This window comes from Stegostoma tigrinum, chromosome 7 (genome assembly GCF_030684315.1).
Source record: "Stegostoma tigrinum isolate sSteTig4 chromosome 7, sSteTig4.hap1, whole genome shotgun sequence".
Classification (NCBI taxonomy): domain Eukaryota; kingdom Metazoa; phylum Chordata; class Chondrichthyes; order Orectolobiformes; family Stegostomatidae; genus Stegostoma; species Stegostoma tigrinum.
Window position 1 is genome coordinate 40,783,402 of NC_081360.1, and position 72,089 is coordinate 40,855,490.

General features: G+C 41.4%; 2 protein-coding genes across 4 annotated transcripts; both read right to left on the reverse strand.

The window, feature by feature from the left end:
* Window positions 1-7,491: 7,491 nt before the first annotated feature.
* On the reverse strand, window positions 7,492-48,084 carry nup35 (nucleoporin 35). Of its 3 annotated transcripts, none has more exons than XM_048533868.2 (9): window positions 47,973-48,084; window positions 25,587-25,754; window positions 24,897-25,024; window positions 23,499-23,556; window positions 22,357-22,498; window positions 16,882-16,951; window positions 13,256-13,384; window positions 11,398-11,559; window positions 7,492-11,304 (listed from the first exon to the last, which is right to left on the reverse strand). In XM_048533868.2, the coding sequence occupies exons 2-9, from the start codon at window positions 25,741-25,743 to the stop codon at window positions 11,227-11,229; spliced, it is 924 nt and encodes a 307-aa protein (XP_048389825.1). In that variant the 5' UTR covers window positions 25,744-25,754; window positions 47,973-48,084; the 3' UTR covers window positions 7,492-11,226. The 3 variants fall into 3 exon arrangements, with proteins under 3 accessions (XP_048389825.1, XP_048389823.1, XP_048389824.1); XM_048533866.2 differs by lacking the exon at window positions 47,973-48,084 and adding an exon at window positions 30,182-30,519; XM_048533867.2 differs by lacking the exon at window positions 47,973-48,084 and adding an exon at window positions 29,977-30,116.
* dusp19a (dual specificity phosphatase 19a) lies at window positions 40,350-54,437 on the reverse strand. Its single transcript, XM_048533869.1, has 4 exons — window positions 53,968-54,437; window positions 52,182-52,228; window positions 47,973-48,125; window positions 40,350-41,439 (listed from the first exon to the last, which is right to left on the reverse strand). The coding sequence occupies exons 1-4, from the start codon at window positions 54,188-54,190 to the stop codon at window positions 41,248-41,250; spliced, it is 615 nt and encodes a 204-aa protein (XP_048389826.1). The 5' UTR covers window positions 54,191-54,437; the 3' UTR covers window positions 40,350-41,247.
* Window positions 54,438-72,089: the final 17,652 nt, after the last annotated feature.

The window sequence follows — 72,089 nt, forward strand, 5'->3', positions numbered from 1 at the left end:
ACCCCTTAACTGCTGTGCCTGAAGTTAGATTCCTGACCCATGCATAACCTCTGTCCTATTACTTCTTCCAGAAACATTAATATCCTCTGCTGGGCCCTCTCCCCGCCTTTTTTTTTTCCATAACTTTCCATGCACAGGAAGTGATTGCCACACCACCACCACCCACTTCCCCCCCATCCCCTATGCCCTCCTTTCACTATTTAGTGACCTTAGACCTCTAACTGGCTCCAGTTCCAGTTTCAGTTTTACTTGGCTGATCCACTGCAACAGCAATTGCTGGTTCGTTGTTCAGGCCAATTTAACTGGAGGTCAATTCATATATTTATGCAAAGAGATGGCTAGCTTCAGAGGACTTTGTATTCTTCCCACCCAATAAGTTGAGCAGGTAAAATTTGAAGAACAAAGGATTTCTTCTTGGTTAACTCCCACAGGGAAATTTAAATACTATCGGTTTCTTTCTGCCATATGATGTTCACGTTGCTCATGGTGATGCCTAAATTTCATTCATAAATATGCTGAAAATGTGAAAAGGGTAACACTAAAATAGGTGCAAAAACAAATTCTAGTAGGGCAGGTCTCAATGTTAACGTGTGAATTTTACCTTGAAAACCAGCAATATTACCTGGAAATGTATCTGGATGGTACAAGTCTGCCACCTCATGGACAAAATGTACATTTTGTCCATTGTTCTGATGAAGAGTAAAAACAGAAAGAACACCAGCTGCTGTAAATCAGAAACAAAAACAGAATTGCTGGAAAAGCTCAGCAGGCCTGGCAGTATTTGTGGAGAGAAATCAGAGTTAACATTTTGAGTCAAGTGACCCTTCCTCAGCACCGTTCAAAGAGTCACTCAACCTGAAACATCAACTCTGATTTTTCTCCACAGATGCTGCCAGACCTGCTAAGCTTCTCCAGCAATTCTGTTTCTGTTTGGACAATACGTATGTGTGGGAAAGTGAGTTCCTAGATTAAAAAGTGATACTCAGGATAGAATGTCAACTGACTTTTAACTTTGCTGATGCATATGGGGAAAGTCCACAATCATACTTACACATGAACCCCAGAGATAAAAGAAAATTTAATCAAATAATTGTACTTTGGAATTAGTGGCTGTTTCAATATATCTAATCACAACAAGTAAGCATCCCACCCAGACGCCGCCCCCTATAACCCACCTAATGTACACATCCCTGAACACAATGAGTAATTTAGCATGGCAAATCCACCTAGCCTGCACATCTTTGGACTGTGGGAGGAAACCAGAGTACCCGGAGAAAACCCCCGCAGACACGGGGAGAATGTGCAAACTCCATAGACAGTCACCTGAGGGTGGATGCTCATAGATTTGAAATGGATGCCTGTGGGCAGCTTGAAAGCTTGCAAGTACACAGAGCACCCAAACTGAAACATATGTATCGAAAGGCCATATAGTTCGCAGGGCAAGCTGCAGCCGTTCTTTTTAACCATGACAAGTTTTGAATTTACCCAAATTCAAACGCAGCACTCAGACACCAAAAACCAAGTAAATTTAAATCTGATGGTTTTGACAACATAGGATCAATCTTGTTGAAAGAAATATTGATGTTATCAAGGTATAAAAGGGACTAAATCTATTTTTATTTTATATAGGTACTTACTGGACAGTATACCATTCGAATCTTGTTTTATTTGGGAATACTTAGTAGTTAGAAGTGATTTATTTGGTTTGTTATTAGTTTAGTTAATTTGTTCACAATTAGAGTTAGATAAATAAGCTGTTACTTGTTGATTATAAAGTAAGTGTCAGGGATTTATTTTATTTAACTACTTGAAGTTGCTGAACGTGATAATGGGAACTGCAGATGCTGGAGAATCCAAGTTAACAAAGTGTAGAGCTAGATGAACACAGCAGGCCAAGGAGTATCCCAGGAGCACAAAAGCTGACGTTTCGGGTCTAGACCCTTCACCTCTGCTTTATAAAGGTAGTTAGCTATATCACAAAAATGTAGATAGGTAGTTAGCTATATCTCACAAAGAACCACAGGCATTTCTCAACATTAGTGTTATAACTGGTTGCATAGCGTGAGAGCCACCAGTCCACATTAAGCACACACAGAGCAAAGCACAAAAAAGGCGTCAATAAACAATCACAGCTCTTGCAGGGATTGAACCCATGCTGTTAACATTATCATGTTCCACACTCAACTCTTTAGCGAACTGAGTCCCACTATAGAGAATTATCCAAGAAATTGTTTACATAGCTGGACATGAACAACTTCGTTAGAGGCATCTGACCTCTTCAGCTGATGCTAAGTGGGTTTGAAGAAAGTATTGTCTCCAGTGTACTCTTTCTTAATATGAACTGGCTTCTGTGATTCTGGGACTTCAAAATTGTATTTACAGGATGAGGGCGCCAGAAATTATTGCCTATCCTAAATCCCCAGAGGGCAGTTGAGGCACATTGCTGAGCGTCTGTAAGGATATGTAGGCCAGACCAAATAAGGATGACAATTTCATTCCCTAAAGGACACTAGTGAACCAGATGGGTTTTTTCCAACAATCAACAATGGATTCATGGTCACAATTAGATTCTTATTTAAACCCAGGTCTCCAAACATTAGCTGGGTTTGTAGATTAACAGTCCAGTGATACTTGTAAATTGGAAGGCAGAAAGCTAGGATTTGTTTGTAAAGGTAGTAGGGCGGTGGGGGGTGGTGTGGAAGAGGAGAAGAGTTTGTAGTCCCTTTAAGAGGTAGGTGTCTTTTCTGTGCTTACAGATTTTTAAAACAGGAGCTGGACGTTACTGGTATTAAAAAGTACCCCAAACTAAAACAACTATACTGAAAGGCCAAGATAACAAAGTGTGAAGCTGGATGAACACAGCAGGCCCAGCACCATTTCAGGAGCACAAAAGCTGACGTTTCGGATCTAGACCTTTCATCAGAGATGGGGGTGGGGAGAGGGAACTGGAATAAATAGGGAGAGAGGGGGAGGCGGACCGAAGATGGAGAGAAAAGAAGATAGGTGGAGAGGAGAGTACAGGTGGGGAGGTAGGGAGGGCACTGGTCAAGGACACGGGATGAGGTTAGTAGGTAGGAAATGGAGGTGCAGCTTGAGGTGGGAGGAGGGGGTGGGTGAGAGGAAGAACAGGTTAGGGAGGCGGGGACAAGCCGGGCTGGTTTTGGGATGCAGTGGAGGAAGGAGAGATTTTGAAGCTTGTGAAGTCCACATTGATACCATTGGGCTGCAGGGTTCCCAAGCGGAATATGAGGTGCTGTTCCTGCAACCTGCAGGTGGCATCATTGTGACACTGCAGGAGGCCCATGATGGACATGTCATCTGAGGAATGGGAGGGGGAGTTAAAATGGTTCATGACTGGGAGGTGCAGTTGTTTATTGTGAACCGAGCAGAGGTGTTCTGCAAAGCGGTCCCCAAGCCTCCGCCTGGTTTCCCCAGTGGTGGGGTCGGATTGTAGATGGCGGTGGTATGTGAGGACGAGGGGGATCCTCTTAGGCCGGAGGCGAAGGACTTGGGAATAGGGGATGGAATAAATACACCTCCTCCTACCCACCCTCCTGCAAAAATTCCATCTCCTATTCCCGATTCCTTTGCCTCCAACGCATCTGCTCCCAGGATGAGGCATTCCACTCCCGCACATCCCAGATGCCCACGTTCTTCAAGGACCGCAACTTTCCCCCCCGCCGAGAACGCCCTTGACCACGTCTCCCGCATTTCCCACAACACATCCCTCACACCCCGCCCCCGCAACAACCGCCCTAACAGGATCCCCCTCGTCCTCACATACCACCCCACCAACCTCCAGATACAACGCATCATCCTCCAACACCTCCGCCATCTGCAATCCGACCGCACCACCCAAGACATCCCACCCTTGTCTGCCTTCCGGAGAGACCACTGTCTCCGCGACTCCCTTGTCTGCTCCACACACCCCTCCAACCCCAACACCTTCCCCTGCAACCGCAGGAAGTGCTACACTTGCCCCCACACCTCCTCCCTCACCTCCATCCCAGGCCCCAAGATGACTTCCATATTAAGCAGAGGTTCACCTGCACATCTGCCAATGTGGTATACTGTATCCACTGTACCCGGTGTGGCTACCTCTACATTGGGGAAACCAAGCGGAGGCTTGAAGACTGCTTTGCAGCACACCTCCGCTCGGTTTGCAATAAACAACTGCACCTCCCAGTCACAAACCATTTTAACTCCCCTTCCCATTCCTTAGACGACATGTCTATCATAGGCCTCCAGCAGTGCCATAACGATGCCACCCGCATGTTGCGGTAACAGCAACTCATATTCCGCTTGGGAACCCTGCAGCCCAATGGTATCAATGTGGACTTCACAAGCTTCAAAATCTCCACTTACCCCACTGCATCCCAAAACCAGCCCAGCTTGTCCCCACCTCCCTAAACTGTTCTTCCTCTCACCTATCCCCTCTTCCCACCTCAAGCCGCACCTCCATTTCCTACCTACTAACCTCATCCCGTCTCCTTGAACTGTCCCTCCTCCCTGGACTGACCTATCCCCTCCCTACCTCCCCACCTATACTCTCCTCTCCACCTATCTTCTTTTCTCTCCATCTCCCCTTCTCTCCATATTTGTTTCAGAACCCACTCACCATCCCCCTCTCTGATGAAGGGTCTAGACTCGAAACGTCAACTTTGTGTTCCTGAGATGCTGCTTGGCCTGCTGTGTTCATCCAGCGTCATACTTTGTTATCTTGGATTCTCCAGCGCCTGCAGTTCCCATTATCTCTGACACTGAAAGGCCAGACAGCATTATTTAAAAAATATAGATAAAGTCTTTTCAAATTTGGCCAATCAAGTCCTTTAATATCAAAATCCTATCAAATTTAAAGCAGGTGGTTTTGGCAACCTGAAACCAATCATCTTACATGAAATTGATGTGTTATTGGGAATATAGAAGATGAGTGTTTTTGAAGATCAGGAGAGAGCTAACCGCCAAGAAACAACCGTTTATTTTCCCCTGTCCGAGAAAGCACCATCTAATTAAAACAGCACCACGGCATTTCTAGCCAGGCATTGTCACAAAAGGAATTAGAGGGTATCCCTAACAACAGGAAGACATTTTGTGAAGTGAGATTGACAGAATGGAGACTGACAGAAGGCTGGACAAAGCAAAGTATTCCAGAAGACAGTCTGTGTGAAATTGGAGATATTGAGCTTTAATTTATTGTTGTCTTATCAATTGTGTTTATATAAGTGGGACTGGTTTGCAGACTACACTAAGGTCAGTGGAGTTGTGGATAGTGACGAAGGATGCTGTAGGTTGCAGAGAGACATAGATAAGCTGCAGAGCTGGGCTGAGAGGTGGCAAGTGGAGTTTAATGCAGACAAGTGTGAGGTGATGCGCTTTGGTAGGAGTAACCGGAAGGCAAAGTACTGGGCTAACGGTAAGATTCTTGTTAGTGTAGATGAGCAAAGATCTCAGTGTCCCTGTACACAGATCCTTGAAAGTTGCCACCCAGGTTGACAGGGCTGTTAAGAACACATATAGTGTTTTAGCTTTTATTAATAGAGGGATCGAGTTCCAGAGCTAAGAGGTTATGCTGCAGCTGTGCAAAACTCTGGTGCGGCCGCACTTGGGAGTATTGTGTACAGTTCTGGTCACTGCATTATAAGGACGTGGAAGCTTTGGAAAGGGTGCAGATGTTGCCTGGTATGGAGGGAAGGTCTTACGAGGAAAGGCTGAGGGACTTGAGGCTGTTTTTGTTCGAGAGAACGTTGGAGAGGTGACTTAATTGAGACACATAAAATAATCAGAGGGTTAGATAGGAAGAGCCTTTTTCCTAGTATGGTGATGGCAAGCACGAGGGGGCATAGCTTTAAACTGATGGGTGAAAGATATAGGACAGATGTCAGAGACAGTTTCTTTACTCAGAGTAGTAAGGGAATGGAACGCTTTGCCTGCAACGGTGGTAGATTCGCCAACTTTAAGTACATTTAAGTCTTCATTGGACAAGCATATGGACATACATGGAATAATGTAGGTTAGATGGGCTTCAGATTGGTATGACAGGTCGACACAACATTGAAGGCCAAAGGGCCTGTACTGTGCTGTAATGTTCTATGGTGTTTATCTGAACAGCTTTTGTTCGGGTTAAATATAACTAATAATAAAAAAAATTTATCGTGCATAGGATCTTATTTTTCCTTGCTTTTAACCACGCATAACAGATTATGAGAAGAAAGGCAAGCTTCTCTGGATGTTTTGGGCGTAGTTATTAGAAAGGAATCTCTACTCCCGTCATAACAGATTTTGGTTTAATTATCAGAGAGGTTCAGCCATTTCCCCTCTGAAACAATCTGCTACCCTCGTCCTCCTACATGGAAGTGGTTGTAGGTTCGGAAGTGCTGTAAGGATCTGTGAATTTCTGCAGTGCATTTTGTAGATGGTACACACTGTTGCTACTACTGTCAATGGCGGAGGGAGTGGATGCTTACGAATGCAGTGCCAATCAAGCTACTTTGTCCTGGACGGTATCAAGCTTCTTGAGCATTGTTGCGACTGCACTCATCCAGGCAAGTGGGGAATATTCCATCACATTCCTGACTTGTGCCTTGAAGATGGTGGACAGGCTTTGGAGAGTCAGATGGTGAGTTGCACGCTGCAGTATTCCTAACATGTGACTTGCTTTTGCAACCACTGCATTTATGTGGTGAGTCCAGTTGAGTTGCTGATCAAAGAAAACTGCCAGGATGTTAAAAGTGGGGGATTCAGTGATGGTAACACCATTGAATGTCAAGGGACAGTGGTTCGATGGTCGCGTGGTGGTGGTCATATGCGCCACACAGATGTCAGGCTATGTTACTTGCCACTTGTCAGCCCAAGCCTTTTGGACATGGGCTGCTTCAACATCTGAGGATTCACAAAATGTTGCTAAACACTTGGCAACTATCAGCAAACATCCCCACTTCTGACTTTATGATAGAAGAAAGGTCATTGATGAAGCAGCTGAAGATGGTTGGGCCCAGGACACTGCCCTGCAAACTCGAGCATGTGAACTTTGGTGGTCTGTCGGACCTGACATATGAGTTTCCACAATACCCAAATGTCCTTTCCTGAAGGACATTAGTGAACGAGATGCGTTTTTCCAGTACTAATTTCATAGTAAGTGGCTTCTTAATTCAGTATTTTTTTTTAAAATCAAGTTCAAATTCTACCACTTGCCACAGTGGGATTCAAACCCGATTCCCCAGAACATTATCTGGGTCTCTTAAAAGTGTCTAGCGAAATTACACTACGTCTTCACCTTTCCCAAGACAAGTTAAAATGTAATATAAGCACAACACATCAGTCTCATTCACAAAAAAAATCCAAGAACACATCAAAAAAGACACAGAAGCAAAAGAAATCGCAACAAAAACAATAAAAGAGAGCACCACAAGATGATGTAGACACAGAAACGAAAAGACAACGAAGGACATGCAAATTATCCTGCAACCTACTACTATTAACAAAATGGCAAGATTTATTTATAAACTTAGGAAAATTACAAGGTCTTATCAATAGAAATGAAAAATGAAGTTTGTTTCATTGACTTCAGAGATACATCATCCAAAAATAAGGCAAATGGCATTTTCAGATCAGGATGCTACAAATAAATTAACAAAATACCTCCCAAAAAGCATGCATATAACTGAGACAAGATTATACATTTTCATTTACTCTTAACATTGTTGGTTATTTTGCAGTGGTGATGACTGATAGTTACATTAAATAGATTATAGTGTTTTAAACATTAATAATTAAACCATTTTTCATCATTTAGTTGTTATTGCAACAATGTTTGTGCTAACTACTGAAATATATTCCTGCTGTGGAGACTTGCTAAGCAATTACATTAGACATGGTGATTGAGAAAGTGTGTTAAAAATGGATAAGTGTGTTACAGGATAAAGAGGAGTACCAAATAAAAGACTGGGGAGGGATTGAACTCAAATCTAAAGAGCACTTGAAAAAGGCTGATGCCAACTGAGGCATACGGTACCTCTAGATACTTCCGACAAAGCTCACTTTACACATGAATCAGGGAATGTTAGTCTTCCAAGTATTCTCTGTATGAACAAGAAGCCTCAGACCAGGTGTGCCACAACATCCCTGCCCTACCAAATGATTTGGTGCAACATTTGCAAACCTGGTCTAATCAAAATGTTTGTTACTCAAAGACTATACATTTTAGGTGGAAAAGAGTCTCAACAGTAGTGTCAATTAACAGTGAACAATTTGCATGCGGTGGTTTTGACAGTCTTTGGCTGGCTTAGACTGTGTTTGTGGATTACGATGTTTCTCTAAACAGGTTTCTTGACAGCGAAGAATGGTATGGGGACAATGGATAGAATGCCTGCTTATTCACATCATGACCATGAGATGGAGCAAAGGCAACAAGAGAAGAAACTTGCCAAAGTGGGGCTAAGAGGACTCTACACAGAAGACCATGCCCATAAAGAATTTATCCAGAGCATTCCCTTACCTAAGTCTGACCCAAAAATAGTGCCAGAGGTTATTTTCAAACAAACAATCACCATGTCTGGGACTGAGGCCAATGACGTCAGTCCGTCATGCACACCTGATTTTTCCATATTTTCTCCCACCACCCCCTCCCAACCAATTAAGACAAGTAACCAAATCATTAGCTCATGCAGCAAATTGGCCATTAGCCTCATTTGGTGTTCATGTTTGATCACAGAAATATCATTATCTTTGAGCAAAAAATTGGATTTTCTATTTGCAGTAACATTAATATCTACTCGTACCCATATATGTAACTCCATTTTAATAAAAGCAAGTTATCATGAATGCAGATATTTGCTCTTGTAAGCTAACACTGCTCATTATTTCAGCATCATTTTCAAAAGCAAAATAACCTTGGCTCCTTTTCTCTTGCAAACTGCCCAGTTAAACCTCTACTCTCCACCTTCACTTTCGATACAAAGTGAAAGGACCCCAAAACTTCTTGTCACAGAGATAAAGATCATCCAAACTCTGCTGTCTCTGTATTAACTTTCACTTAGGTCCATTCAACTATTTTCCTTGCATTCACAGAACTACACTGGCATCTAGTCAAGCAACATGTTGATTTTAAAATTTTATTTCTTGCTTTTCAAATTTCTCTATCACTTACCTTAATATCCATAATTTCTTATCACTTCAGAATTCACTGGAATACTGAAACTTCATCTCAACCACAGCCCTTTAAAATACTGTAATCCTCATCTCACAACCAGAGATATCTGCTCTTCTTTGGTCATGACCACCCCTGATTTTAATATCTCCATCACTGGAGATCACAGTCAGTTGCCCAAGTTCAGAATACCTTTGCTGTCCCTTTATATTCGTTTCTTCCTTTAAGCCACCCTTAACCTCTCTGATTAAGAATTTGTTCATCTGACTTAATACCTTTTAACATGGCTTTGTGTAATTGTTTTATGTTTATGATGCACCTTGGGATGATATATATTTGCAAAGACTTTTAACATAACTTGTTGCTTCTACCATTCTCCCGAATGTACAATTTCCACCAGAATTCACCTGTGAGTGGTTACATGTGTAAAGCTGTCCCTAACACCTAACCACTTTGGAGGGTCACCAAGGTCAAATGCTTTACAAACGCTGCCCACAGATCTGCTAAACTGCAAACCAAGACCAAACTAAATACCTAATGGGTGAAGAAGCAAACCATACCTTGGAGTAACTCAAGATTTGTTTTAGAAGTTAGACATGTAGGAAAATGGAAAATTACTATATAGTCATAAGTAAGCACAAAATTGTTTTTTAAAATGTTAATTACATCATACTTTGCCTTTATATCCATGTATTTTCATTGCTTAAAAGTATGTCCTGGGAAACAGTGTAAGTGGCAAATCACTTGCAGAAAATATTTACACAGGCAATAGTATCTCTAACATTCATCTTAATTATAATCAATTATTGAAATGTATACCATTATACATCTACCAGTCATCTTTTTTCACATAATATAAAAAGATATTCCCAATGCTTTACTCAAGCAATCAAATATAAATAATTTAGAGATCAACTTCGCAAGGTTTTAAAAATGTTTCCACTACATGCATGGTCTAAATTGTGCAATCAAAATTCTACTATAAATTTGAACTCCTATTTCATCCCATACTTAAGAAGCACTTATTCTTTGGGCTTCCACATGATCTATCATTCTTCTTCTACAATAGATATTTAACACCAAGCAAATTTCTCAGACTGAATCCCTCTTGAAATCTGGAAATACTACTGCAGGTCAAACTGCGAGCGGTGGAACATGACCACTTTATGCAGCCAACTTTATTTTAAAATGTGGTTTTCATCACACCATTTGATATTTCCAACCGTGTTATCTTAATTTGAGATTGCTTTTGGACAAGGTTCTCAAACAGATTTTTGGAATATAAAGAATGAACTGTTCTTAAAATACAAACAATTCTGCAAAAATATTGTTACATTAGAAAAGTTCCATCCAAAAGCTTCTATTGCAAATCCCAAACAACACAGTATAATATATTGTCCTAGAAAAATACCTCCTTTAAAAACTTGTTTTACTAAACGATGAACAGCAAAATTTATTATCAATACTTAGTGCTCAAGATTTAAAATTTGGAACTGCTTTGGCATTTAAAAATGATTCACTACCAAATTTTAGCAGTTCAAAACAACACTGCCAGTTGAGTACAAGAAGAATTCTAGCACATCATTTATATCACACAGAGCTTCCTAAATGTACAAAAAGTTATTTATTATTTTCTTGATAACCTAGATTAAAATTACAGCTTTAAACCAGAGATGTATTTCAATTTGTTGAAATAAAGTACATGATCAGGAAAATATCCCTCCCACACTAAAACTTTTTCATACTAGAGAAAATGCATGCACCAAAAAATTAAAAAGGCAACAATTTGGCATTTTAACACTTGTTACAAACTTTTTGTTGTAACCCACCCCTGTGTTCACACTTCCTGTAAACATATGCATGACATCAAACTTTAAAGTGCAAACTATTTACAGGTTACGTGGTCTTGATAAATGCATACCCATGACCCAATAACATTGGTTATACAATAACCAAACTATTGGTGGTTGAGCTTTTGCTGTTAATTGAGACAGCAGAGTGCCCAATTGCACATCAAGTGTTTTTACGCAACAGGAAGTCTTCAAGAAAATCTGCACTCTTCAAGCTCCTCAACAGGAACACTACCAACCAAACATGTATTCCATGGCTTTGGAAACAAGACTCTCGTCTTTCCTAGGAGTCTGCCTGTCTGAAACCACCTAAAACAAAGAAAAAGGGAGTATTATTACATTTAGCTCAAAGAGCAGATTAGACTAAACAGCAGCACCAGCTTCCCATTTTGCCACATGTACCTGATAATCACTGCTACAAGCTTTATATGCTGCAGCCAGAGGCCTCATTGTAGTTGTTCTTGGTGTGCTAGGCGACTGAACAGTTGTACCCGGAATACTGACAGTTGGACTGAAGACCGAGAACAGTGTTCCATTAGATCTATCTGCTGTTTCCATAACACTCTGCATAACAAAAGAAAAGTATTTCTATTGACATTTCGGTCTGCAGTATTTTCATAATTCCCTTAAACTTTAAATAAACTAGATGCTAGACTTTTTTCTGCAAAGTCCTACCATCCGGATACCTCAAGATTGTAATGAAGTTTGCCTCCAGGGATTAGGAATAGATACATTAGATATTTTTCTGTCTAAACATTCAGGAATGTCTTGAGGTTGTTCTTGATTTTCCCTTTCTTTCCTGAACTTAAATGGTGTACAAGGGTGACATAATATAAGGAAATGCAGCTCTCAAACCCAAACAAGTTGATATGGAGCACTCGGAACTACCACTACCTGTTACTACTGATCATTTATAAGACAATTGTTCAAAGTATTCAGAAAGCTATTACAACGGGTTCACTTAGTTGTTTCACTCAAATATCAATAAAATAAAGACAATAAACTGAAATTTTCAATGTTAAATATAAATGTTGTTTCTTATCGTGGTCCTGTAGAGTCTGCCTACTCAAAAATTTCCCAATACTTCCATTCCCACACTTAGCTCCCATGCTTATACTCCCAATCCCTAATCACACACAAAACCTCCCAGCTCCCACCCTTTGAAGAATTAAACTCTGAAGTTTATACCCATAAACCTCCAGCATCAACTTTCTCTATAAACCTGCTGTTCTGAATTTGGACAAGTTGGTTCATGCAAGTAGTTCTGCCTGCACTGGCCAGGTTCTGCCACGAGATGGAGCCAGGTTTAAGGTAACAAATCAAATTCAGCTGTACCTGCTGACAGCTAGAAACATGTGCAGTAGCAGCAAAATTCTTGAAATAAAGGGTTATAAAAACCGATCAACACCCAAAAGTGAAAAATTAGAGAAAACCAGTTAAGAGAAAGTAGCTAAACAAGTAGGGTTTCTTCCAAACATTTTACAAAACTACATTATGGCCCACATGGAGTTTTAAAAAAAAAGACACTGAAGGCCAGCACGTAGTCTTCATTCATTACACAATTGCTGGTATCAGTGGACGTTATCTTGCTTTTTAATATTATATGTAATATTTTCAATCATATTGCTTCATTAAGAATTGTTTCAGGTTATATTCTTTATGAAGTGTAGGAATGTAGGTCATTTGAACTTATAAACTTTTAATGTGTTTTCTGCCGAGAAATTGTAGTGTTTTTATATATTTAGTCACGTTTTATTTTGCAAGTTATTTCAGCTTGGGATACTCAGGGCTGCACGTGCACTGTACAGTATTTCAATCTTCACATGTTCTGCTCTGTTAAAAAGATGTCTGCAAGAATATGACTCTTGTTTTAATATTAACAAATTCACTTAAAAGTTGCTTTACTTAAAGTTTCAATTTTCATGAACACAACCATAACTTCCCACACAGAAAATGCACAGCGAAGATAACTAAATTAAGTATTTTTAATTGGAGCAAGGGTATATCATTATCCATGCTCTGAATAAACCTCATGCATTTATACGGCCTCTAACAATGCAAATCTTCCTAAGACATGTCACAATGGAGCTGTCAGATAAAATTAAACATCAAGTCAGTGATATTAAGGCAGGTGACCATGAATTCAAACATACATTCATTATGCCGGCAATGTTTTACCCAAAGTTTCTTTGCCTTGGGTTTCTGAAAGCAGTTTTATGGCAGCTTCGTATCATCAGGACTTCAAATTTTAGCAACCCACCTTATCAATGCATGGCTTCACTCCAACCATGATAGCTTCTCCAAAAATCTTTCCATCTTTACTCAAGGCTTTCCTGGCCTGCAGTTTAGATTGATACTGAATATGCATCCAGTTTCCACTGTTTGACATCTGTGTAATATGCCGTCAATAGAAAACAGAAGAGAGACTTAGGTAAAACATTAATTTAAAATTAGAAGATAGCTGTAAGAAAGTATTTTCTCATTCCTTAACTGCAGATTACATTAGACATTAAAAATCTCATACAGATTAGCAGCATACTGAAAGTGAAAAAGGTTTGTTTATAAACTGTGCTAAAGTAGGGAAATTGGGCATGATTTTGTCTACTGAATTCAGGAACATAAATGCTGAGACTATTCTGTTTCTTTTATGAACTCAAAACTGTAATCTTTAATTTCTCAATAACGCTAATTGTTCAGCTGAAAAGCTGCAGGTTGTTTGGGAATTTTTTTTTGATGGGGCATACCTCGGAGAACAGAAATAATCACACAAGTCTATACAGCGCACCTTAGGTTATGAAACTAATCATTTCATAACAATTTAACGAAATTGACTAGGGGCAGAAGATTTGGTTGAATGCTTTAAATTTGGAAGAAATGGAAGACAATAAGAAAACAGAAGAAGGTGGGAAGCACATTGTGATGACCTGTGAAAGATGACTAAACAGCAGTGTAGAGAAAGCAAGAGTGAAATGAATGAATGGTTTGTTTTTAACAACCATCTACAAAAATACACCATTCTGACAGCCTCAAATAGTTACAAAGAAGGTTTTCCCCACAAGTATAGAATCTGAAGTTACTAGACAACAGAAAATACCTCTGAAAATCATACATGAATATCCATTGTCTTACATAACTAATTTCAAATGCTTGCAATACTTATACATTTTTAGCATCATTAATTGAAAGAATCAGCATTTCTGTACCATGAAACAGCTTCAGCTGTTAAGAATTCACAAATTTCTTTTTGCTGACACCAACAGTTCTGGTCTCAGCAGCACTGTTGTGTTGTCAGAAAAAAAAGGGAAGACATTGATGGCCAATGTGGGGCACTGTGCACACATTCAGCTTTCACAGCAAAGCTCTTTAAAGTGACTCTGGAAAATGCACAAACATTTGCTGAATTTTTCAATTATTGAAATGCCAATAGCTTCAGCCTGGTCAGGCGAATTAAAACAATCTAGCAGTCCATTGTAATTAAGCTCAGAATGTTCAGTTCATTGAATAAGGGCACCAAATTATTAACAAACCAAAAAGAAATGTTTTCTATATATTATCCCAGTTTCTAAGTAGAAGTTCTCAATGGTGCCAAAAATAAGCATCTATTCTTTGAGTTATCAATTATTCCGTACTTTAAATTACTAACTTGCTCAAAGAACTAAAGAACATTTCATTAACCAGAAAGTTACTGGAAATTAAATGGAGTGATAAGGCACAAAAATAACAAAGTTTATGCATTATGTACAATGGCCTTGTATTTACGCCAATTTAAATCTGGACTGAAATCATCCCACCCAGTTTTAAAAAGACACTTAAACAAGTTGAGGGTAAATTGAGTTTCTACAATTTTTAATGTCGGTTTACAAAACATCTTACTGGAAGTGGGTTACCCGTCTCTGCATCCTCCAGGCTGGCAAAAGAACCTCACTCCTAATCAAATCTACAAGTATCACAAATCTCCACTAACTGCATCCTTTCATGAAAGTTCATAAATTTTAAGCTTGCTTTTTGAGTGAGAGAAACCAGTACATAATGTTGTAATAGATTTTGAATAGTTAATTAACTGAAAAAAAAAGACAGAGATAGTAGGAACTACAGATGCTGGAGAATCTGAGATAACACGATGTGAAGCTGGATGAATACAGCAGGCCAAGCAGCATCAGAGGAGCAGGAAAACTGACGTTTCGGGTCGAGGCCCTTCTTCTTTTCTGAAGAAGGATCTCAACCTGAAATGTCAGCTTTTCTGCTCCTCTGATGCTGCTTGGCCTGCTGTGTTCATCCAGCTTCACATCGTGTTATCACAAACCAACATAGAACTTGCTGGAAAAGTTCAGCAGGTCTGGCAGCATCTGTGAACGAAGAATCAGAGTTGATGTTTCAGGCCCAGTGACCCATTCTGGAGGGTTAACTCTGATTCTTCCTTCACAGATTCTGCCGGATCTAATAAGCTTGTCAGTTCTGTTTTTGTTCCTGATTTACAGCATCTGCAGTTCTTTCGGTTTTTAACTGAAAAAACAAACCTGGTCAGGTCAGGGATTCTGAAACTGCAGGTCTTGTCCTATCTGGGGTCACAAGCTGCCTTCCCTACTTCAAATAGCAACAGTGACTCTTGGTTTGGACCTGTTGTGTCAATGGCCTCTCATCCAAAATAAAAGCACATAGTAGACAGTGCACCCCAAATGTTCAAAAGTTGCAAGAAAACACATTGTTCTGTGGGACCAGGAGGTTTACTCATTTACATGATGCTATTTGATGCTCTTAAGTGCAACACAGTCACTGTCAGAACGTGCCCCAAACTTTCAGTTTATCCTATGAGCAGGAAATGGGAATGGCAGTTTCAATCTTTGCTGTATTCCTGCTCCTGTCTGTTGTATAGACTCCCTGCGCCAAGTTAAGGACTCTGCATCACTGGTACCAACAACCAGACTAAAAGTGGCAGAGAGAAAAGGGGAGAGGAGCAACTGAGTGATTCAGAGAGTGCAGAGGGAAAAGCGGTTGCAGTATTTGGGGTAGTAGTGAGTACAGAAAGGGATTTAGGAAGGGAGACTGCTGAGTGATTACGTATGCTTGAAAAGAGGGGCTGCTCAGTCAGCAGGTTGGGTGACAGATACAAGACAGAGCCTGCTGAGAATGGAGGGTCGCATGTTGAGAAGAGGTGTGTGCACCTAGTTGGGGGAGGAATGCATGGTGGGTAAGATGGGCTGATCGCAATGGGTCTGAAGGGGTTGGGAGTGACAGACTTCACAGAGGTCTTCTGTTATTAGAGAATATGGAGAGCTCACTGAAACGTACACCAGTTCACAAAACAGTTTTACAACGTAGAGTCAGAAGTCATAGAATCCGTACAGCATGAAGCAGGCAATTCGGTCCAGAGTCCACACCAACTCTCCAGAAAGGATCCCACCCAGAACACCATGCCATGCCACCACCCCATAACCCTGATTCTTCCCATGGCTGACCCACCTAGCCTGCAAATCCCAGACACAACGGGCAATTTAGCACGGCCAATCCACTTAACCTGCACATCTTTGGACTGTAGGAGGAAAGAGCACACAGATGGAACCCCATGCAGACACTGGGGAAAACATGCAAACTCCACACTGATAGTAGTAGTGACTTTAGTATCTTATATAGCTCAGTTAGATGCCTCCTTCTTCTTCTCAGCTCCAAAGTACAGGCCTAAACTGCTAAAATGCTCTTTGTATGGTAAACCCCTCACCGTTGGAATCAATCTAGTGACCTTCCTCTGAACTGCCTCCAAAAAAATTTATGCATTGTACACGAAACAAAAACCTGCATTACTGTTAGCAATGAGTAGGAAAAATACTCCATTCCAATTAGCAATTCACTTAAAGCTATTAGAAAGCTTAAATCAACTTAAAAACCTACCACATGTTTTAAAATGTTTCCATATTGCGCAAACTGTAGGAGGATGTATGAAGCAGACGCTGGTGGAAACCTGCAATAGAATTTTCTTCAGTATAAGTAATTTCATTCCCAATGTTGAGAATAACAGATTATATTGCAAGTTAAACATACAAGTTCAAGCACCAAAGAATGATTTTCTATTAGGAGGAAACAGCTTAGAACATAGAACGTAGAAAAGTACAGCACAGTACAGGCCCTTTGGCCCACGATGTTGTGCCATGGAATAATCCTAATCCAAAATTAAAATAACCTAACCTACATTCCCCTCAATTCACTGCTGTCCATGTGCATGTCCAGCAGTCGCTTAAATGTCACTAATGACTCCGCTTCCACAACTATCACTGGTAAACTATTCCATGCGCTCACAACTCTCTGGGTGAAGAACCTCCCTCTGACGTCTCCTCTATACCTTCCTCCTAACACCTTAAAACTATGACCCCTCGTGGCAGTCAATCCTGTCCTGGGGAAAAGTCTCAGGCTATCGACTCTATCCATGCGTCTCATTACCTTGTACAGCTCGAGCAGGTCACCTCTCTTCCTCCTTCTCTCCAAAGAGAAAAGTCCAAGCTCAGTCAACCTCCCTTCATAAGACAAGCCCTCCAGTCCAGGCAGCATCCTGGGAAACCTCCTTTGCACCCTCTCCAAAGCCTCCACATCTTTCCTATAATAGGGCAACCAGAACAGGACACAATATTCTAAGTGTGGTCTCACCAGGGTTTTGTAGAGCTGCAGCATAATCTCGCAGCTCTTAAACTCGATTCCCTCATTAATGAGAGCCAAAACACCATATGCTTTCTTAACAACCTTATCCACCTGGGTGGCAACTTTGAGGGAGCTGTGCACTTGAACACCAGGATCCCGCTGTTACTCCACACTGCCGAGAATCCTGCCTTTAATCCTATATTCAGCATTTAAGTTTGACCTTCCAAAATGCATCACTTCGCATTTATCCAGGTTGAACTCCATCTGCCATTTCTCAGCGCAGCTCTGCATTCTGTCAATGTCTCACTGAAGCCTGCAACAGCCCTCGATACTATCAATGGTACCTCCAACCTTTGTGTCATCAGCAAACATACTAACCCGCCCCTCAACCTCCTCACCCAAGTCATTTATAAAAACTACAAAGAGCAGAGGCCCAAGAACAGAGCCCTGCTGGACACCACTCAGCACTGGCCTCCAGGCAGAATACTTACCATCTACAACCACTCTCTGCCTCCTGTCAGCCAACCAATTCTGAATCCAGACAGCCAAATCACCCTGTATCCCATACATCCTGACTTTATGAATGAGCCTGCCGTGGAGAACCTTATCAAATGCCTTGCTGAAGTCCACGTACACCACATCCACTGCTCGACCCTCGCCAACCTGTCTCGTGACTTCCTCGAAGAACTCTAAGATTTGTAAGCCATGACCTGCCCCTCACAAAGCCATGCTGACTCCCTTTAATCACGTTATGCTTTTCCAAGTAGTCATAAATCCTATCCCTCAGAATTCTTTCAAAAACCTTGCTGACCACAGACATAAGACTGACTGGTCTGTAATTTCCAGGGATTTCCCTATTCCCTTTCTTGAAAAGAGGAACAACATTTGCCTCCCTCCAATCTTCCGGTACAACTCCCGTGGAGAGTGAGGAAGCAAAGATCTTCGCCAGCGGCTTAGCAACCTCCTTTCTCGCTTCCCGGAGCAACCTAGGATAAATCTGGTCTGGCCCTGGGGACTTATCAATCTTAATGTTTGTCAAAATTTCCAGCATATCAACTTCCTCAATCTTGATCTGTTCAAGCCTGTTTTCCGGCTCCTCAAAGTTCTCATTCACAACAAGGTCCTTTCCTTCGTGAAAACAGAAACAAAAAACTCATTTAGTGCTTCCCCTATCCACTAGAATGTTTTTGTATACATACAAGCACACTGTACCCAGGCAGATACAAGATCTGTTTTCAAGTTTACCCCAATACCACACTAAGCGAACAGCTAAGTACCCAACTGATTCCTGTCAATAGCAACACAGCAGAGATCATAAGCTATTTAGTGAACCAATGTAGACTACTACATTAACCCGCCATTAATATTATACCAATCTTTGAATGGTTTCTCGTTAGCACATTATGAAATATCTCAATTACCAACTTGCTATTTAAAGACCTGATCATTCACTGCTAAGAGTTTCCACCAGCCCAAAATACCAAATTTTCTAATTCAACATATCAAAGTTGCTTAAATGACTTCTCAAATTTAAATAAACAAATCCTTGAAGTTGGGGTGAGAATGATCTTAACATAAAATAATTAGGATACAGATTAACAATTCACAGAAATCTTCACCAAAAACGTAGACAATAAGCAGCAACTCAAGGTACAGTTATGGATGCAACTTGTTTCAGTAACTTAGAGAAGGACTACCAAAAAAAAAGTCTTACATTTTTCCACTCATCCTCCAAAGTTATCTTCAGCCAAGATGGTAAAGTTAGTACATGACTTGGAATTATTATCTAATCATGTCATCCATTCTCATGTGTAGAAAGAAAGGCTAGTTCATTTCTAGTAATCCAGCGGTAAATCAGATGAGTAAAAATGCCTAATGGAATCAAGGCAAACGGGACTGATCAGTAGCCATGGGATTCTACCTTAATCTCCTAGTTTGAAATACTCCTACCATCAAAACCAGGGGAGTATTTGTTGAAGTTAATGCAATCCAACATATGCTGGCTGACAAATAAAACCATGCTACCACAAACAGCTCATCAGAAAAACTGAAACCCATTTGATAAACGGGCAATAAGACAGATACAAAAGTGAGTTGAAGGATAGTTACGATGAATGTTTATTTTTAAAGATGGAAGGTAGTGTACAGTACATTCCCTAACAATTGATACTTGGATTACTGCTGTTTATAATGTACATTAATGAAATGTAGATACATAGCGCAATTTTAAAAGTTGCAACGACATGATACTTGGAAGAATGAAACTTCAAGAGACCATTGATGGGTCAAAGGAATGCGCAAACATGCATATTAAATTCAAAGCAGAAAATGTTAAGTGATACAGTGGTGGGAGAAGGAGGAAAGACAATACAAACAAACTAATAAAAATGTTAAGTATGCAGGAGGTGACAGTGTGTTGTTTACGCACAAACATTTGAAGGGAATAGGACAGGTTAACAAAGCAGTTAATAAATTTATCATCCCTACACATAACCACAGGTAACAAAACGCAGGAATATTATTTTAAAACTCGCATAAGACACATTTTCGACCCTAGTACCCAATATTGAACATCAAACTTTAGGAAGAACACGAAACCAAGGAGCGGGTACACAAGAGATTTACTGAAATAAATGAAGTGATAAAAGATTCCAATTACATGTATTTACTAGCCAAACTGGGTTCCTCTTGTTAGAGGACAGAAGGTTAAACAGTCAAAAGTGTTTAAAATGTGGAAAGGCTTAGCCAAAGTAAATAGAGAAACTGTTACCAGTGACCTATGGATCAATAGATGGACGACAGGAAGACATGCTTTGTTCTTGTGAAGATGACGACTCATCAGGGATTTAACATACAGGTAGTTCTGCTATAACATGTATTTCATTAAAACTAACTGGCTATAATGCAACTGATAAATAGTGGACACTGTTTGGATAACGTGAACTTTCTGCTGTAGAGAAATAGCGATTTTCTGCAGCGCTAGGTCACGCAATAATGCAACTATCATTGTTAAGGAGAACAACCTGCACACTGTCAGATAAGGGAAATGGAAATTATTTCAATATTAGCACAATGCAAGTGAATAAATACTTGAAAGAAAAATATTATAGGGATATGGAGAAGACTGGTGGAGTGAGACTAAAGTCAATGCATTTTTAAAAGTAACTACATGTTTCAAGGTAATTCACAGGATTACGAAATACAGTGCAGAGCTTGCCCCAAAATACAGCCAGACAAGTTTTAAATTACCTCAAATTTCTAGACACAGGAATGTGGGAGACAAGCCAATAGTCCACAAAGCACCTTTTAAAAGCAGCTAAAAAGAATTCTGAAAGAAAACTTACAACGAACATACAAGGCAATAAAAAGAGATGTTATAGTTACAGAATGGGAATGTGGTTGTTAAGAGTACAGCTAGCCAACTAAAGGCTGAATGGGGGGGATATCGACAATGAACACTGGAAAGGGCACATATACTGAATGATTACTTGTTTCAATATTCACAGCAGCAGAGAGTAGCTTGCAGGAATTTTCAAAGAAATTAACACAGGGATAGGATCGAAACAAAAATTAGCTCAAGTAATTCATTGATAATAGGTAAGTTAAACGGAACCTGAGAGTGTCAAATCTTCGGGATCTGACCGTTCTAATCAACGGGTGTTAAAGGAGGTAGGAGAGCACGATGTGGACGCCATAACCATAATCTTTCAGAGTTTCGTGGACTGAGGAATTGTACTCATGGCACTCTGCTTTTTAAGAAAGATGACAGAGGGAAGCCAGGGAATTACAGACCAGTTAGATTAACGTGTGTGTGGTTGGAGCCTATAAAATCAAGGATAAGAGGGACTGATCACTTTGAAAAATTTTAGTTGATCAGGGAGACTCAGCATAGACTCATGTCAGGTAGGTCATGTTTGACCAAATTCAGTTTTTTGAAGAGGTGACAAAAGGTGTTGGACAAAAGTAAGTCAATAGATTGTTATATGGGCTTCCAGAATCTTCAGCTTTTGCTGAAATCCCACATACAAGACTGTTAGTTAAAAGATGGAAGCCCACAGAATTGTGGGCAAATTACTGAAGTGGATGGAAAACTGGTTGAATAGCAGGAAACAGATTTGGAACAATGGGTAAGCACTCAGGTTAGCAGCGGGATCACTAGTAGTATCCTGCAGGGATTAGTGTTGGGAGCTCAATAATTCACAATATTCATTAAGGACCTGGATAAATGGCATAAAATGTCCAATATTCAAGTGTGCTGACAACAAAACTGGGCAGCATTGTAGACAACATTGATGGGAGTATAAAATTAAAACGGAATATTGATAAATTAGCTGAATAGGCAAAGCTATACACAGTGACTTTTTTTTAATATAAGCAGGTATGAGGTTACCCATTTCATACTGAAAAAGGACAGATTTGGGTTTTATTTTTCCAAAGAAGGCACAAAGTTAAATACAGTGGACTTCTAACAAGATTTGGGGGGAGGGAGAGAATGGGAGTGGGGGTAAGAGTGAGAAGAATTTCAACTTAATTCTCTTCAAAATTTTTCTGAAATGTTAATGCTGCCTCCTTCCTACAGGTGCAGCCAGAGCTGCTAAGTTTCATCAAGAATTTGCTTTTGTTTTAGATTTCCAGCAACTACAATTGTTTTGTTTTATCTATCAACTTAATTCTCATCTACCCTCGAAAAGTAGAGTCTCTACAATTCCAGAAGAATGCACAAATCATACAAACCCAAAAACTGTGATCCACGTATCATCTAAATGATCATCTGAAGTGAGAGATTCTCCTTGTGTGTAGAAAGGATCTGCCTGTGCAGGAGAAAGAGTCGCCTTTCTGTGTTGGCCAATAGTAGCTGGACTAAATATACCAGTACCTAAGGAAGAGAGGTAGTCTTGTTTTTATTTCAAATGTACAGTCATCACTTCATTGTACTCCTTTTTGTGATTATGAATTACTTAAAAATACAAATTAAAATAAATATATTCTATATTCAGTGAACAAAATTGAGCTTTAAAGAACCAACCAACAGATTTGTCACCTGCAAACTGAAGGACTACACAATCTTGAAAAGGATCTTAGGGCTTCAAATGAAGGCAGGGAAACCCCACCAACAATTCAGAAATGGTTTTAGGATATTTTGCTTATAGACATGATGGGAGATGTTGCAAACTAATAACAGGCTCAAAAGAAGTGTACCTTTGTAAACTTAGTTGTTAGATTTATCATTTTACAATCTGCAATCAGGAATATAATGCAGGATCTAGGGAACAATTTTTTTGAGCAAGAAATGCCATGTCACCAGTACTGATGATTAGAAATATTGAGCATAAGCCAGCTAGTGGATTTACAACCTCAAACACCTTATGACTGTAATGACATTCACCACCGGATTGTTCACCATATCCCATTCACACAACAACTTTTTAAAAGGAGTCTCCTGCCCCACAGTGTGGCTCTCATCCAAGACAGTAACTTGGATTAACTGCTCCTAAAGAAAGGGAGAGGCTTGTGATTTCGTAAATGCAACCAACTAACAATTCTGTGGGAAAATAAGTCATCACAGATTTAAGGAGTCAATTGGCAGAGAAGTAGTCACAGACACCCAAAAACGTAAGACTATCTATCCATTAAGGAATGAGCCAGAGCTTTGAAAGATTAAATGACGGTAAGGGTTTACGCCTTAGGCTACCAAAAGGTAGAAACAGACAGTTATATCTTTATCATGAATATATTGAGAATGACAAATTCTACCTGTTTTCACGGTAAACAGTTATAAACTATATCTGTAATTTCTTTACTAGCAATGTGATGAAGACTGTAAACCAGTAAGAATTTGCAAATACTTCAATGAAAGCTAAGCAGAATGGGCATACCTGATCCAGGAGTTACATTATTTCCAGAAAGGGGAGTTTGAACTTTTGAAACATTAGCCTGCAATTTGAAAAAACATCCAATGAAAAATCCTTAAGTAACATTAAATTTGAGTCACAAGAAACGATGACTTAAATTTCTGGCAAAGAAACAGTGTAATGGGAAAAAACAATTCAAGAAAGAAAGTAGAGCAATTCCTTGTAACATCTCAATACCTCAAAGCATAGGAAAACAGCAATGCCAGAGACTTGGAGGCAGAATATACATCCATCCAACCACATTTAGCATTTAACTGAGACAGTTCTGCAAAATAAGGAAGAAACTACTTTCCTTAAAAGACTCGTGGCCTTAACATTCATTCCAGATGTGCAGCAGAAAGCATTCAAAGGTTAATAAATGATAGAACACTAAATGGAAAGTACACACCTTTCAGGACTTACCACATCTGACAACTGTCATATAATCTACTACAAACTGGGGGTGTGCCACGCTTACCCATCTAAGCGCAGGCAGAGAATTAGCTGTAATGGCTTTCATTCCTAGCTTCTTGCCTTTATCTGACCAACATCACTCACTGGTCATTGTATCTATCTTCCTTCCAGCTGTCTGAAAATTAAACTACATGCTGTATGTATTGATTGACGCAGGATGAGCTCCTGCCCACACATGCTCACGACAACAGGATGACTCATTTTGAATTCCATGCCATCATTTGACATTGCCCATTTCAGTTTACCTACTGTTCAAATGTTCATGCATGCATTTGATACCTCAAACCTGCTTACTTTAATTCACTCAGATTCACTACCACAGTAAATTTGAAGTCATCAAAAATTCTGATATCGTAACTGGCAGCAAATCTCAAACCATCACTGTGCTCATTGGACTACACTGGTTCATAATTAACCAACATCTTGATTTTGAAATTTCCATCCTTGTTTTCAAATCTCCACATATATCTTGAATCTCCTCAGTCCTGAGCCAGCCACTCATCTAATTGTGGTTTCTTGCACATCACCAGTCGAAGAGTCAAAATCGGAGATCACATTTTCAATTGTTCGGGCCCCAAACCTCTCCATCCAATACCTTGCTCAAAGAGGCAGTTTTTAAGCAATGCTTTTCTGTAATAATGCCTGTACAAATAAAAGTGTACCACGCGATATCAGCATTGACAGACACGCACACGTCTCGTCCAGCCCGACAGACAGCATCACTTGCTCGGTTTCATGGGGGCATTAATCACCTGTCCTTGTGTTTGGCTGTTAAGATTTGTTTTACAAAGTTTCTGAGAAACATTCCGCTCCAAAATTTCCAGGAAAATATGGTCACATTCAATACAACTGAGGTACAGAAATATATTTCCTATTAAAATAATCCTTACGATGCATCTAGGTTCTCACCAGTTGTCGTGAACTTATGGGTGAAAGTCCAGTTCTTGTGCTTCCCAAATCATCATATAAACTACGAACTGGTGGTGCGCCACACTTGTCTTTTGGAGTGGGTACAACTGGTTGAGGTGGAGTGCCTCCTGTATTTGAACAGGAAAGAAACAAGAGATGGTATTTCACCATTCAAGGCACCTTTACTGCTCTAGCTTTACAAATTTAACACTTATTAACAATGAAATCTAAGCAACTTATAGATTTGATTCTGATTTATGGATCAACAACAAATGAAACTGTAAAGTAAAACCCAGATTAGACTTAAAATCAAAGTAACATATACAATGATTTCTCCAAAATATGTAAGATTCAGACTAAATCAAAGCCCTGAAGTTTTCATGGAATATCTATAGTATTTCAAAACCTAGATTCATTCATTACTACTTAGCCATTGTCTATTAAAGGACAATGTGAAAAGTTTGCAAATCGCAGCTTATTACCAAAGCAACATAGTATGCAACTAGGATTACCGATTTGTTTAGCAGGATAAGTTGTTTCATTTAAACACTTACTAAGAACGTGATAAATGTCCAAACATCCCATCCTTCACTTGGTACATATTAAAACTAAAATTTGACCTTTCCAAATACAGATAAACATCAACTCAAATCTCATTATTGCCCAAAAATGTTGCTTCACCCCACTTGCCTCCAAAAGGTGATCGTATGTCCGTTATTCCTGCCAAAGTGCCACAAAGATTCCGTGGCTGAGGAGCTACTGGGGCTGGTAAATCTCCCATTAAGAAACCAGGCAAAAACTGAGCACCTGCACCCGGCTTAGGAGATGTTGGTGATCCCAATGCCATTGGTTCAGATCCTATAAATAGAGAGAAAGAGACCCATCTAAGAATACAAAAAGTAGTACAGCATATGCAATACATACTTATATAGATATTACAATAGTGACATTACAGTAGTGATGTGATTTATTTTGAACATTGAGTGAAAAACACTCAGTAATGATTAAAATTATGAAAAGATTTGATAGAATACACGTGATGAGACGAGGTGGTCAAAACCAATGGGCATAATGTGAAGGTGCTGGTATGGACAAACCCTGAAGTCACACGACACCAAGTTTATTGGCATCACATGCTTTCAGAGCACAGCCCCTTTGTTAGGTGCAGTGAGAACAAAGAACAGACCCAGGAGTTCATACACAGCAATCAAAAGATTTTACAACTGGTGTGAGTAGAGTGTCAGATGATAAGTCTCGGCAGGTGACCAAGAGTGTCAGACAGTGAGTAAAGTGTCAACAGCTAAATAACCAGCGAAGGAATGACCTACAATCCGATGAAGTGAGGCTGCAGGATAATTTGAAAAAAAAGTTAAAAATAAAGGTGGTGTTGGAGGCAAACTACGTGACTGGAATTGCATGCTGAATTCAAAAACTATACAAACTAAAAGGTAGAAAGAGCATAACAATTTATCAAAGTGATGCCAATTTTACAGATACTGACAGTATGATGGGGTTACCTGTAACACAACTTCAACCCAAGATCACGGTTGAGGCCATATTCACAGGTACAGAACTCTACCTTACTTAGTCTGTACAGTTTTGAATTTGTTATGTGATTCCAGACACTTAGTTTGTCTCCAGCTCCATCCTTACTTTTAACTTTTTTAAAAAATTATCTCTCTGCCTCACTTAATCGGATTATACGTCATTCCTTCACTGGTTATTTAGCTGTGACACTTTACTCACTGATCGACACACTTGTTTACCTGTACAGATTTATCTGACACTCTAATGACACCAGTTGTATGATCTTTTGATCTTTCTGCCCCTAATCTCTGTCTAGAAATTCCGGATCTGCGTTCTCTGCTCTCTCAGTGCACCTGATGAAGTAGCAAAACAGCTGACATAAATGGCTGCAAATACCATCTCTAAAGGGATGCAAAATGCATGTGCACAAAAACGAACCCAACATAATTTAGAAGGGTCAGAATGCTTTTACACATTGAATTTGTGCTTTTCTGATTGGAAATTTAACAGACCAATCAGATTTACAAGTTACCATAATGAAGAAGGTACAGCCAAGGAGACCTACTCTGCCAGTACTGCCAAGGAGGGCAAGTTTTGCTTCATCAGCCCCAGCCCCAAATTCCTAAATCCCACACTCCCGCCCCACCACTGCCTACTGACATCACCAGCACATCTGCATAAGACAATTGCTGCGGGCCGTCGTAGCCAATGACCATCACAAGCCTCTTCCGATCATGCCCAGAGGGCTATTTTCTTGTCATGGATGATCCCTCCAAACGTAAGAAGTATAAATACAACTGAGTTATCCGAAAACAGTTTCTGTAACAGACCCTTCAAGCTATTTAATACGGACATGCATCCAGCCAGGGAATTGAGTTAGGATTTATTTCATTCTGTTTCCACTGGCAAAGTTAGCCTCATTGTTAACCAACTATGAAGCTCAAATCTGTGCTACCACTTACGCAAAAAAATGCTCGAGTACTTCTCAGCAATTTTAGTTTTAATCTGCTAGATATGCTATTAACGTTAACAAATTACCATGTTTCCAGATCATTGCAAGATAAATACCAGTTCACAAGTCACATAAGTCACAACTGACTTGGAAAAGTTTACTGCTTTTGTTTTGAGTTATAAGGAACAGCAACTTGGTTGCTCACGCAAAAGAAATTCTACTTAGAAGGAAAATTGTACTTGCTTATTTTGAGTTAACAAATGAAATTGGAGAGATTTAATAATGGATAACTTCTCGGATCAAATTATGATAGTGTTCAACCACCAACGAACATAAAAAAAAGGAGGCAGTTAGTAATTTGACAATAAAGCCATATTCATATTCATACCATATTCATCATAGAAAACAAGTCTCAAAAAGAAGTGCTGTTCAGTTTGTTCCAATCAACATTTTTCACCCTCAGAATTTATCACTTACAGCCACAGAAGTTATAAACTTGAAAACAAGAACGTTTGATATAAAAACAGAAACTGCTGGATAACTTAGGCCTGGTAGCATCTGTAGACAGAAAGCAGAGTTCATATTTTGGGTCCAATGACCCTGCTTCAGAAAACCAAAGAATTGTGGATGCTGTAAATCAGAAACAAAAGCAGAAGTTGTTTTTTCATTTTCTGAAGAAGAAACCTGACCTGAAACGTCAGCTTTCCAGCTCAGACTGCTGTGCTCTCCAGCTTCACGCTGTGTTATACTGGTAAACCTCTTATGCAGCATCTCTAAAATTCTCCGCCACTTCCACATGTATCAGCCCATTAACTTCCGGATTCCGCATCATTCTCTGCAACTTCTGCCACCTGTCATCTGATCCCACTACGAAGGATATATTTCCCTCCCACCCCTATCTGCCTTCCGGAGGGAGCACTTTCTCCGCAACTCCCTCGTCCACCGCACACTCCCTACCACCACTGGCACCTTTCCCTGCTACTGCAAGTGGTGCTACACCTGCCCATACACCTCCACCCTCACTATCCATCCCAAACGCCCCCCAAAAAAACTTCCACATTAAACAGATGTTCACCTACACATTCGCTGATGTGGTCTATTGTATCCGCTGTCCCCAATGTGGCCTCCTCTACCTCGGGGAGACCAAGCAGAGGCTTGGAGACACTTTGTGGAGCACCTACACTCAGTTAATGACAAACGACAACACCTCACAATCACGAACCACTTCAACTCCGACACTCTGGGCGACATGTCCACCCTGGGCCTACTCCAGTGTCACAACGATGCCGCCTGAAAATTGGAGGAACAGCACCTCTGATTCCACCTTGGAAGCTGACAACCCAACGGTCTCAACGTAGACCTTACTAGCTTCAAAATCTCCCCACCCCTGATGTCATCCCAAGACCAAAACCCCCACTTCATCCCCGCCTCCCTGACATGTCTGTCTTCTCTCCCACCTATCTGCCTCACTATCCACCTGTTATCATCACCCCCACACTATTTATTTCAGAGCCCCGTTCCCCTCCCCCATTTCTGTAGAAGGGCCCTGATCCGAAACATCAGCTTTCCTGCTCCTCTGATGCTGCCTGGCCTGCTCTGTTCATCCAGATCTACACCTTGTTATCTCAGACTGCAGCATTGGCAGTTCTTACTATCTCTGGGAGCAGTATCGGATCCTCATGTTAATTGCAATTTACACAAAACAATGTATCACAGAATGATTTAAATTGTTCCGTGCACATGAAACAACTGGTTTTATAGATTAATATCTCAGCACAACTTTGAATCCTAACAAAGTGAAATTTGTATCTTCAGTTACATTTTATTCACATAACTATTCCTCACCACCTCTACACTCTTCATGCATACCCCACAGATTAGTGTTGAGAGCCTGAAAACATGAACGATTTGATTCAAATGACCTAAGCTAATTAAACGTAAAGCCACAATGCAGAGAGCTGGGCCCTAATTCAATGTCTGCTTTCTAAACCACAATAGTTCACTGTAAGGAGATAACAGGAAGAGTATCGATCCAGAATTAAGAAGTGTTTCCTGGCAGATGATTATTACTTAAAAGGTCAAATGTAACACCTGATTTCCCTGACCTTGCTACTTCAAATTAATTATCTTTATTTTAAGATATTTACGTTGAACGTAAGGGCGTTGGTTGGCCATCCGTGGCTGACTATTTAGCATTCTCTTGTAGCCTATGCGGCTGGGCTTTGCTCGTAAGAACCACTCTGTTAAAAACGGAATATTTTATTGTATAGTCGCCGAGTGCAACATTGCAGCGGAGAGGTCATTAAGTGGTTACCAGCTTAAATAATCTCAAAGAATTGCAATGGCCAGATAGCGTCACGATTTACAAAGCGCTAAATAAGCCTGACTCAACGTTGCTTCTGCGCAAATTAAACCTTCCGAAGAGGAAACGGCACAGGGTCGATTCAGTGCCGCAATTCCACCCGTAAAAGATTAGAGTTAACTAGGCCCCAACCGAATAAATTACGATCCTCATACAGCATGTAGTGCACAAAAATACTCCACGTATGCGACCCATAAACTGACGAAGTTACCGAATATTAATCTGTGTCCTTCACCTACCTAACATGTCTGGATGACAAAAGGTTGAATGAAACAGTTAAACAGTAGGGGGAAGCGGTTGGAACATTTTCCCCACGTCCATGTGCGAGTGGCACCGCTTCACTTCCGCCTGACGAGCCCACCAACCGTCCTCTGCCCCCACCTCGCGCTCTCGGAATCCCCTCGCTCAGGGGGCTCGCGCTCAGCCGTTGGAACCGCTTCTTACCTTGGAACTCCATGACGGTGGCGATGGCTGCTTCCAGAGTGTGGGCGACACCTAGACCTAAACTGAAGCAGCTCCTCCTTTACCCGCTGCCGCCTCTTCCTCCAGTAAGTTTCTTGGTCGCCGCCTCCTCCACCTCCAGTCGCAGCAGCTCCTACTGCACCAACTCGATCCACTTTCAAAAAATGGCGGAAAATCTCCCAACTGTAAGAGCGGAGCTGCACGATGGGAAAAGCGTCACTCACTTTACTCGATTGTGTTCTTCTCAAGGACTGAGCGTGGAAAGTCCTGCAGCCTCGGTATAGATGCCACGCTTCTCTAGTCAATATGTGATTGGATGGAAGTCGACCATTCTGCTACCCCAATAATTGAGAAGGCACCAAAAGAGTGATCAGTGTTGTGAGAGCAAATGGTGTAGAGAAAAGTGCATTTATCTGCATACTGTTAATAAGAACGTGTAGAGGAAGGGTTTCCAGAACAGTGCCGGCTCTGTCTTAGTTCCACGTGTGGATATCAGCAGGGTTCACAGATCTCAGATAATATTCATCATCCTGAGAGGGCTTAATCTGATTTTACACCTACCACACACTCCCCCAAGACTTTTGTTCAATCCCTTTACGTAATTATAATTTAAACATTGACATTTTTCTTAATGGTATAAAAAAACCATAAGAAATAGGAAGAAGAGTAGGCCCCTTGAATGCGCTTAGCCGTCTAATAGGGTGATGGCTAATGCTACACTCCTCGTCCATTTTCCTATGCATTCCCTCGAGCCAATGATTTACCTACTGAACAATAATCCATCTATCTCTGCCTTAAATAAACAAAAGTGTAAACTACTGGAGAAACAGATAACATTTTAGATCGGTTCTGAAGAAGGGTCACTGGACTGGAAACTTTATTTCTCCACGGATGCTGATAGAGCTGTTGAGCTTCTCCAGCAATTTCCGTTTTTGTTTGTTAGGAGCGACCTCATTATCTATAGCAACTGATATGTGTGCCCAAAAAGTCCATGGGCTGGCCCAACATAGACACTCACCCTTTTCTAGCCATTGTCCTTCCTTGTTCCCTAAGGTGTCATTCAGTTCTTCACCCATGGTAGTTCATATGAGAAACAGTGTGAGAGATGCAGATGCATTTCCCAAAGCAGTTATTGAAGTTACTCCCCAGGTTACAGAGAGAAATAGGAAGAACTCCTGTCACTCTCTTCCCCTTTTTGTCTTTTCAACTTCCTGATGCAGATATTTGCCTCCTTTCGTTGACACCTCTTTGATGCCCTTCACTTTCAGGATGTTGTGACAAATACAGCCTAGGTCCCTGCAGTCGCATCTGCTTACACACTCAGCCTGCTGAAGATTCAGCCTTGCTACAAGCAGAAAGTGAATTACTGACATCCCACCCAAGGGCTGAGAATAGGCAAATAGTGAAGAGACTTGGGGGAGGGAGTGGGAGTAAGAAGAATTTTAATAGCTAAACATGAGAAAAGACTGAACTACAGTTCTGCAAATTTATCAGTAGAATATGATCTGAGTCAGACACTTCTGTAGTTCTCCATGTTGTAGATTGATGGATCAAAGAATGCAGCATCATCCCAGAACAAAGAGACTCTAAAGCATATTGACTGATCTGTTGACATGCCTAAAGATGTAGAACTATCACAGCAGATGTACAGGTTGACTTGAGAACTGTAGAATTCAACAGCATCTTCTTGGGAAACTGTTGTGGTATATTGGAGACTAAGACCTTACTACTGACTCAGGCACCTCAGAAGTATTGGGAAGATCACTGTGATCTTCTATACATTATCAGGAAAGATTGTTTACACATAAGCAAACCTGGCTACACAAAGGATATTGAGACACAATGTCTCTTGAGTTCAAAGAAGCATGAGGACAATAGGGAAGATGAATGGACTTAATTACTCTTGGATGACAACTTGCTCCAAATGCTCTGTAACAAGTCCCAAACTTTCTCCGAGTGATGGGGTGGTGTCTGTGGTAAGGAATCTTTACTGAGATGATCATTTTTAGTCATAATCCTGTGGTTTATCAGATCACAATACTCAATCTGATTATCACCTTGACTGAAAGTTATGCCATAGTTGGTGGGAGTAGTGTTGTCATGCAGCTTGACAAAGTGGTACAATGCATGAGATATCAGCACTATAATAAGAACATCCTCACTGAAACCTGCCATCTTTTCCAGCTTAAATCATAAAAATGATTACATTGCCAGCAACTACCAAGGTGAATGTGGTGATGAATATTTTGTACTGGTTCCTTCCAGGCTGAAGTTGTAGATACTTCAAACATCTTGCAATTTTCTGTCCTCTGTTGCATTAGTGATAACATTGGGATTTTCAATTCAACAAGTGTTAAGTAAATTTCAATCCCAAATACAAATGCAAAATGCTACTGATTCAGGCAATATGAGAAGCAGAAAATGCTAGAAATAAGCAAGCCAGGGAGCATCCTTGGACACTGAAACTCAGGGAGGATGCTGCAGGTGGCATTTAATGAGACAGGAGGGTGCTAGGTCTCGACCACTACCTTTTTGCTACTGGTCTGGTTAAGTCCAGGGCAGCAGGCTCATAAATGGGCTCCCTGCCATATTGCTAATTGAAGCAATTAATGGTGTTCTTAAGGGTATCAACTCATTGCCATTGAGTGAATACATATGGAAAGCCTGAAACGTAAATTCTGACATGTTTGCTTGCAGAATTCAGGGTCGGGGGGGGAAGTCCTTCAGTGCTGAAAGGCTACCCTTTCGACCAAGTGTTGATCCCATTCCCTAGCACCCTGCAACCCGTCTCCCATCATCACTTATCTGTGCCCAAATCCATGGCATTCTTAAGCCTCAGCTTGGTATGATATCAGCAACTTCACTGGCTGTACAGTGATACTGCTAAGTAATGAAGATCTACTGAGCTATCAAGAGATGCTTGCCTCAGACTGACAGGCAGTTCTCGGCAGGGAGGACTAGGGCCTTCAGCTGCCTGAATCTGGTGGAAGACCTGCCATTAGCAATTAGCTGGTACTTAATTTCATGGGCTTTCATCAAAAGAGGTGACACAATAGATCATCACCTCTCCAATCAGTGGGTAAGATCCTTGTTGCTCCCATCAAATACTATCTATGTGATTAATCTTTTAGGTCAAACAGTCTTCAAAAGAATTGAAAAATGTAAGTTTTAAGACAGTGAAAGGAAGGGGGTGAAAAGGAACAAAAGTGATGCAATGAAAAATAGGAGAGATTAAATGACCAATGTGTTGGGAATGCAGAATCAAAGGGAGAAACAACAGATGTGTATAGAATCAAAGGATGTGCCTCAAGCTTGTAAATTAGAAAAGGACCAGGCTCCAGCTGTGGGACAGGAAGGGATAATTTAAAAAGTAAATAACCAGAAAGGAGAAGCCAGTTGGCCTAATAGAGACCACAGATAGGCCAAACAATTGATCATGAGGAACCTTGGGATCGGAGGTCGGGAAAAGGAATTTATTGGATTCGGGTCGTATGAAAGATAGGCAGCATCCACAAGGAGTGAATAGCAAAAACAAAAATTAAAAACACAGCTGGGAAAGGTTGAAACAAAAAATTTCATTTAATGAACCTGGAAACAATAAAGTCAAGTGGGATAGATCTGGTGATTACTAAAATTAAAAGTACTTTGGGGAGGACTCAAAGTTGAGTACAAAGATAAGTAGACATAACTTACAGTTCAAGTTAATACTTAGAAGTTAGACCCAGGCTTGTTAAAGTTCTGGAGTGAGAAGTAGGATTTCCCTAGAGAAATTGTATGTGATAATTATGCCCTCCCACCACCAATCTAACCCCCAATCCAGCTTGTCATGGTTTTAACAGTATTGGGCAAATTTTTAACTGCTGATGAAACTTTTACAATCTGTGTCCACATAAAATTAAACTTCCAAGTGCAGCATTGGTGGGAAGCAAAGCTGTTTGGCACCAACACTGTAGGTCTAGCGCAAGTACAATCTAACTCAAAGTTAGGGCTCAACGTCACACTACAGCCTGGAGCAGGCCAACTCTTTCTGCTCCACTTTAGAATTACTATGAGGCTTGGAAGTTCACTTCTAGGTGCAAAGCCTAAACATATGGTGGGTATACAGCTTAGCGATACTTGACCAATGTTCAGAATTTTTTTTAACAAATATAATCTTGACAAACTTATCACTAATATTGCTATGTAGAAGTGATGATGGCATGTTTCAAGTTTGCCTGTAAATTGTGTAATGTTAAAAATCTAATCACATCTTGATACAATCAAACCTTATCATAGACCACATTGGAATAACTTGTGCTATGTGATTTATATCATCTAAAGTTTTATTTTTCATTTTTACGAATGACTACTACCATTCACTCATCAGTTTTGTTGAAGGACATATAACAGAAACTTGGTGAATTGCCTTTACTTTCAAAAAAATGCTGACTGACCTCATATGTATTTCCAGCATTTTCTACGTTAATCTGAACATTAGCTGAATGTTAGCCTTCAGACACATACTTTTCTGCTTTGATGTTATTGTTCACAATGTGGCATTTTGGATTTGAAAGCTAATATCAAAACACGATTGCAGTGAATCCCAGGGGTTAAGGATTGTTATGACCACCTGATTTAATTGCAATGACAATGGGACATCTTTATGATGTAATCACTGTGTGCAATTGAGAAATACGGTTGACACTAACTGCATTAATTTGTTTGCAACAGTAATTATTTACCTCCTAATACAAAGTAAAACCCTGCAGATGCTAGAAATCTGAAGATGTAAATAACAAATGCCAGAAATACACAGTGAGCAGTTAAACATCCAAGGATTCACAACTTATTGAAAAGACAGGAAGATGGGCAGAGGGGCGGGGTTGCCTTGTTAGTTAAGAATGAAATTAAATCTACAGCACTGAATGACATAGGGTCAGAGGATGTGGAGTGGAGTCTGTGTGGGTGGAGTTGAGGAACCACAAAGGCAGAAAAAAACCATAATGGGAGTTATGTACAGACCTCCTAACAGTGATCAGGACCAGAGGCGCAAGATGCACCGGGAAATAGGTAGGGCATGTCTGGAAGGCAAGGTCACGATGATCATGGGGGACTTCAATATGCAGGTGGACTGGGTGAATAATGTTGCCGGTGGATGCAAAGAAAGGGAATTCATGGAATGTTTACAGGATGGCTTTTTGGAACAGCTTGTGATGGAGCCCACAAGGGAGCAGGCTATTCTGGATTTAGTGCTATGTAATGAGCCTGACTTTATAAAACATCTTAAAGTAAGGGAACACTTATTAGGCAGCGATCGTAATACGGTAGAGTTCAGTCTGCAGTTTGAAAGAGAGAAGGCAAAATCAGATGTAATGGTGTTACAGTTAAATAAAGATAATTACAGGGGCTTGAGAGAGGAATTGATGAAAATTGACTGGAAGCAGAGCCTAGCGGGGAAGACAGTAGAGCAACAATGGCATGAGTTTCTGGGTGTAATTGATGACACAGTACAGAGGTTCATCCCAAAGAAAAGAAAGATTATCCGGGGTGGGATTAGACAGCCATGGCTAACAAAGGAAGTCGGGAAATGTATCAAAAAAAAAGAGACAGCCTATAAAGTGGCCAAGAGCACTGGGAAATCAGAAGATTGGGAAGGCTACAAAAAAAAGCCAGAGGACAACAAAGAGAGAAATAAGGAAGGAGAGGAACAAATATGAAGGTAGGCTAGCTAGTAATGTTAGAAATGATAGTAAAAGTTTCTTTCAATACATAAGAAACAAACGAGAGGTAAAGTAGACATCGGGCCGCTCTAAATTGATGCTGGAAGGCTAGTGATGGGAGATAAGGAAATAGCTGAAGAACTTAATAAGTACTTTGTGTCAGTCTTCACAGTGGAAGACATGAGTAGTATCCCAATAATTAAGGAGAGTCAGGGGGCAGAGTTCAGTATGGTAGGCATTACAAAAGAGAAAGTGCTAGAAAAGCTAAAAGGTCTAAAAATTGATAAATCTCCTGGCCCCGATGGGCTACATCCTAGAGTTCTGAGGGAGGTGGCTGAGGAAACAGCGGAGGCTTTGGTTGTGATCTTTCAAAAGTCACTGGAGTCTGGGAAAGTCCCAGATGATTGGAAAATTGCTGTTATAACCCCCTTGTTTAAGAAAGGATCAAGACAAAAGATGGAAAATGATAGGCCTATTAGCCTAACCTCGGTTGTTGGTAAAATTCTAGAATCCGTTGTTAAGGATGAGTTTTCGACATTTTTGGAAGTGCAGGGTCGGGTTAGAACGAGTCAGCATGGATTTGGTAAGGGGAGGTTGTGCCTGACAAACCTGTTAGAATTCTTTGAAGAGGTAACAAGTAGGTTTCACCAGGGAAATCTAGTGGATGTTATCTATCTAGATTTCGAAAAGGCCTTTGATAAGGTGCCTCACGGGAGGCTGCTGAGTAAGGTGAGGGCCCACGGTGTTCAAGGTGAGCTGCTGGCTTGGATTGAGGATTGGCTGTCTGACAGAAGGCAGAGAGTTAGAATAAAAGGCTCTTTTTCGGAATGGCAACCAGTGACAAGTGGTGTCCCGCAGGGTTCAGTGTTGGGGCCGCAGCTGTTCACTTTATATATTAATGAGATCTGGATGAAGGGACTGGGGGCATTCTGGCAAAGATGATACGAAGGTAGGTGGACAAGCAGGTAGTACTGAGGAGGTGGGGAGGCTGCAGAAAGATATAGACTGTTTAGGAGAATGGTCCAGGAAATGGCTGATGCAATTCAACGTGAGCAAATGTGAGGCTTTGCACTTTGGAAAAAAGAATACAGGCATGGACTATTTTTTAAACGGTGAGAAAATTCGTAAAGCAGAAGTATAAAGGGATCTGGGAGTGTTGGTCCAGGATTCTCTAAAGATTAACTTGCAGGTTGAGTCCGTGATTAAGAAAGCACATGTAATTTTGTCGTTTATCTCAAGAGGGTTGGAATATAAAAGCAGTGATGTGCTTCTGAAACTTTATAAAGCTCTAGTTAGGCCCCATTTAGAATACTGTGCAGGAAGGACATACTGGCACTGGAGCGTGTCCAGCGGAGATTCACATGGATGATCCCTGGAATGGTGGGTTTAACGTACAATGAACGGCTGAGGATCCTGGGATTGTATATATTAGAGTTTAGAAGGTTGGGGGGAGATCTAATAGAAACTTACAAGATAATGTATGGCTTAGAAAGGGTGGACGCTGGGTTTCCGTTAGGTGGGGAGACTAGGACCTGTGGGCACAGCCTTAGAATTAGAGGGGGTAAATTTAAAATGGAAATGAGGAGACATTTCTTCAGCCAGAGAGTGGTGGGCCTGTGGAATTCATTGCCACGGAGCACAGTGGAGGCCGGGACGTTAAATGTCTTCAAGGCAGAGATCGATAAATTCTTGATCTCACAAGGAATCAAGGGCTATGAGGAGAGCGCAGGGAAGTGGAGTTGAAATGTCCATCAGCCACGATTAAACGGTGGAGTGGACCTAATGGGCCGAATGGCCTTACTTCCACTCCTATGTCTTATGGTCTTATGGAGTCAGGCAGCATGTGTGGGAACAGAATTAAGCTGAATCTAATGTTTTTCTCCTTTGTGAATTTCATTGAGTTTCATGGAGGGGTTTTCAACATGAGGTGATAGGAGTTTTCTTGTGTTATTGTGCTAATCCTACCTCATTAATTATTGTCCAGCTCTTCACATCTGCTGCGAGCCCAACTCTATAACTTGCTACACCTGGAAGTACCTGCCATTGATGGTATATCCAAGAATGAATGAACTGGCATCTGCGGCACTGGCAACATGTTTAAAAGGCCCTAGTGAATCTGGAAAAGCACGATCAGTCCAGCGTTTCCTTACATGGTTCATGACATTTGCTCTGGACATGGAAGATAAGGAGAAATGAGTGCCCTGCTTTGTAGACAGACATCCGGAGATACTATGGACAGGAGGTGCAGAAGAGGGACGCTCTCTTCCCCCAAAAGCACCAGACTCCCCCAGCCTGGTTCAAGGTTGCCAGCTTAGTCAGTACTGTTTCCATGGGTCTTAGGAATGTTCAAAAATACCACGGAAAGGACTGTGATCTTCTGCATTCCACAGGAGTTAGTATCACAATCTTCCCTCTGCTGCATCACATTGACTCTGCCATTGCATCTATCTCACACAAAGGCTTATTTTGGACCATGCATCACATTGACTCTGCCATTGCATCTACCTCACACCAAGGCTTATTTTGGACCATGCTCACAATTGCAAGCAACATCTTCCTTTGCTAGTTTTCATACCCAATACTCTCTACGACTTGCCTCCACAGTCTTCTTTGACAATGAGGTCCACAGATTCACCATCCTCTGGCTGAAGAAATTCCTCATCATCTCAGCTCTAAAGGGTGGCACATTCACTCTGAGGATATGCTCTCAGGTCCTAGTCTTTCCTACCAGAGAAAACATCTTCTCCATGTCTACTCTATCAAGACTTCTCAATATTGTGTAAATTTCATTGAAATCTGTTCCCCCAAACTTCTAAATGTCACTATGTACAGACTTGGAATCCTCAATCACTCCTGATATGACAAACCCTTCAACCCTAGGATCATTCTCATAAGCCTCCTCCAAGCCATCACATCCTTCCTTCAATACAAGGCTCAAAACCACTCATAATATTCCAAACGTGGTCTGACCAGAGCCTTTTGCTATCTCAGCAGTACAGCCCTGCTTTTTTATTCTGATCCTCTCTTAAAATGGTGCTAACATTGCACTTTGCTTTGGAATACTGTTTTCAATTCTGGTTTCCCTCCTCTAGGAAAGATGTTGAACTTCAAAGTGTTCAGAAAAGATTTACAAGGATATTGCCAGGATGGAGGGTTTGAGCTATTGGGAGAGGCTGAATAGAATGGGGCTATTTAGAGCATCAGAGACTGAGGGGTGACCTTATAGAAGTTTATAAAATCATGACAGAGTGGATAGAGTGAATATCCAAGGTCTTTTCCCCAGGTAGGAGAGTCAAAAACTAAACGGCATAGATTTAAGGTGGGAGGGAAAATATTTAAAAGAGACCTAAGGGGCAACATATGCGCACAGAGGGTGCTGTGTGTATGGAACGAACCTCCAGAGGAAGTGGTGGAGGCTGGTACAATTACAACATTTAGAAGGCATCTGGATGGGTGTAGGAATAGGAAGGGTTTATTCGGATATTGGCCAAATTCTGGCAAATGGATTAATTCAGAATATCTGGTCAGCCTGAATGCGGTGGACCGAAGTGTCTATTTCCATGCTGTATATCTGTGACTATAAAGATACTCTAGTGTGATTTGGACAAGTTGAGTAAGTAAGAAATGGCAGATGCAGAAAAATGTGGCTGTATGTGAGGTTATCTGCTTTGCTAGCAAAATCAAGAAGGCATTATTATCTGAATGAAGGTAGATTGGGAAGGGGAGGTGTTACAAGAATTCAAGTACAGGAGTGGGGGTATCTCACTGCAGTGGTACAGGGCCTTGCTAAGACCACACTTGCTGTATTGTGCACAGTTTTGATTTCATTATCCGAAGAAGAATGTTCTGGCTAAGGAGGGAGCTAACAAAGATTTACCAGACTGATTCCCGAGATGTCAGGACTGATATATAAAGAGCAACAGGATCAGTCTGGATTATATTCACTGGAGTTTAGAAGAATTATGGGGTAATCTCATGGAAACCTATAAAATTCTAATATGAGTAGACAGGGTAAATGCAGGGAGGTGGTTCCCAATGACAGATGAGTTCAGAACCACAAGTCAAAGTCTCAGGTTTTAGAGTCTGCCACAGAAAGCGGTTGAGGGCAAAACGTTGAATGTTTTTAAGGAGGAGCTAGATAACAGTTCTCAGAGCTAAAGGGATCAAAGACAATGGGAAGAAAGGAGGAACAGGGTACTGAGTTTGATGATCAGCTACGATCATGTTGAATGGCAAAGCAGGATGGAAGAGCTGACTTCTACTCCTGCTTTCTACATTTCTATGAATATAAAGATGCTTGCTTCAATAGTTTGTATTTGTTTAAAATCCCAATTTAAACTAATACAAAATGAAGATTTGTTGACATATGCAAGATCCACGTAAAAATGCTCAAAAAAGTTAATAAATTCAGCATATTCCACAAAAATAACAAATAGTTACTGCAGAAAAGGTAACAAAAAACCAAATTGCTGTTTTATTGGTTTTACAGACATAATTTTATTACGTTGTAATACAATTTCATCACAATGCTCCAAGCTGCACTAATTAAAGAAATGAAATTGAAGTACTTCTTGAGCAGATCGAACTTTGCATTTCCTTTTTGAGTGATATAGGCACTTGTATATTTGAAGATCCCCAGAAGCAGATCAAAAAAACAGACAGTAGATGTATTGTGAACACTTCTTTGTTTGCACAGCATTTAGGTTTTTAACCATTTCTACAATAGAACATATTTTATACAACTTCAAGATGATTTTCTTTCTTTGACATCAAGTGCTTTGCAATGGTTTCCTCTTAGAATATGTATTTTTATGAAGAATTACAGACCATATAAACACTGACTTAGCACTATAGGATATAGCAAGAACTGCAGATTCTGAAAGTCAAAGTCAATACAGTATGGAGCTGGAGGAACAGAGTCGACCCAAAACATCAACTTTCCTGTTCCTCTGATACTGCCTGACCTGCTGTGTTCCTCCAGCTTCACACATACAACTATAGAATATTTAAGTTATAGTGATCCACAATTTTAAAAGGCAAACAACTGTATGCTTGAAAAAATGTTTGGAATATGTTTAGATGTAGACCAATAAACATATCTGATGTCTCATAGTTAGGACACTGAGTTTACAATATCGCATGTCATTTTAGTCCATTTAATTTTAATAAGTTGTAAATGAGCAGCATCCAAACTACCATTAATGCAAGTTTTGTTGCTGACAACATACATGTTAGCATTGAAAATATTACCAATCATGAAGAAAATAACAGTTTTTAAATGTGTAATATCACCATAAGTTTTCCTAACTTCCATAAAGTTAGCAGTTCTTTTCATTCAGCCATTTTGCTTTATTCATTTCTTGGCTGGTAATTTCTTAGTTGCTCCATAAAACCATGGTTAGGATTAATAGCTTGCCTTGCGTTCTTCACAATTGAAAAAGCATCCTTAAAGCTCAGTCCATTTGCCCACATGAGATAACCTATTACTACAGATGCAGAACGTGACACTCCAGCATTGCAGTGAACTAGCACAACCCCATTCTTGAAAAGGAAATGTGAAAAACAAAACATATTATGTGTTTAAAATGATTAACGTTCCACAAAAGACTTTAAAACATTTTGCATCAAAATTTTAAAAAGTAACTTCAGGTTTTCCAAAAATACCCCGATTTTCAAAATCTTCAGCATATATTCTCAACTATATTAAGGATTTTGAATACCGAGTGAATTTTTCATTCTGCATGCAAATTCAATTGAAGGAGTCATAAAAGGTCTTTATTTTGGAGTGTCCTAATATATCCAGAAGCTATGATACTTCATTGCAAGTATTATTTGATTAAATATTGTTGCTGTCCAACAACTTGTATGATTTACTCCTAGAATAATGCCATTCAATAACCTCATGTGACCCCACTAAAAGAAGTGTCTAATTGCTTTGAACTCAGAATTTGTTTTTGGATTTACTTTTTGATGTTTTACCTGAGTAATCCAAAACACTCCAACTGGATCTCTGGACTAGATAAATATTTATAGATTTATGGTTTCCATTTCATTTTTAAATTTGTGTCTACAAAATAGTATTTGTTTGTACCATAAACACAACTGCACCAAAATTATTTGAAAATTAAAATGCGAAATAAATAAAAACAAATCTAAATTTGACATTCCAAATAAGCAACAAAGTCGCAAGAATTCTGAACAAACTTGAATGCTTCACTTCAGTCCCTTAGATTTGCATCCAACTCAGGCACTGGAGATAGGTGGTAAAGTGGTGTTTTCTCCTCTGCTTTCTTCCTCTTTTTAACGATTAGATTAGTAAAGCCAGACTTAACCTTCCCTCATTTATTCCTTGGCTTATTCCTACCAACCTAATTTTTTAGCACTTATGTCCCCTACCTGTTTTTGTCCAACACCAGCATGTTTTCCACTTCTCACTAACCCACAGACTCCTTCCTGGTACCTAGCAATCCTTGCGGCATCTCTCTGCTTATTATAGGCTTCTCACTGCTTGAGACCACTTTTCTGTTACCAATGCCTAGAAACAGCACTTTCCACACAACTGTGGCTAAGTTTGAAACTTGTTCCCCCATCTTTACCTCCATTTCTGGCCCATTCTGCACCACTTGGACACTTTTCACTTGCAACATTGTTCCCTCCACCTCCTCTCAGCCATGATCCAACTCGGTCTCAGGTATTTTCAAGGCTGCGATCTAATCAGTGCTGTCTAGTCAAAGGCCCAGCACCAGTAAGATTGGTTATTCTGGCATTACATGTTTCCCATTCTGTTCTGTTAAAATTTCAAGTCAAGTTTGTAGAAAGTTTAAACAGTTCATTATCACAAAAGGAATATCTGCAAATGAGGAGTGAAATGTTACAAGATGTTTTATAGGGAGGATGTGTAAAGAAACAAAATACAGGCAAGATGTTTGGACACCAAAGGGAAGTGTTCAGTGGACAAGAGAGGAGAAGGGAATTAAAGGTGATAGTAAAAGAGAACTTTGGAGGTCAGATGATATCACTAGAGGCAACAAAGTGTTAAGAGTGGTCGAGGGAAAGTTGTCAGTGAAGATATCAGTAAGTTGCAAGCAAACTGGAATGGAGCAGAATTGGTCGAATTGGGAGCTTACCAGTCATGAAAGGAAGGAAAGAGAGGTGACTGGTAAAAGGAAAGAATATGGCTGAGGAAACAGGTATGTAGCCAAGTGGTTACAGTTCCTGTCATGGTTTTCTGATATCATTTAATGTCCTGACAATATTCATAGCTCAAGATTTACTGCACCCCTGTTTGAATTCTCTCCCAAAAGTCAAGCTGCAAATTTTGCCAACAGTTTCTGTACCTACCTTCCATCTTCATTAGAACATAAGTATTAGGAGAAGGAGAAGGCAATTCAGCCCCTCAAGCCTGCTCCACCATTTCATCTCAGCTTCAACTCACTTTCCTGCCCACTGTCCATAACTCTTCACCAATTCAATTCTCGACGTGCCACAAATTAATGCAAGGAAAAACTATAGTTTTACTTAATTCCTGACCCACTCCACCCACAATCCACTGACCTGTTTCCTGGCTATTACATTTATTTGATTGGGCTATCCAACCGGACGATCCCGATCTAAAATTGCACCGTAGTGCTATTGTCACAGAGGAATGCGAAATCAGGCGATTAGCACATCATAGAGATTATCTGTGAAACACAAGGGTACAGATCGAGGTACAGTGCTGAAATGGACACCACTTCAACCATATGCACCTCGCATATAGTGGTCATAGCACTTGACACTCCCCGCCATTGTTGTTGTGATCAGGTCTCCTATCGATATTTTGGAGATACCCAACCTTCTGAGGTTATTTGCACTTCTGTTATAGATGAGACCACAGCAGGATATCACCACCGGAATTTGCTTTATCGTTGAAACATTGTGGCCAATTGCTGCCAGATAACTGTGTGTGGCAGCTACCACTTCATCACATCCATACTTTTCCATCTTCATTTTCCAGGTCTCCTCTAGCCGTGATTCCAGTGGCACTGCCACATCACAGACATAGGCAGTCTCACTATCCATCATAACGATGTCTGGCTTGCAGAACGACATCTTCAATGGTATTCGCGGCTCGATCATCACCTTCGCCTCCTTCACCTGACGCAGCTGTCATACCAGTTGTTTCACCACTTGGTTATGTCTTGCGCAGCGCGCATCGTGTGTAATCGTACAGCTCTGCAGTATATGATGTACAGTCTCCGGACTGCCACAATTACCGCGGCATTTACAGTCACCCCTTCCACGAGCTCCCCGCGATCTTCGCGTCTTCGTCGAAAGCGACCCTGTTCTTAATTGGGTCGCTCTTATAAAAAGTCTTGCGAACATCCTCTCGTTGTTTGAGATCCACCTATGCGACACCTGGTCTATTGCTGCACCCTGTAGTATTCTGCAGTCCGCGTGGGACAACATGTGACTCTTCCATCCTTCCTTAGCTTCTTCTACTGTGGAAACTTCCTTCCCTCCAACCCTACCTAATTTGGTCATCTCTCTACAAACCGGTTGGAAGGAACCCAGTGTCACCAACGCGCGCATCCAGGGTATATCCTTGGCCAAGAGACGTTCCAGTCGCCTCCCTTTTCAATCGGGATAACAGTTGACAAACAAGGGATCCCTAATCCACCATCTTTTAGAGTAGAGTATATAAACCCAATGGGGGCATCCTTTGGGAGACGAAGCCAACTTCTGATTGCCTGTCTGATCTGCCGATCCAGCGCCTTCAGGGTATTTTAATGGACTTCACCCAGTGTCAGACTATATTTCATCTTCGGTATTAAATATGACCAGACGATCTCCACTCGCTGTTGAGGTTTTAATGGGGCACGTGTAACCTCATGGAGCATATCATAGAGGATTTTCTTCTGAGGTGTCGGTGCCCGAGCCTTCTAATTCAATTGGACTCCCAGGTATTTGATCTGGTCGGTCGGGCCCATCGATGGTATTTCCACGCCCTGGATCAAGGTCCTCATCTCCCTGACGGCTACCTTTTTGTTCTTCTTAGACCCCACGACTGAAAGGGTTCTTGACTTTGCCGGATTGATCGTCATTCTGGCCATATCCAAAGATGTTGATAATTTAGCCAATTTGTCCTTCAGTCGCTGTTCATTTTCGGCAAGCACCATCAGGTCATCCGCATAGGCCACCACGTCCACCTTTTCTCCCGCAAACTGGTATCCTATACAGTGATCGGCCAGCTCGATCACCTCATCTATTGCCATAATGAAAAGCAATGGAGACAACGGATCACCTTGCCTCACCCCTCTGGCGGCTCTGATCATGGAGCTGCCCAGCAGGGCCTCCACACCATCATATCCGCTCTTTACTAAAGTCACCGGGGGGGGGAGGTGCACCAAATCCTGCCGCTGATCTGAAGATCGTGTCGTGTGCGACCAGATCAAATGCCTTCGACACATCAATAAAAGCGCAAGACAGGTTGTCAAATCTTGCACTCGCCTCACATAACACGGCCGTTACAAGCTGAGTGTCTTCGAATGTTCCATCTGTCCGTAAGAAACGGTATTGAAACGATGGCAGATCCAGACCGGCCATCCATCTCTCAGCCAAGATCTTGTGAAGTACCCGGAGCACCACAGATGTCACATTAATCGGTCTCAAATCCGAAGGGTGGTTAACCTTCTCCTCGGATTTCAGGACCAATGTTATACGGGATACACGGAGTCCCTTTGGGATATACTCCAGAGCAATAATAATGTTAAAATACACAGCCCAGATGTTAACATCTGCTGCTTCCATCTGCTCTGCCGATATCCTATCGACACCTGGCGCAGATCCCCTAGAAGCCATTATGGCTTTCTTCACATCCTCTGCCTCGCATGGAGCGATCAGTTCCTATCGTTCATCAAGGATTTTCCGAACCGGTCTATCATCCTCCTTCGGCTCGTGTGACAGGAGACCCTCCCAATATTGCGACGTATCCTCGGGCCAACCTCTGTCGGCAGCGACCATGTCCCTCCACTCCCCACGGAGGATGGTTTTAACAATGTCCCCTCTCCGTTTCCCCTAGTGGGCCTGGACATGAGCATATTCTTTCCGCCGTCACTGTTTAGCATTAAGTCGCTGCCGACTTTGAGCCGTTACCCGAACTTTTGATGGTAACCATTTCACCTGCAGATTCTCATCCACGTGTTCGTCCAGCATCCTCCTTGCCTCCCTCAGCGAGCACTCCCCTCGGACGATCTGTTCGGTCAATCCCCGGAGTACCAGGGATCCAAACGTCTCCACACGAATGTCCTGTAGCTGTTGGACGGCTACCTCGAACAGTCAACGACGCCACTCTTCACATACTACAGGAAGTTGTTCTCCCCGAGTCTCTGTGCGGTCTCCCCGATCTTCAGCTCTTCCCGATGTTGTTCCAGATGTCACCAGCATTGGCTGTTGCTCTTGCTTAGTTGTTTCCTGATTCCGGACAGTGGGCTCCAGGTTCTTCGTCGACGTAGTGCTTGTTCCGTGGTCCTGGGCTTCTTCTGCCTTCGATCTTCCTTCCAATAATGTGGGCGGGATCTGCCCTCCTCCTACTGTGGATAAAACCACCTCCGGTGTTGGGCTCCCCCCGCCTCCTGATTCCGGCCAACCAATGGACTTCAACCTTGCCCACACAGCCTCTGGTGTCCGTCCCAGTTGCTCAGCCATAGCTTGACAAACCGCCTTTTTGTCCATACCGGGCATCCAATGAGCGGCAACATAGTCTCTCAACCGCTCATCCTCATGTACCTCCCACCGTCGCTTGACCACCTTCATGGCCTCTAGCTTCTTTCGGTTGTCTGCTTCCGGGTGTTGTCGTCTCTGGTGCTGGGACAGTCCGATCTTTGTACCAAAGGCTGCCTTGCAGATCTCGCACCTCCAACTAGGCTCGGTTTTAGTGTCACCTTCCACAAAATGCGTTCTTCTGTGTCCATTCAGTCCCAACCTCAATCTGTACTCCTTCCCACAATGCTCACAGATAAACCTTGCAATTCCTCCATGACTGCTGTGTGCCAAAGCGGTGGCCTCAGACTTTTCCATCTCTTTACATGACGTAGCACAGCAGTTAAACGGCTGGGGGAGCTAACGCCAGATGAGTTGGTCGACACTTGGTCAGGCAAGGCATGCTTCCGGCGGAAACCACGAGGAGGTGGTCGACCATGTAACTAAGAGAGTCATAGTTCATTGTCTTGGTGAATGGTACCTTCCTCTATCCTCACCTTGCTTCCCTATCAAATTGATGCACTAGACATGTTAATTGAAAATAACACTGGTGGCCCACTACTGTTCACTTTCCTGTCACACTACCAAACATCTCATACCCAAAACAAAAAGCCAAAATAATACCAGATTCAGTGGAAACAAAGAGCAAGAAAATACCAGAGGGAAGCAGAATCCAAAGAGACAAGGAAGCAATGCAGTGTGTAGGCACACACAGAATTACACGATCAAAATACAGACAGATAAATGAGTGATAACCAAATTCCACAACAGGTTCATTAATTTAAATGAAAAACAAAGTACTATACTCAAACTAGCCTTGACAAGTTTGCTATTGAGAATGGATATTGCATCCCAATAAATTACAAAACAACTTTAATATGATGGAAACATTCTAGGAATCAATTGCTATTGCTTGTTCATTTTAACTCCACCGTTGTCACTGCAGAATGGCCATCATATTTAATTCCCAACATAGGTTTTTAATTGAATCCAGCAATTTTATGCGTGCATGACAGTTTCATACTGCCAATCATGATATCAAAAGGCGATAATGATATTAAAAAAGCAATATCCCTTTCGTATGGTATCCAGTCATAAATAATAAAACAGAGTTGGTCACCAGTATGTGTGTGGAGTCAATTTCTCCCTATCTACATTCCTTTGTCAAAAGGAAAACTAAGTCTACTTCAGTGGAAAAAGGAATAAATTATTCACAACATACACATCAACAATTTAAAATACGTATATATTTTATTAATATGTCACTTTCTTTTATTTCAAATGTTCTAATTGCAAGGAATTAATGTCATCTCCTTACCACCTGTGTTTCTCACCTGTTCCTTTGCTTGGTCAATAAATTCAAAGCATTCTGGGAAGAATGAGATGATAGAAGTCTCAGGGACGTCCAGTATGGTAACGCTTTTGTAAATGAATTCATGTGGAAATGCATTTTCAACCCCATAGCCCACATTCAAGATATGAGAAATCTTTGGAGAGAAGAAGTTTGAATTATTTGTCATGAAGTTCTCTGATCTCATTTCTCATTTGATAGAAAAGGCAAACTGTCTGGTGTAAGTAACGTATCCATAATGTACGAGCAGGTGCATGAGTCACACAAACAGACCCAGCCTGTAGCCTTTTCTTCCTCAATAAAGGAAAAGTGTTTCTGAACCACTTACATACAATTTGATCAAGTACTTGCAGATGTAGGCAATCATGAAAGACAATCTTTCTGTGGGTACTACCACTATTTGTAAGTTGCTATTATGTCGAGAAGGAAGTCTTGTGATACAAGGATAGCATCCTTGCCTCTGAGCTAGAACCTCTGGGTTTTAGTCCCACTCCAGGACTCGACAGCCAAGGAAGGTTCATTCATAACACAGTAAAACAAGTCTGGGTATCAACTTGTATTTCCTTCCAATATGTGCCAATGGCAAACGGCAACATAGTTAGAGATTCCTAGTCTGTCAAATTTTGCAAAGAGGTTGAAGAATTCTACCATCACTATCCAAAATTCCAGGATGAAAGTTAAGTGGGCATTTTTGCTCCAGGGAGTGGTCACACATCTCAGACTAGGTAACTGAAAATTGGTCTATGATCAGGGACAGCAGGGTATGAATGCAGGTGAGGCAGGAATGAGAACTCAGAGGTTACAACTGATGAGCATTGGCCCCTGCAACTGTCCAGCAGTTACGAGGTTCGTACAATCTATCCAGAGATTGAGAGTGGGGACCATAAGACATAGGAGTGAAGTAAGGCCATTCGGCCCATCAAGTCCACTCCGCCATTTAAATCATGGCTGATGGGCATTTCAACACCACTTCCCTGCACTCTCCCCGTAGCCCTTGATTCCTTGTGAGATCAAGAATTTGTCGATCTCTGCCTTGAAGGCATCCAACGTCCTGGCCTCCACTGCACTCTGCGGCAATGAATTCCACAAGCCCACCACTCTCTGGCTGAAGAAATGTCGTCTCATTTCAGTTTTAAATTTACCCCCTCTAATTTTAAGACTGCGCCCACGGGTCCTAGTCTCCCCACCTAATGGAAACAACTTCATAGCGTCCACCCCTTCTAAACCATACATTATCTTGTAAGTTTCTATTAGATCTCCCCTCAACCTTCTACTTTCTGATGAATACAATCCCAGGATCCTTAGCCATTCATCATAACATTAAACCTACCATTCCAGGGATCATCCGTGTGAATCTCCGCTGGACACGCTCCAGGGCTAGTATGTCCTTCCTGAGGTGTGGGGCCCAAAATTGGACACAGGGACTGCAGGGAGGATAAGCGATTTGACTACTGGGCCATGGTACAGGGAGCTATTCAAGTGGGGGGAGGAAACTGGAATGTTGTAGTGGTAGAGGATAATATAATTATGGTGACAGATATTGTTTCCTGCAGCTGTGACTGGGAGTTCTGATGGCTGTGTTGCCTGCCTGGTACGAGGGTTATGGCCATCCCCTTGAGGCTGGTAAAGAACTTGGATAGGAAGGGGTGATATCCAGATATTGTTATCAATGTTAGTACCAACAACACTGATAGGACTAGAAAGGAGACTCTGGTGAAAGAATTTGATCAGTTAGGAGCTTAATTACAAATCAGAACCTCCAAGTTAATAATCTCTCAATTACTACTGACCCACATACAAACAGGATAAATAAAGACTAAAAGAGTTAAATACATGCCTAAAAAATAGGTGTGGGCAGAATGGGGTTCAATTTATGCGCACTGGTGCCAGTATGATTTGATTTGACTTATTTATTGTCACACATATCTTGTGACACAATACAGAGAAAACTTGTATAGTGTTGCCAGTCTCAGTTGCCATCTTAAAACACAAAAATAAATGCAGAGAATGAAGAAATATATTTAGAAAGTGTTCAGCTTTACAGTCCTTCTTGTTAAGTGCTCCATCATTGTCCACTGGCCTGGTGGCCAGCATGAATTGTCTTCACCATGCCACCACCACTGGAATGAAAGTCGCTACTCTTCGGCACCATTTCACCTCCACTGATGCCCTCCCACTGAGTCCTCAAATGGATCTCACCAATGCACATGGCACAGATGCCATCAGGTACCGCACCAGCCCAAACTCGCCTTTGCTGCCACCATGACTCCATTTTAGGCCCATCACACCAACGCATCTGCTGCTGATGCCAACAGGTCTCGCACTGGGCCCAAACTCACCAGTAAACACAGATGCCATGGGGAGCCCAAACTTGCCTCCACCACAGCATCCATGAACTGGTGCTAGGACCTCCTCAATAATGTTGAAGTTACTGGGAACCCAAGTTCACCTCTGATGCCACTACCATGAGTCCATGCTGCTGGGCCTACTCGCCATTGCCAATGCTGTCGCCGCACCTGAGCTTTTCAACAAGAGTTAAGTGGTAAAAAAAAAGGAGAAAAACAGAGGAGAAACAAGAAGAAAAGCAGATGGAGCAAAAGACCCGAGTTCAGAAAACCTACTCCACCGCCATCCTACTGGAGTTTTGCAGTTGAAGAGAGTTGGATGATAAAATTATTCATGCGTGTTAAGGATTTGGATGAACAGAATTTGTTGAGGGTGAACAAGAAATTGTTCTTATTCAGTGTGTGAACGCACCTACCAGAGAAGGAGCAAAACTTGACCGTTGTTTAGGAAATATGGCAGGGCAAGTGCCTGAGGTGGCAGTAGCGAAGCACTCTGGGGTCAGTGATCATAATTCTATTAGTTTAAAAATAGTTATGGTAAAGGACAGACCTGATCTAAAAGTTAAAGTTCTAAATTGGAGTAATGCCAATTTTGATGATATTAGGCAAGAACTTTCAAAAGTTGATTAGGACAGGCTATTTGCAGGTAAAGTGTAAGTTAGAAAGTAGGAGACCTTCAAAAATGAGATAGCGAGAGGTCAGAAGCAGAATGCGGCTGCTGGTGTGAAAAGTGTGCTGGTGTGTAATGCTGGATGACTAGACAAATTAAGGCTCTGGTCAAGGAAAAGAGAGGCACATGTAAAAGGCATCTGGATGGGTACATTAATAGTAAGGATTTAGAGGGATATGAGCCAAATGCTGGCAAATAGGACTATGTCAATTTAGGATATCATGGTCAGCATGGATGAGTTGGACCGAAGCATCTGTTTTCATGCTGTACAGTTTGATGTATGTTCAAACATATGACTCTTAAATGAAAAGTGAAAAGGTGAGAACTGCAACAACTAAGAACAGAGGGTGGGAACTGATGAGCAGCTTGATGAAGATGAAACGTGAAAGGCTGAAATGAGAGCTGTTTAACAGAGCAATGTTATTTGACATGTGGAGGAGCAGTTGTCTGGAGCAGATATTTTTTCAGAAGCCAAAGTTGGAGGCAGGCTGAGAGGTGTGAATAATAAGAGAAATAAGGAGATGAAAAGCCATCAACCTAGGACACTCACATCAAGTTTTCTCTCCACAGATGCTGCTTCATGCATTGAGTATTTCCAGCATTTGCTGTTTTATATAAAGGAAATAAGGAAGTACTCACAGCATACGTGAACAGCAGTCAGGAGTGAGAAACCTGAATATTTTTCAATTCCTCAAGCAAAGAGTGCCAGGATCCATTGCTGAACTTGCAATTCAGTTAAGATCACCTCACTCATCATTGATCAGTTATTGCAAGGAGACATTGTGTTCTCTGTGACACTACTATACTAGGCAATGCCTTCAGAAGAGCTAATGTTATTGATTTAACTTGGTAGTTCCAAGTTTCGATTGGGGGTACAATTTATAAAAAATTCTCCCAGACCTCCAAGTTACTCAGCAACTGCCGCTGAAATAATTGACAACCTTACCTGTCCCCAGGCATCACAAATGCTAAATCATGTTAGCTGCTCAAAGCCAACTTGAGTAATGATTTCACGACCAGTTTTACAAATGGAGCAGTCCCTGCTCTCCTACAAAAATGCACTTTAGTACCATTAGCTGAGTATATGCATAAGTCTTGTTCTGTAGTTCACTGCTGACAGTCCAAAATTTTCTTTTACTGAAACACTACCTAAACATCTGAAGCATTTTCATGTTACCTTATAATCTTTTAATTTTTCATAGTCATGTGCCACATCTTGGGATGCTGGAAGAAAATTAAATGCAAAAAAGTCAGCAATGTTCTTAATTTTGAGGAATTATGGAGAGGAATAAGATGTCAATGTCCACATAGGAACAAAATGAGGATACAGTTATTCAGGATACCTTATGCAGCTTTCTTTTACGTTTGGAAATTAACAGTAAACAGTAACATGATTCCAAAGGGGATGGAAGAGAGAACAATTTTCTACAGTGGCGATATACTTAACACTAACAGGATTATCGAAGTGGTGGATAGAATTTCCATATTATTGTACACAAGCTGAAAGTAGGTCCTGCTGAAAATGATGAATCAGCTATGGGGGGGTGGCGCAAATATTAATCACCAGTTCTAAGTGTAAATTGTTATAAATTTATAATGATTGGTTCACGTTATGACAAGTCACCAAGAATCTTTTAAAAATTAAATTTTATTATTAAATGTACTTTGAACTAAATATGCAAAAATCATGCCAGCTACTGACACCAAAAAAAGAACTGAATCTACAGGACCTTTTGAAAGTTGTCCGGTAAATTAAGTCTCATGATATAATACTGCATCAGCAGTTACTTAGGTAAGTCTGGTACACAAAAATGAATCAGATAAATTTTGACAACAATAACATTTACTTGTGAAAGAAACTGCACAAATTAGCAAATCATTTTAAATCTATGTCTCGATAGGAAGAACAAGGTTGTGATTGTATGGCCTCCTATTTCTCAGACTATGGGAAAATACTGAAAGAAAGGTAAATATAATCCTTACAGAAAGGATCATAAAATTTAATAAGTAGTAGAACGCTCTGCCAGAGCAACTCTGCCCCAATCAGAAACAAATGCATGTATACAAACAGAGATAGTAGTTTCTGAAGAAGGGTCCTGACCCAAAACATCAACTTTCCTGCTCCTCTGATGCTACGAGGCCTGCTGTGTTTCTCCAGGTCCACACCATGTTACCACATACATACAAACATATGGGTTAACAAAAATGGGCCATTCAGTTTCTTCAGTCTGCTCAGCCATCAAATGTAATCATGGCTGATGCCCCAACTCCACTTTCCTGTCAACTCTCATACCCTTTGACTCCCTTGTCAACCAAGAATTTATGCAATGATCCAACCTCCCCTGCTCTCTGGGGAAGGAAATTCCACAGACAGAGGCCATCAGAGGGAAAAGTAAAATCTCTATCTCCCTTTTAAATGTTACTTTAGCCTCTTATTTATATTATGATTGTTTTATTATTATCTTTACTCAAAATCACAGGAACAGTTCACTTATAGTACTTATACAAACAACAAAAAAAAGTAAATGGCACAACTTAAAAAATATTACCTTGGAATGCATTCTCACCATAGATTATACCTGTACAGGTATATAATGACCCTACTGGCTATGTGCATCCATCCTATTATGTGATTAGTGCCCATAAATTTGCATATTTGATTTCACAGTATCCTTTTTTCTTAGATAACTCAGCATTGTTGCAATTATATTTAAAGTGATTAATCATTTATTTTGAAAATAAAAAAGCCTTCAAGAATAGAGATAGTAGGAACTGCAGATGCTGGAGAATCTGAGATAATAAATTATCCAGCTCTACACATTGTTATGTCAGCCTTCAAGAAGTTTACTTTTCCCCTTCAATAATCAAAACGAATGCAGGAATTCAATACCCTGCGAAAACGATGCAGTAGTCAGACTACAATGAACAAAAGCTTTAGAGAATGTCAGTTAATTTTAGCTCACCGAGCATTAGCCAGGACTTGACAACACCAATTTTCAGATCGAGGCTGGTGTCCTCGACATATCCGCAAACTCCATCCGTTTGTTGAGCATCTTCCACTATCTGCACTCGAGCGTCTCTCAGTGTTTCAATAAGTCTTTTCCCAGTAATGGTTGTTACTCTGGTGCTCTGTTTCTTCAGCGAAGCCTTTGAGAAAGCCTTGATTTCATCGGCAAGTGAATACATCACATTTCAATGGGAGAAACAAGTCACACAACAGGGAGGAAAGGCAGTAAAATGTGCTAACACACTGAAATGAAATTATCAAAGAATGCTACCACACACAGTAATCACTGAACTGAACAAGTGTCAAATAAATTACTTGCACCTAAACATATTTAAATCAAGCGTACTTTCACAATACATTCTCTGTTCATTTCCCTGTTTTGCACGCTTGCAAAGCATCAGTGAAAACGCCAACCACAACACTTCCAGAGTTAGTAACATAAATAAAGCAGAACCCGACGACTCCAAGCCTACTGCCACCTACACCAGGAAGACCACAGTTAGTTGCTTCGCTTTGGTCAGGACTATACAGGGTATGCGCTGAATTGTTTCGGAAAACTGAGAACATGCAACATGATAACGGAGGTGCAACTAATAATTTGTGGGATTGGGAAATTCTCTTTACAGGCAGTCTATCTCAGATGTATTCCAGAAGACGTATCTATCCAAATTGAGAAGTTATAAAACAAAGATATTTAATCGTATGGGAATTTTAAATATATCAGTGAGATCAACAGTAACTAAAACTCATAGCCCTAGAAATGCAACTACATAAAATCTGGTGTCAAACACGAAAATGGGAGTACTATGCGAAAAGGTGAGAGTATAGGCACAGAAAAGTCTTGCTATAGATGTACAGGCCTTCTTTGTGATCACACCTGGAATAAAAGTGTGCCATTTTGATCTCTTACCTTAGAGATCTACTTGCCATGGAGGGAGTGTAAACAAAGGTTCACTAGACTGACTTCTGGGATAAGAGGTTTGTTATATTATATTATATGATAAGAAGGATGTGGAAGCTTTGGAAAGGGTGCAGAGGAGATTTATTAGGATGTTGCCTGGTATGGAGGGAAGGTCTTATGAGGAAGGGCTGAGGGACTTGAGGATGTTTTCATTAGAGAGAAGAAGGTTGAGAGGTGGCTTAACTGAGACAGTATTCACTCTAGAAAATGACAATGTTGTCGAGGACAATAATGAGATGCAGGATACTAGACTAGGTGCGTTTTAGGTTCACAGGGAAGACGTATTAGAAATCCCACAGACTGTGAAGATAGATAAGTCCCCTGGGCTGGCTGGGATTTATCCTAGGATCCTCTGGGAAGCCAGGGTGGAGATTGCCAAGCCTTTGGCATTGATCTTTAACTCGTCATTGTCTACAGGGATAGTGCCAGACGACTGAAGGGTAGCAAATGTGGTTTCCCTGTTCAAGAAGGGGAGTAGAGACAACCCTGGTAATTATAGACCAGTGTGCCTTACTTCAGTTGTTGGTAAAGTGTTGGAAAAAGTTTTAAGAGATAGGATTTATAATCATCTAGAAAATAATAATTTGATTAGGGATAGTCAGCACGGTTTTGTGAAGGGTAAGTCGTGCCTCACAAACCTTATTGAGTTCTTTGAGAAGGTGACCAAAAAGGTAGATGAGAGTAAACCGGTTGATATGGTGTATATGGATTTCAGCAAGGTGTTCGATAAGGTTCCCCACAGTAGGCTATTGTACAAAATGCGGAGGAATGGGATTGTGGGAGATATAGCAGTTTGGATCAGAAATTGGCTTGCTGAAAGAAGACAGAGGGTGGTGGCTGATGGGAAATGTTCATCCTAGAGTTCAGTTACTAGTGGTGTACCGCAAGGGTCGGTGTTGGGTCCACTGCTCTTCGTCATTTTTATAAATGACCTGGATGAGGGCGTAGAAGGATGGGTTAGTAAATTTGCAGACGGCACCCAGGTCGGTGGAATTGTGGATAGTGTTGAAGGATGCTGTAGGTTACAGAGAGACATAGATAAGCTGCAGAGCTGGGCTGAGAGGTGGCAAATGGAGTTTAATGCGGACAAGTGTGAGGTGATGCACTTTGGTAGGAGTAACTGGAATGCAAAGTACTGGGCTAACGGTAAGATTCTTGGTAGTGTAGATGAGCAGAGAGATCTTGGTGTCCATGTACACAGATCCTTGAAAGTTGCCACCCAGGTTGACAGGGCTGTTAAGAAGGCATACAGTGTTTTAGCTTTTATTAATAGAGGGATCGAGTTCCGGAACCAAGAGGTTATGCTGCAGCTGTACAAAACTCTGGTGTGGCTGCACTTGGAGTATTGCGTACAGTTCTGGTTACCGCATTATAAGAAGGTCTTACGAGGAAAGGCTGAGGGACTTGAGGCTGTTTTCGTTGGAGAGAAGAAGGTTGAGAGGTGGCTTAATTGAGACATATAAAATAATCAGAGGGTTAGATAGGGTGGATAGGGAGAGCCTTTTTCCTAGGATGGTGACGGCGAGCATGAGGGGGCATAGCTTTAAATTGAGGGGTGAAAGATACAGGACAGATGTCAGAGGTAGTTTCTTTACTCAGAGAGTAGTAAAGGAATGGAACGCTTTGCCTGCAACGGTGGTAGATTCGCCAACTTAAGTACATTTAAGTCGTCATTGGACAAGCATATGGATGTACATGGAATAGGGTAGGTTAGATGGGCTTCAGATTGGTATGACAGGTCGACACAACATCGAAGGCCAAAGAGCCTGTACTGTGCTGTAATGTTCTAAGTTCTATGTTCTATATAGGGAGAGATTTGGTCTGCTGAGCCTGTATTCACTCACATTTAGAAGAATGAGAATTGATCGATCAAAACAAGATATAAAATTCTAACAGGCTTGGACAGACTGGATGCAGGGATGATGTGTCCCCTGGCCTGGGATTCCAGACAGGGGATCACAGTATCAGGATACATGGTAGGCCATTTTAGATTGAGTTGAGGAGAAATGTTGTTGCACAGAGGATGGTGAACTTGTAGAAGTCTCTACCACAAAAGGGGTCAATTCACTGGATATTGTTAAGATATAGATTTTTACAGATTGGCGTCAAGGGTTGTGGGGTGAGACTAAAAACAAAAAAAATGCTGGAGATCACAGCGCAGGTCAGGCAGCAACCATGGAGAGAAAGCAAGCTTATATAACCAGCAAAGCTAAAAGAAACGGAAGGAATGTGTTCACAATCTGAAGGTGTTGAGTTCAACATTGAGCCCAAAAAGGCTATAAACTGCGTAAGATATTGCTCCTCCAGTTTTTGCTGTGATTCGCTGGAGCATTGCAGCATTCTCCGACGCTGTGCCCTTTCTCCCCTCCCCCACAATCCACTGAGACTTTCTGTTCTTTCCAGCCTGGCAGTTAGACACACCATTGTTTTGCCATTCTCACATTCCGATAAGAAGCTCAGTGGGCTCAATAGCCTATACCTTTTCCTATTTTCTGTTTTCTATGTTTCCGCTTCACAATGCAAGAAACTGTATTCATGCTAGCAATGCCACTGGGCACACATCATATACATCATGTCTACTCAAGGTCCTTACCCACCTCATCCACTGCAACCATAAGCTCGCTTGCCTTCTGCCTCTTCTCCTGGTCATGAATCACCGCTAATTGCTGTTGCATCTAATTACATCATACTCAATTTCACCCTTTGTTTCATCGCAGGAGAAATTACATTGCAACTCAGCTGACATCAGGTTCTCATTTGGTATGAAGAGGAACTTCTGGACTTGGCTAGAACAAAGCAGAACGACTCATGTAGGGTATCCTGAAGGGTGGCACCAGTGGGCAACAAACACAGTAAGCTTCAATGTGCTGTGTTGTTCTCCCATTTCCACCAGTTGTGGCTCTATCCCCAACAACTAATTTCCTATTTTCTTTTGAAGGCAGTAGGGGTGCCCAGTGAAGTTCCACAGGGTGACCAATGTCAAAATCCCTCAGCTGCACCTCCACTTCTGAGGAGGAGGAGGCTCAAACCTCAGAAGGTACACTGGCAAGACCTTCACCTGCACGCTCCACCAGTTCAAAGACTTCCATCTCAGTGGGTGCTCCATTTAGATTAGACTCAGGAGGCACAATGTTTTATACAGAATACTAAGACATATCTACAACTGATTGAGGGTTAACTACCAGAGGTCTCTGGCCCAGGCAGAAGATGTGCACTTGCTCTAAGCCATAAATGACTTGCTCTGTCTGCACAGAAAATCAGGCAGCAATGTCAGACACAGTGAGTAAGCCAGATCAACGGATAAAGGATTCCATAAGTATTCTCTACTCCATTGACTCCAGCTTGTGAGCATCTGGCTACCTCCATGCCAATCTTGGTAAGCACTTTGGAGAGCCAGATCCAGCAGAATGCTCAGTCTCTGCAAATACATGCTCAAACCTAAACTTCATTGTTTTAATCTTTGCCAGCATTAATAACAAGAGGGACCTTGATGGTATGCCAGGTGTCCTTACCTCTCAGGGAAACAGGCACACAGATGGTGGAGGAGTGACACAAAGGCACCCCAAAGGTTTCTTCTCTGCAGACTCCAGAGGTGCCTGGCCCCTGAATCTCCCCCACATGTAATCCCAAAGTCTGCCACAGTACAAGATGAAGAGGGGGAATGGGGCCCTTAGGCCCAAAGGCGTCAGAGGATGACAGTCCAAGTCTCCCAGGTCAACAAGGAGAACCACAATTCAGGGCCTTCCACCCTGAGCTATGAACTTCAGACCCGCATGTAGATGTAGTGAGAGGGAAAGGAATTGAAAATATCCTGTCATGGACAAAGGGGATGTGGTGAACTTAAATTATGTTTGCTTTTCACCTCTTTACCTCCTAGACAGTAAGACATTGTTTGGATTTTATTTTATTCACATCCCTTAATCAGGTAGATTTTAACTTCCCATATATTGACTGGGACTCACTTAAGTGCTTGGAGCACAAGTGGGACAGTTTGTAAGGAGTATGCAGGAGAGCTTCTTGAAACAGTATATAGATAGTCAAATGAGGAAAGGGGCCGCACTGGACCTAATATTGGGAAATAAGCCTGGCCAGTTGGTCAATGTCTCAGTCAGGGAGCAGCTTGGGAACAATGATCACAATTAAGTAAGCTTTAAGGTACTGATGAATAAAGATAAGTGTAGTTGTCAGGTGGAAGTGCGAAACTGGGGGAAGGCTAATTACAACAGTATTAGGCGGGAACTGAAGAATGTAGATTGGAGGCAGAATTTTGAGGGTGAATCAACATCTGGTATGTGGGTGGCTTTCAAATGTAAGTTGCTGGGACCTCAGGTCCGGCACATTCCTGACGGATAAGTATGGCAAGTTGAGGGAACCTTGGATCATGAGACATATTGTGAGTCTAATCAAAAAGAAAAAGGAAGCATTTATCAAGGCTAGAAGGCTGGGAACACATGAAGCAGGGTGGAATATAAGGAAAATTGAAAGAAAATTAAGCAAGGAGTCAGGATGGCTAAAAATGAGTCATGAAAAGTCATTGGCCAACAGGATTAAGGAAAATCCCAAGGCTTTTATACGTGTATAAAGAGCAAGAGGGTAGCCAGGCAGAGGGTTGGCCCACTCAAGGACAGGGAAGGGAATTTATGTTGGAGCCAGATGAAATGGGCGAGGTATTAAATGAGTTCTTTGCATTAGTATTCACCGTAGAGAAGGACTTGGTGGATGATGAGTCTGGGGAAGGGTGTGTAGATAGTTTGGGTTGTGTTGAGATCAAAAGGGAAGAAGTATTGGGGTCTTGAAAAACATTAATGCAGACAAGTCCCCAGGGCCTGATGGGATATACACCAGAATACTGAAAGAGGCAAGGGAGGAAATTACTGGGGCCTTGAGAGAAGTCTTTGTATCCTCACTGGCTACAGGAGAGGTCCCAGTGGATTGGAGAATAGCCAATGTTATTTCTTTGTTTAAGAAGGGTGGCAAAAATAATCCAGCTATTTACAGGCCAGTGAGCCTTACATCAGTGGTAGGGAAATTATTGGAGCGGACTCTTCAAAACAGGATGTGTTCCCATTTGGAAATAAGTGGGTGTATTAGCAAGAGTTGTGTCTCACTGACGTGGTTGAGTTTTTTAAGAAAGTGATGAAGATCATCGATGAGGGTAGGGCAGTGGATATTGTCCACATGCACTTCATGAAGGCCTTTGACAAGGTCCCTCATGGCAGGCTGATACAGCAGGTAAAGTCGCATGGGGTCAGAGTTGAGCTTGCAAGATGGAGAAAAAAAAACTGGCTCGGTCATAGAAGATAGTGTAGCAGTGGAAGGGTACACTTCTGAATGGAGGGCTGTGACTAGTGGCTTTCATCAGGGATCAGTGTTAGGGCCTTTGCTATTTGTAATATATATAAATGGTTTGTAGGAAAATGTAACTAGTCTGATTAGTAAGTTTGCCGATGACGCAAAGGTTGGTGGAATTGTGGATAGCGATGAGGACCATCAAAGGATACAGCTGGATATGAATCAGTTAGTGACTTAGGCAGAGAGATGGCAGATAGAATTTAATCTGGAAAAATGTGAGGGAATGCATTTTGGAAGGTCTAATCCAGATGGAAAATATACAGCAAATGGCAGAACCCTTGAGAGTACTGATAGGCAGACGGATCTGGTTTACAGGTCACTGAAAGTGGCAATACGGGTGGAGAAGGTAATCAACAAGGCCATTGGCCAGGGCATTGAGTATAAAAATTGGCAAGTAATGTTGCAGCTTTATAGAACCTTGGTTAGACCGCATTTGGAATATTGTGTTCAATTCTGGTCGCCACACTACCAGAAGGATGTGGTGGCTTTGGGGAGGGTACAGAAAAGATTTCCAGGATATTTCCAGGGATGGCATTAACGATGAGGAGAGGTTGGAGAAACTTGGGTTGTTCTCACTGGAACAACGGAGGTTGAGGGAGCACCTGATAGAGGTCTACAAGATTATGAAGGGCATGGACAGAGTGGATGGTCACAAGCTTTTTCCCAGGGTAGAAGAGTCACTTACTAGGAACCATGGGTTTAAGGTGACGTAAAGCAAGTTTTTTTTACACAGAGGGTGGTGGGTGCCTGGAACTCACTGCCGGGGGAGGTAGTGGAAGCAGATACTATAGTGACTTTTAAAAGGTGTCTTGACAAACACATGAATTGGATGGGAATAGAGGGATACACTCCCTGGAAGGATAGGGGCTTTAGTTGTGATGGGCAGCATGTCGGTACAGGCTTGGAGGGCCAAAGGGCCTGTACCTGTGCTGTAATTTTCTTTGTTAGGCCAAAAGGTGTTCCACAAAACTCAGCTTTTGGGTTCCAATTTTTGAAATAAACCCACAGGAAAAAAGCTTTAACATGAAATCAATGATCAGGTTTATTAATAAAATGTTCTAAACATGCAGAGAATTGCATTGCTATTCGATTCACGCACACAAGTACTTGATAAATTGAGGCAGACAGGACAGGAGAGGAGATATGGGGGATATTATAAGTCTTGGTAAATCCAAAGATATTGAAAAAGTTCCTTTGAGTTACAATGTCCTGGAAGATCAGCATCCAATAATATTTTCTACAGCATGATAAAATGTGAGGCTGGATGAACACAGCAGGCCAAGCAGCATCTCAGGAGCACAAAAGCTGACGTTTCGGGCCTAGACCCTTCATCAGAGAGGGGGATGGGGAGAGGGAACTGGAATAAATAGGGAGAGAGGGGGAGGCGGACCGAAGATCTCCATCTTCGGTCCGCCTCCCCCTCTCTCCCTATTTATTTCAGAACCCTCACCCCATCCCCCTCTCTGATGAAGGGTCTAGGCCCAAAACATCAGCTTTTGTGCTCCTGAGATGCTGCTTGGCCTGCTGTGTTCATCCAGCCTCACATTTTATCATCTTGGAATTCTCCAGCATCTGCAGTTCCCATTATCTCTAATATTTTCTACAGCAACCTGGTTCCAGAAGCTGTTCTTGCAGGCAATCTGTAGGATTCTTTCCATCCAGCAATTAGAAGATGGAATTGGAAATTAACACTAAGGCTACTGACTCAGCGTGGAGTCTTGCTTTTCCTCTGCAAGTCAACCAGCACCTGCCTTTGAATTCCAGAATTGTGCATTTAAGCAACTCAACAACCTCAGATTTTTGTGGTATGAGAAGGAAAGGCATTTCAGGTACTGAGGGTCTGGCTCAGTGGGTGAACCAGTGAATTTGTTAAGCTGTCAGAGTAGCTTTACATCCCTCATTCAAGTTTTCACTCCAAGATGACAAGTTTACAGTAAAAGAATTAGCAAATATTTTTAGCATAATATGTCATGATGTTCTCCATTGTCTAGACCTGGCAGGAATTAGAAAACTGGTCTCCAAATCCTCAATGTCTGCTTTAGCTGTAATGTCCACACAATGTACACAGTGTAGAGTGTTTAGAAACTTTGGGAAATGAGATCAGGTTCAGCAAATTTTTTGAGTCCAGAAAGTTTATCAATTGTTAATGGAGTAACCGGAAGGCAAAGTACAGGGGTAATGGTAAGATTCTTAGCAGTGTAGATGAACAGAGAGATCTCGGTGTCCATGTACACAGATCCTTGAAAGTTGCCACCCAGGTTGACAGGGCTGTTAAGAAGGCGTACAGTGGCTTAGCTTTTATTAATAGAGGGATCGAGTTCCGGAACCAAGAGGTTATGGTGAAGCTGTACAAAACTCTGGTGTGGCCGCACTTGGAGTATTGCGTACAGTTCTGGTCACCGCATTATAAAAAGGATGTGGAAGCTTTGGAAAGGGTGCAGAGGAGATTTACTAGGATGTTGCCTGGTATGGAGGGAAGGTCTTACGAGGAAAGGCTGAGGGACTTGAGGCTGTTTTCATTAGAGAGAAGAAGGTTGAGAGGTGCCTTAATTGAAACATATAAAATAATCAGAGAGTTAGATAGGGTGGATAGGGAGAGCCTTTTTTCTAGAATGGTGACGGCGAACACGAGGGAGCATAGCTTTAAATTGAGAGGTGAAAGATATAGGACAGAGGTCAGAGGTAGTTTCTTCACTCAGAGCAGTAAGGGAATGGAACGCTTTGCCTGCAACGGTAGTAGATTTGCCAACTTTAGGTACATTTAAGTCGTCATTAGACAAGCATATGGACGTAAATGGAATAGTGTAGGTTAGATGGGCTTGAGATCGGTATGACAGGTCGGCACAACATGGAGGGCCGAAGGGCCTGTACTGTGCTGTAATGTTCTATATTCTATGTTAAAGGAAACAGAATTTAAACTTTGAAATATAGAAGAGGTTTTTTTTATTATTCATTAATTTGAAGTGTGGTTACTAAGCAGGCCAGCATTGATTGAGCACCCCGAGTTGCTCTTAAGAAGATGGTGGTGAGTTGCCTTTTTGAACTGCTATGGTCTATTTGATACAGAAAGACCAACAATGCCTTTAGGGAGGGAATTCCAAGATTTTGACCTAGCAGCACTGAAGGAACAACAATATATTTCTAAGGATGTTGAGCGGAATGGAGAGGAACGTATCACTGGTGTTTTTCCCATGTATCTGCTGTCCTTTTTTCATCTAGGCAGTAGTTGCCATGGGTTTGGAAGGTACAATAGTATTTAAGGAGCCTTGGTTAATTTCTCCAGTGCACCATCTAGATGGTACATACTGTTGCTACTGAGTGTTGATGGTTTGATTGAGTGTTTGTGGATGTGGTGCCAATACAGTGAGCTGCTTTGTAATGGGTGGTGTCAAGCTTCTTGAGTATTGTTGGAGCTGCATTCATTCAGGCGATTGGGGAGTATTCCATCCAATGCCTGACTGTGTCTTCTAGATGGTGGACAGGCTTTGGGGAATCAGGTGAGTTACTCTTAAGTGAGTTGCAGGATTGCTAGCTTCTGACTTGGTTTTGCAGCTACAGCAATTTTTGGTTAGTGGTAACTTCTAGAATAAAAACAAAGGTGCTGGAAAAGCTTAGCAGGTCTGGCAGCATCTGTGAAAAGGAAAAAACAGAGTTAACGTTTCGGGTCTGTCAGTTCTGAGGAAGGGTCACCGGACCCGAAATGTTAACTCTGTTTTTACCTTCACAGATGTTGCCAGACCTGTTGAGCTTTTCCAGCAGCTTTGTTTTTGTCCCTGATTTGCAACATCGACAGTTCTTTCATTTTTTATTTAGTAACTTGTAGAATGTTGATAGTGGGGGATTCAGTGATGGTATTGCCACATGAATGTCATGGGACCAAGGTTACATTCTTTCTTATTGGAAATGGTTGTTAGCTGGTATTTTTGTGGCCCTACTATTGCTTGCCATGTGTCAGCTCAAGCCTGGATATTGTCTGGTCTTGCTGCTTTTGAATTGCTTTAGCATGAAGAGTTGCGGATATTTTAAATACTGTGGAATCATCAGTGTACACCTGCTTCTGAACTTATAATTGATGATGCAGCTAAAGATGGTTAGGCATGGAATACTATTTTTTGCGGAACGTCTGCAGACTCCTGACTTAAGATGACTGACTTTCAAAGACCACAACAATCTTCCTTTGTACAAGGAATGCCTCCAAATAGTGGAGAATTTTCTCCCAAGTTTCCATTTCCTTCTTGCAAAGCATCTACTTTGAGAATCGTGACTTTCCTGAGGATGTGGTGTTGCAATTAGCAAGATTTTACTAACAGAACCTAATAGAGAGAAATTAACATGAGATCATGGTCATCTCGCCACACATAGTGGAGACATCCTCTTGAGCAATCTCTCAGTGGAAATGCTGCATCTGTAAAGATGGCAATATACAGTGAAAGGAAATTAAAATCTCTGAAGCAATATTGCAGATCCTCTTTATGCTGTGGGGTCAGCATTTGATTAACATCTTCAATTTTTCCTGGATCAGGACGAGCTCTAAGGACAGATTAGATTAGATTAGATAGAGTGAATGAAACCTAAGAAGTTTATCCAGGTCACGTTGACCTGGCACTGTATGGAGATATAAAGCAATACTTGTCATACTGTTGTCACCTGGAGGTGAAGGTTGTGGTCATGGTCTCATTTTGTCTTATTCATGATTACAATAACATCAGCAATGCAAACACAACCAGGTACATTCTCAATAATCCTATTGTGTTTTGTTGGAAGATGTCTTGGCTGACAGCTCAAAGGGTAACTGTTGGAAACAGTGTGCTCCAAATGTTCTAAGCTCTTGGGATTCTTTTGTTAAATGGACAGACCTTAGGCCATGCTTCCCATTTAGGTTTTCTGAAGAAATTGCTCTGGAAGGTTTATGATTTAATTCTTCCAGAATTGATTTCTTGTGTGGATATGTTTTAAATGAAGGTTGAAACACCTTGATTAAGGCATATTCTACTCTGCCAGCTTTCTTTAAGACACAAGTGATAATGTTACTCCAATCTTTGTGATTCACTTCTGAATTGTACCAAATCAGTCTATCTCGTTTAGATCCACTCAAAGCTTCAGGAGAATTTGCACATTGCACTTCCTTGGAAAAATCAATAAATGGGGGTGCATCATTTCTAAATGGAAGCAGGTTTCAATTTTAACATTTCCAATCACAGTAAATCCATTTGGTACAGATATTTGAGATTGTTGACTGATTTGACTGTATTGCGATCAGTCTGTTCCATCACAGTCCACATAGTTTGAATTTTCTTGAACTGTGACTTTATCTGGATATTGGTATTCCTTCTACCGCTGGTCCACTGATATTCACTGGGTATGAGATTAGATTGCCTATTGGCACTGCAAAGTGATTTTGCCAATGCATAGAATTTTTTAAATTCATTTGTGGGATGTGGCCATTGCTGGCTGGCCAGCGTTTCTTGCCCATCCCTTGTTGCACTTGAGAAGGTGGTGGTAACCTGACTTCTTGAATCACTGCAGTCCACCTGCTGTGGGTTGACCCACTATGCCATTCGGGAGGGAATCCCAGGATTTTGACTCAGTGACAGTGGAGGAATGGTGGTAATGTTTCCAAATCAGGATGCTGAGTGGCTTGGAGGGGAACTTGAAGGTGGTGGTGTTCCCATACATATGCTGCCCTTGTCCTTCTAGATGGAAATGGTCATGGGTTTGGAAGGTGCTTTGGTGCTTGGGAATCTTTGGTGAATTTCTGCAGTGCATCTTGTAGATAATACACATTGCTGGTACTGAGTATGGGTGGTGCAGCGAGTGGATGCTTGTGGATGTAGTGCCAATCAAGAGGCTGCTTTGTCCTGAATGGTGTCAAGCTTCTTGAGTGTTATTGGGGCTGCACTCTTTCAGGCAAGTAGGGAGCATTCCATCACACTCCTGACTTGTGCCTTGTAGTTGGTGGACGGGCTTTGAGGAGTCAAGAGGTGAGTTACTTGCTGCAGTATTCCCAGCTTCTGGCCTGCTTTTATAGCACTGTGTTTATCTGGTGAGTTCAGTTGAGTTTCTGATCAATGGTAACCCCTAAGATGCTGATAGCGGGGGATTCAGTGATGGTAACACCATTGAATGCCAAGGGGTAGTGGTTAGATTGTTCTTATTGGTGATGGCCATAGCCTGGCATTTGTGTGGCGCAAATGTTATTTGCCACTTGTCAGTCCAAGCCTGGATATTGTCTAGATCTTGTTGCGTTTGAATATGGACTGTTTCAGTGTCTGAGGAGTCGCGAATGGTTCTGAACATTGTTCGCTGATGATTGCAAATCCCCATTTCTGACCTTATGATGGAGGGAAGTTCATTGATGAAGCAGCTGAAGATGGTTGGGCCCAGAACACTGCACTGACGATCTCCTGCAGTGATGACCTGGAGCTGAGATGATTTACCGCCAACAACCAGAACTATCTTCCTACGTGTCAGGTATGACTCCAACCACTGGAGTGTTTGCCCCCGATACCCATTGATTCCAGTTTTGCTCGGGCTCCTTAATGCCACACTCCGTCGAATGCAGCCGTGATATCAAGGTCTGTCACTCTTACCTCACCTCTGGAATTCAGCTCTTTTGACCATGTTTGAACCAAGGCTGTAATGAAGTCAGGAGCTGAGCGGCCCTGGCGGAACCCAGACTGGGCGTCACTGAGCAGGTTATTGCTGAGCAGGTGCTGCTTAATAGCACTGTTGATGACAGCTTCCATCATTTTACTGATGATTGAGAGGAGACTGATGGGGTGGTAATTGACCAGGTTGGATTTGTACTGTATTTTATGTACAGGATATAATTGGGCAATTTTCTACATTGTCAGGGAGATACCAGTGTTGTAACTGTACTGGAACAGCTTGACTAAGAGAGTAGCAAGTTCCTGGACACAAGTCTTTAGTATTACTGCTAGAATGTTGTCAGGGCCTGTAGCCTTTGTCATATTCAGTGTCTCCAACCATTTCTTGATATCACATGGAGTGAATCAAATTGACTGAAGACTGGTATCTGTAATGTTGGGGACCACTGGAAGAGGCCGAGATGGATCATCCACTTGGCACATCTGGCTGAAGATTGCTGTGATAGATTCAGCCTTATCTTTTGCACTGATGTGCTGGGCTCTTCCATCATTGAGGATGAGGCTATTTATGAAGCATCCTCCAGTGAGTTGTTTAATTGTGCACCATCAATCACAGCTGGATGTGGCAAGACTGCAGAGCTTAGATCTGATCCGTTAGTAGTAGAATCGCTTAGCTCTGTCTGTCACTGGCTGTTTGTGCTATTTGTTATGCAAGTAGTCCTGTTTGGTAGCTTCACCAGGTTGACACCTCATCTTCAGGTATTCCTGGTGCTGCTCCTGGCATACCCTCCTGCACTCTTCATTGAACCAGAGTTGATTGTCTAGCTTGCTGGTAGTTATTGAATAGGGGATATGCCAGGCCATGAGGTTACAGATTGTGCTGGAATACAATTCTGCTGCTGTTAATGGCCCACAGCACCTCTCAGATGCCCAGTCTAGAGTTGCTAGATCTGTGTAAACTCTGTCCCATTTAGCATGATGTTAGTGCCACACAACACGTTGGAGGTTATTCTCATTGTGAAGGTAGAACTTTGTCTCCTGTGCGGTGGTCACTGTTACTGATACTGTCATGGACGGATGCACCCGCAGCTGGCAGATTGGTAAGGTGAGGTCAAGTATGCTTTTCTCCCTTGGTAGTTCCCTCACCACTTGCCACCGACCCAGTCTAGCAGTGTTCTGAGGAAGGGTCACTGGACCTGAAACGTTAACTTTGTTTTCTCCTCCACAGATGCTGCCAGACCTGTTGAGCTTCTCCAGCAACTTTGTTTTGGTTCCAGTCTAGCAGTTACCTCCTTTAAGACCCAATGAGTTCAATCAGTAGTACTGCTGCTGAGCCACACTTTATGGTCGTCATTAAAATCTCTTACCTAGAGTACAATCTGGAGTCAATATTGAGGACTCCTAGAGCAACTCCCTTCTGACTCTGCTGGGTCTGTCCTGCCGGTGAGACAGGACATATCCAGAGAAGGTGATAGTGTGTCTGGGATATTGTCTGGAAGGTATGAATCAGTGAGTATGACTATATCAGGTTGTTGTTTAACTAGTTTCTGAGACAGCTCTCCCAATTTTGGCACTAGCTTCCAGATGTTAGTGAGGCGGACTTTGCAGGGTTGACATGGCTGTCTTTTCCAGAGCCAAGGTCAATGCCAGGTGATCTGTCTGGTTTCATTTCTTTGAGACTTTGTATTGATTGGTACAACTGAATGACTTGCTAGGCCGTTTCAGAGGGCAGTTGAGAGTCAACCACATTGCTGTGGGTCTGGAGTCACATGCAGGCCAAACCAAGTGAGGATGGCAGATTTTTTTTTCTTGAAAGACATAAGTTAACCAGATGGGTTTTTCTGACAATCAACAATGATTTAATGGTGATCAGTAGATTCTTAACTCCAGGTTATTTTTGTTTCATTGAATTCAAATTCCACCATCTGGCAGGGCGGGATTTGAACCCGGGTTCCCAGAACATTAGCTGGGTTTCTGGATTAATAGCTTTGCAATATTACCACCAGGCCATCGCCTATTATTCATAATACACCATGACACTCTATCTCTAAGGCTGTTCCATGGAACACCACTTGATATATGTGTCACGCAGGATCATAGGGAAGGGCCTGAGGTTGGATATTTGGACCAGTCATTCAATCCCATGCAATGAGATCATGGTTGATCTGACAATTCTCAACTTTACATTTTTGCCTTATCTCCATAACCCTTGATTTCATTACTGTTTAAAAATTTGTCTTACTTGAATCATATAGTCATAGAGTCATACAGCATGGAAACAGACCCTTCGATCCAACTAGTCCATGCTGACCATGTTCCCAAACTAAACTAATCCCACTTGCCTGCACTTAGCCCATATCCCTCCAAACATTTCCCATTTACATACAGATCCAAATGACTTTAAATGTTGTCACTGACCCCGCATCCACCACTTCCTCTTGCAGTTCATACTACACATGAAACAGTATGTGTAAAATGTTACCCCTCATGTCCATTTTAAATCTTTCTTTTTTCACCTCATAACTATGCCCTCTTGTTTTTAACTCCCCCACCCTAGGGAAAAGACTACCCATGATGCAGATTTCAAAGAATTATGTACCTGAAGCTCTAGGTCTTTCTGCTCTACTATGCCACCTAGGGCTTTATCATTCATTGTATTAGTCCTGCCCTTGTTTATTTTACCAAAATGGAATACTTTGCAGTTATCCAAATTGAACTCCAACTGCCACTCCTCAGCCCATTGACCCAATTGACCAAGATCTCTTTGTAACCTTAGATAACTTTCTTCTCTATCCACTACACCAACAAGTTTGATGTCACCTGCAAACTTACTAACCTTGCCTCCTATATTCTAAAGCAAATCATTTATATAAATGACAAACAAATTTGGAACCAGTACCGATCCCTGCAGAACATTGCTGATCACAGGCCTCCAGTCAGAAAAACAACCTTCCCTCACCACCCTCTATTTCCTACGATCAAGCCAATTTTGTATCCAATTGGCAAGCTCACCCCAAATCCCATGTAATCTAATTTTTCTAATTAGTTTATCATGCAAAACCTTGTCAAAGACTTTACTAAAGTCCATATAAGTAATGTCTATTGTTCTGCCCTCATCAATCTTCTTGGTTACTTTCTCAAAAAAGCTCAAGTTTGTGAGACACAATTTCCTTCACACAAAACCATGCTGACCCTGCTTAATCAGCCCTTGCCTCTCCAAATGCATGTAAAATCTTATCTTTCAGAATCATCTCCAACAACTTACTCACCACTGATGTCAGGCTCCCAGGTCTATAGTTCTTTCCCCGAGTTGTCTAGCCACTGTTTCTTTCTCCACAGTAAAAACTGATGTGAAATATTCATTTAGTATCTCTCCCATCTCCTGAGGTTCAACACCTTTATCTTTGAAGGACCTTATTCTCTCCTTCTAGTTGCTCTTTTGCTTTTAATGTACTTGTAGAATCTCTTTGGATTATCCTTAATCTTATCTGCCAAGGCTATATCATATCCCTTCCTTGCCCTTCTGATTTCTCTCAAGAATTCTCCGACACTCTTTATACTCTGCAAGAGATTCATTTGACACCACTTGTCTATATGATTTCTTATTCTTGTCTAGAACGTCAACATCTTTACTCATCCATAGATCCCTACTCTTACCAGCCTTACTCTTCTCTCTAAGAGGAACATAATGCCTCTGAACTCTCATTTTCACACTTTTAAAAGCCTCCCATTTGTCTGTTGTCCCTTTATCTGCAAATGGCCTGTTCCAATCAATTTTTGAGAGTTCTTGTCTCATAACCATTAATATTTGTCTTTTGCCAACTAAGCACTTAAACTTTTATGGAAGGCTTATCCTTTTCCATAACTATCTAAAAAAAATAGAATTAGGATCACTCATCCCAAAATGTTCCCCTACTAACTTTTCAGTCACTTGCTCTGCCTTATTTTCCAAGAGAAGGTTAAGTTTCCTTCCTTCTCTAATAGCCATATTTACACATTGATAAAGAAAATCTTCTTAAATGCGCTGAATAATTTCTCCATCTAAGCCTCTAACACAATGAAAGTCCCAGTCAGTGTTTGGAATATTAAAATCCCTGCCAATTACAACCTTATTATTCTTAAATGTATCTGAGGTCTCTACACATTTGGTCCTCAATTTCCGTCTGATTACTAGGGAGCCAATAGTACAACCCCATCAAGGTGATCATCCCTTTCTTATTTCTAATTTCTAACCATATAGTTTTATTGGATGATCCCTCAGAGGTATCCTCTCTAAGTACAGTAGTAATGTTTTCCTTAATTAAAAATGCCATCCCGCCACCTGCTTTTCTATCTTCCTATCGCATCTAAAACCCAGAACATTGAGCTGCGAGCCCTGTCCTTCCCTCAGCCTAGTCTGTAATAGCTATGATATCCCAGTTCGATGTTCCTATCCATCCCCTAAGTTCATCAGTCTCACCCGTAAGAAACCTTACATTGAAAAAAATGCAGTTGAATTCTTCAGAGTTAGCTCAATCTTTAACTTGCTCTTGTCTGCCTTTTGTAAATTAAATTGCTCTTTTCTGATTTAGAACCACTCTAATCCTATTTCTATTTTTTTGACTACTTCATAGGAAACAACCCTATGCCCTCCACCCACAACCAAACACATGTTTCAAGGTTCTTGAAATAGAACTGGCAAATCTCACCGCCAGGATATTGAACCTTCTCCAGTTCAATTCTTTTCTGCCCCGAAACAGATCCCATTCATCCAAAAATTTGAATCCTTGCACATCGCATCTCTTCAGCAATTTATTTATGTGCCTTTTTATTCTGACTGTCATCAGTACATCACAGTGAGAGTAAACCAGAGATTACGACCTTTGAGGTTCTACTTTTTAAACTTACTTAACCTCTTATATTACTTCTGCAAATGCTTAACTTTTTCCTGGATTATGTCATTCCTACCAATATATACAACAATTTCTGGCTTCTCACAGTTGCCTTTGACAATATGCTTCAACCATTTTGCAGTCCTTAACACTGACGCCAAGAAAGCAACATACTATCCCAGTTTCTCACTCACAGCTGCAGAATCGCCTGTCTGTGCCCATTACAGGAGAGTCCCCTACAACAATGATTCTTTTAAATTTTGACAAACCACACTTAACTTAAGAT

Coding starts and splice junctions, on each gene's coding strand:
- nup35 (XM_048533866.2), bottom strand. Junction 23,557..24,896: donor CCATAAGTTCACGACAACTG/GTGAGAACCTAG, acceptor TTCAAATTGCAG/GCTAATGTTTCAAAAGTTCA. Junction 13,385..16,881: donor GAAACATTTTAAAACATGTG/GTAGGTTTTTAA, acceptor CATATTACACAG/ATGTCAAACAGTGGAAACTG.
- dusp19a (XM_048533869.1), bottom strand. CDS start 54,190: ATGTATTCACTTGCCGATGAAATCAAGGCTTTCTCAAAGGCTTCGCTG. Junction 48,126..52,181: donor AAAAATTAAAAGATTATAAG/GTAACATGAAAA, acceptor TTCTCTCCAAAG/ATTTCTCATATCTTGAATGT. Junction 41,440..47,972: donor TTGACCAAGCAAAGGAACAG/GTGAGAAACACA, acceptor TTCCTTTTCAAG/AATGGGGTTGTGCTAGTTCA.